We start from the raw sequence: 72,089 nt of genomic DNA, 5'->3' as shown, positions 1-72,089 counted from the left end.
TTCTTCAGCCAACTGGACTCGGCAGTTTGAAAGTAAATGCGAATTGTTAATCATTTGAAGTAGCTTTCTCCAGTGGGATCACAGACGGGAAGGTGGCTCACTGACTGGTGCAATTCTCACAACGTGAGCTTTGGTCCTCAGTTTAGAAGCAAACCAAGTCTGGGCATTATCGGGCTGATACATAACCCGTCATGTTCTAGGGTATGGCTTGGTGGGCAACATGCCCCATGACCTACTGTACTTCACAATAACATGCATTTATCAAGAGTTAACAGTACCTACAGATTGCAAGGCCACTGATGCAAAAGTGTGAACCACAAACCTATTGCTAGGTGGCAACCAAAAGGCTACCATGGTGTCTAGTGAGGAAAAGCTTGTCTTCTTCTGAAAATATGTGTTCCATGGGTTAGCCAGCTGGAATTTTAGAGCAACTTGAACATCAAAAGCTGATGGGCTTTGTTAGCTCAAAGCAGAGGGTTTTCCTTGTGTTTTTAACTAACAAAGCTTAACTGTCACAAGAAATACATATATAAAGAAAAGCATTTACTTTTTAGTGAATTCAGAATTGCTAAGTTACAGTATTGAGATAGATCCAGTATGCACAATAGTCCGAATATTTGATAGGCCTTAAAGTTAAAAGATGAGAGTCAAAGGGGCCCATTAGCCAATGTCCACATTCTGAATAGTAAACACGCAGCCCACTTACTCCTGTCCTTCTCCTTCCGTGTTCAAAGAACTTCCTAATCCATCCAGGTGCTCTTTCCTGAGCCCAGGTGTGGCTTTGGAACCTTTCTCAACATAAGACTCAAAGTCAAATGATAGCAATTCGCTCTTGAGATGAAATTTATAGATCAGCTCTGATACAGGTAGCTTCAGTCAAGAAAATTTCAGCACAATACTTTTTTTTTCTTTGTCTACACTGGTTTGTTTATATATTCTCCCTCTCTTTCTGTCATGACCTTTGTCATGACTTTTGTGTATTACCGTCAAAATTGTGTCAATTCCAAACCTAGACTTACTAGACACAAGTGCCCCAATAGCTACAAGGAAAGAAGGAGCTTTCGAATGTCAGTTTCAACATCCACAATATAATGAAATGTTGTAGTAAACTGACATTTTTCTTTTCTTTTTTTTTTTTTTTTGAGACAGAGTCTCTCTCTGTCACCCAGGCTGGAGTGCAATGGTACGATCTTGGCTCACTGCAACCTCCACCTCCTGAATTCAAGTGATTCTCCTGCCTCAGCCTCCCAAGTGGCTGGGATTACAGGCACCAGCCACCACGCCTGGCTAATTTTTGTATTTTTAGTAAAGACGGGATTTCACCATGTTGACCAGGCTAATCTTGAACTCCTGACCTCACCTCAAGTGATCCACCTGCCTCAGCCTCCCAAAGTGCTGGGATAACAGGCATGAACCATTTCACCTGGCCACAAAGTGACTTTTAACCAGTGTTAACTGGATTTTGTTAGTTTGAAAAATGAACCATCTTTAGTCTTTTAAAGATTCGTGAGGCCAGGCGCGGTGGCTCAAGCCTGTAATCCCAGCACTTTGGGAGGCCGAGACGGGCGGATCACGAGGTCAGGAGATCGAGACCATCCTGGCTAATACGGTGAAACCCTGTCTCTACTTAAAAATACAAAAAAACTAGCCGGGCGAGGTGGCTGGCGCCTGTAGTCCCAGCTACTTGGGAGGCTGAGGCAGGAGAATGGCGTAAACCTGGGAGGCGGAGCTTCCAGTGAGCTGAGATCCGGCCACTGCACTCCAGCCTGGGTGGCAGAGCAAGACTCCGTCTCAAAAAAAAAAAGAAAAAAAAAAAAAAGATTCGTGAAAAGTCTATGGATTAAAAAAGCATTTTTCAGATTATGTTTTAAAAAGTAGGACACATTTCCTTTTAGCCAAAACAAAGGCTGTGTGTATTTGCATTCACAACTGAGCTAAAAACCATTTAATGAGCACTGACTATTTGCCAGGTACTATGGAAATTATTGTTAATGTGTTTTTATTCGTTTTCTAGGGCCACCATAACAAAATACCACAAACTGGGTGGTGTAAACAACAGAAATTTATTGTCTTACATTTCTGGAGGCTGGAAGCCCAACACTGAGGTGTCAATAGGTTTGGTTTCCCTTGAGACCTGTCTTCTTGTCTTGCAGATAGCTACCATCTGGCTGTGTCTTCAGGTGGACTTTCCTCTGCGTGCATGCATCCTTGACATCTCTCGGAATGTTTAAATTTCCCCTTCTTATAAGGACACTAGTCAGATTGGATTATGGCCCATCCTAAAGGCTTTATTTTATTTAGGTTGGTGCAAAAGTAATTGCTTTTAATGGCAAAACCCACAATTACTTTTGCACCAACCTAAGTAAAATAAAGCCTTTAGGGTGGGCCATAATCCACCCTAAAGGCTTTATTTTATTTATATAACAAATACAATGTATATAGTAAAATAACTTAATCTCTTCTGTAAAGGCCCTATCTTCAGTCACATTTTTAGGTGCTGGGGGTTAGGACTTCAACATGTGGATTTAGTGGGAGGTGGGGGAAGCAGCAGATACAATACAGCCCATAACAGGGTTGAGGCCTCACAACAATTTTTATGATGATCAAGTGATATGGTTTGGATCTGTGTTCCCACCCAAATCTCATGTTCAATTGTAATCCCTGGTGTTGGAGGTGGAGCCTGGTAGGTGGTGATTGGATCATCATCGGGGCGGATCCTTCATGAATGGTTTAGCACCATCCCCCTTGGCATTGTCTTGGTGATCATGAGTGAATTCTCGGGAGATCTGGTCATTTAAAAATGTGTGGCACCTCCCCCGTCACTTTTCCTCCTGCTCCAGCAATGTGAAGTGCTGGCTCCTCCTTCCCCTCCTCCATGACTGTAAGTTCCTTGAGGCCTCCCAGAAGCAGAACTGCCATGCTTCTTGTACAGCCTGTGTAACTGTGAGACAATTAAGACTCTTTTCTTTATAAATTACCCAGTCTCAGGTATTTCTCTCTAGCAGTGCAAGAACAGACTAATACTATCATTACCGCCATTTTAGAGATAAAGAAACAGAGGTTCATAGAAGCTGAGTTATTTGCCTGATGACTTTTATGTAGCAAACCCAGCATATCATTCACATGTCCTGTATTTCTTATTCAGCTGTGACTAGATAAAATTTAGTTTGAGAAGTGAGTTTTAAAAGGCCCATTGACATGCCTAGATTCCTTTCAAAGAAGGTGTATGTAGCAAGGTTGCTAATGTAGTCTCTGCTCCTTATCTGCTGTGTGACCTCAGGCAGATTAATTTACCTCTCCGGCCATTGGTTTTCTCATCTGTAAAATGGAAATATTAATAGTACCTGCCTTATAGGGCTGTTGAGGAGGGAAGGTCCTTATAACAACGTCTGCACGTAGGTATTCAACATATGGTAGCAGCTATTATATATGATAATCTTTATTCTGAGAAGAATGCATTTTCAAAATAGGACAAAGTGATTATCATTCCTTCTTTGCATTTGAAAGGGTTATTAGATGTTGGTTATTTGGATCTATCTATTAATCCATTTTCAATATTATCATTTTCAGTATGTTATGTCATTTTACATTGGCAACATGTCAGAGGCCAGTGTAATATGTCAAAAGTGATTTAATTCATTGGCTGCATGTCATGAATGTGACACAGCACTGGGAATCAGACCAATAGTACATGATTTTAACACATACTGGGCATATCAGTATGTTTCCTTGGAGTTAAGTGACATGCCAGCTATTATAGCTGCTGAATAATTTTCTGAACAGTCCTAAAATACATTAGAGATAATAAATATCCCCTACAAAACAGTTTTCAAATGGAATGTTGCAGAATCAGGTCCACCAGAGCCCATGTTGAATGACAGAAGACAGCTGACTCTCTAAACAAACCCTTTTGTACTCCTGGTCATCTGTTTTTATGAACAAATTGAGGTCAACTGAAATGAGTTAAGATACATTAGAAACGTTTTATCTGGGCCAGGCATGGTGGCTAACACCTGTCATTCCAGCACTTTGGGAGGCCGAGGCGGATGGAGAACCTGAGATCAGGAGTTCACAACTAGCCTGGACAACATGGTGAAACCCCATCTCTACTAAAAAAATACAAAAATTAGCCAGGTGTAATGGTGCATGCCTGTAGTCCCAGCTACTCTGGAGGCTGAGCCAGGAGAATCATTTGAATCCAGAAGGCAGAGGTTGCAGTGAGCCGAGATCACACCATTGCACTCCAGCCTGCGTGACAAGAGTGAAACTCCCATCTCAAAAACAAAATGAAAAATATCCTTTGGTTACATAGGTGACTGTATATTTGGTTGTCATTTTGCAAATGTTGGTTTTTTGGAGAAAATAATCAAAATAAAGGGTGTAACAGATAAACTAAATCATTTTGATAAAGATACAAGGAAAAATTTTACATTTGCTTATAAATTATTCCTGGTAGTAGGCCACAATTGACAATATAGAACTCTTAAAAAGGTGTATTTTTGTCATTAATGAAACTCTTCTGGGAAGATATAAAATGAGCATAAAACAGTTTTGTATTTCAATGCATCTTCATTGCTGTCAGTGAAAAAATGTATAATGGGGTGGTGGTAGATAATAAGTTTCTAGAGCATCAGATTCTAAAAGGTAGTTATGGCTGCCTCTAGAGTTCAACTGGATGAATGTGATGGGATGGTGAGGTGAATGAGCACTGTATTTACCAGTGTAGTGCATAAAGTGACAGAGAATGCAGCCAGGAAACCAGGAAATGTGAATGGATTATGATTATATTATCTACTCCCAGGGTTGCCATGTAATATACCTGATTTTTTTTTTCCTTTCTTTGAGATGGAATCTCACTCTGTTGCCCAGGCTGCAGTCCAGTGGCACGATCTCAGCCCACTGCAACCTCCATCTTCCAGGTTCAAGAGATTCTCCTGCCTTAGCCTCCTGAGTAGCTGGGATTATAGGCACATGCCACCATGCCTGGCTAATTTTTGTATTTTTAGTAGAGAAGGGGTTTCACCACATTGGCCAGGCTGATCTCGAACTCCTGACCTCAAATGATCTGCCCGCCTCAGCCTCCCAAAGTGCTGGGATTACAGGCATGAGCCACTGCACCCAGTCTGGAATATGCTTAATTCTTTGTCTTCCTTCTCTTTACCCCAAGAATTAAAGATTAATTGCATCACATTAAAAATATATCATCTGACTCTCACATTATACATGGATTAAACATAATTAACCAAACTAAGGGTAACTTTATCATATGGTGGTTATACAAATGATAGAAAAACAAATTTGAGGGATATGTTGTTTAAAAAGGAAGATAGACACTTTCATTATCATTATCATCAACAAAGTCAAGTTGAGTTTATTGTTCATATGGAATGCTGTTGGAAGTTGCTGGTTTTTCTTGGCTGCTGGTGTAAGGGAAGTGTTATAATATACCTCTGAACAAGTATCTCATTGCGATGTGACTTCTTGAGAGTGGGACCAGGCCCTTCTGAGTTGGTTCCCACTTCCCAATGACACCCTGAGGCTGTCTTGAGTGTCATAACCCAGGGCCAAGACTTTCTTCTATGATAAATAGATAAATAGACATGCTGGTAGACACACTAGCTCACACCATTGTGGTGCTTCACTCACAGAAGGCCTGGTGTCCCTGCAATTTAACAGGCCTCTCTAATAGCCTGACAAATGGGGAGTTACTAGCTTCAGTGAAAATAACTGAACACCATTTCTTGACTGTCTGCTATATGCATTGCACCCTTTATGTGCATTCTTGTTTAATACCTGCAGCAAAACTGTAAGGTAGGTGTTATTTTCACTTTACAGATGAGGACATTGAATGTGGCACAGACAGTTCTACGTGTTGTGCAAGTCCCATTGTGCTCTTCTTTGGTGCACAAGAAGACTTGTGGTTAGCCAACACTCTTGCGGTTAGCTTGGGACCATGTGACTAGCTCTAGCCAGTGGTAAATGAAATGGCCACACATCATTTCCGGATGGAGCATGAAAGTGTGGTTATGAGTATTCCACATTCTCTCTTTTCTATAATGTGTTGAGCTGGCATTGTCACTAAAGAGAGGCAGGCTGCATTGCTGAGTCATCACATTGGGGACAGCCACCCTTGTGAATCACCCACTTCACAGAAGACTTCATGTGAGTAAAATAAACCTGTATGTTATATAACCACTAATATTTTGAGGCTTATTTGTTACTGAAGCATAGCCCACCCTTTCCTGACTAACACATTGAGCCCCAGAGGGAACAAGTGAACTCATCATGATTCCATACATGCTGGTCTAGAACTCCCACTCAGATCTATGACTACAAAGCCCCTTTTATCCTTTCTGCTGTTATTTCTTTGGTTAGGACATAGAGGAGGACTAAAGTTCACAATGCAACATTCAATATTCCTTGAGTGTGGGACATTACACTGCAATTTTCTTTGCCTTCTTACTCCTTACCAGTCTGCAAGTGATGGTCAGAGGAATCACATTTGTGGCTGGATTAGTGGATGTCCAAGACATTTATCACTCCCCCACACACACTTTTTTCTTTTTTGTTGTTTTGTTTGAGACAAAGTCTCACTCTTTTGCCTGGGCTGGAGTGCAGTAGTGCAATTTTGGCTCACTGCAACTTCTGTCTTCTGGGTTCAAGTGATTCTCCTGCCTCAGCCTTCCAACTAGCTGGGATTACAGGTGGACGCCACCACGCCCAGCTAATTTTTGTATTTTTAGTAGAGACGGGGTTTCACCATGTTATGTTGGCCAGGCTGATCTTGAACTCCTGACCTCAAGTGATCCACCCACCTTGGCCTCCCAAAGTGTTGGGATTACAGGCGTGATCCACTGTGCACTCGGCCCCCCACGCCCGCCTACTTTTTTAACCAAAGTAGTTATGTGTAAGTAGAGTGCTACCCTTCTTGGAGGATAGTGACCAGATGTCCCACTCTTCTTTTGCCAAGGAGTAGATGGTTTAATTTGAGCCACCCATCCACACTCAAGGGCTAGATCCATATGACCAGGGAATTCACTAGATGGCTGAGTGGAATAAAGAAAAGAGAACCCTGGATTAGAGAAATCACATGTAATGTCCACATGAGCCCTAGAGCTACTGCATGACTCCAAAAGAAGGGTGTCACACTGGTGATATGGTAGACCAGAGAGAGGGCCAAGAAGGGTACCACTCTAGTTACACATAACTACTTTGGTTAAAAAAGTAGGCAGGGGTTGGGGGCCAGGCACATGGTGGCTCACATCTGTAATCTTAGCACTTTGGGAGGCCAACAGGGGTGGATCACTTAAGGTCAGGAGTTCAAGACCAGCCTGGCCAACATAACATGGTGAAACACTGTCTCTACTAAAAATACAAAATGGGTTATACCAAGTTTGTATGTGGTTATTCACAAAGATTGGATAATTTACATTGAGGATTCATTCATTGGTCATTTTTAACGTTTCCAATGTTGAAAAAATAAAGATCTATAAAATAAATGCCTTGCCCTGAAGGAACTAGCCATCTTGATGGCAAACCAAACAAGTGAACAATTATAACTCACACAAAAGATACTACACTTTATAGACACAAGCATGGCAGGCTATGGGATTGTGGAAGCAGGCCTCCAGACTCAGCTGGGTACAATATGGTCGAGTCAGGAAGAACTTTCACAGGAGTAGCCCCTGGGCACACTGTGGAAACCCAAGTAGTCCCAGCAATAGAGCTGCATATGAAATCATAAAGTTGGTGTCATTCTAACTTCAAGATTCTCTAGGGCAGGTAATCCTTACTAGCTCGAGCCCTTGACCTCACACAATCCATGGATGTCTCAGGGGTTCTGCGAAACTCTCAATATTGAACCTGAACTTTTGTGTGCGGAAAGTTTTTCTGGTCGTACTTTAAACAGATTCTCAGAGGTTTCTTTGACCTCCAAAAATGTTATCATCACAGCTCCAGAAGACACAGTAGTTCTTTGGGAAGCCTAGCTACTGTGTGGTTGAGAAATCTGCTTGCCTGCAGAGATATAATTGTGAAAATGAACTCATGGAGAATAATTTCACTCTGAGGATTTTTCCCCAATATTTTTGTGCCTGGAACTTAATAAGGCAAAATGGTTTATAAACTCAATGCCAAGGCATTGCTTGCCTACATTATATACACATACACTCAGAACTTTTCTAGAAAATTCAAACGATAGAGACAAATGTATAATTAACGTTAGATGGCTTTCTTCCACTGATCACCTTTGCCACTAACTGCTCTGTCTCCCCAAAGGCAACCACTATTAGTTGGTCCTTGTATTTCCAGGGGGAAAGATATGAATCATTACCTATATATAGGTATTTTTATGTAATCTGAAGGGATCAAGTTGTACATACCACTCTGAGCCTTGCTTGTTTTCTCTGTATCTATGAATAATTGGTACATCTCAGAGATAATTTTGTAGCAAGCTCATGCCAGTCTATTTGATTCTCTGTGTGGCTCAGGGAGTCTTTCCTTATTGGGTGGTACTGCTGTGGGGCGGGGGGCGGTGCTCAGCTCCTGGCATGATGCTCCTTGAGGTTGCTCATCCGTCTTGTTTAAGGTGCTTTTGCAAGTATTTTCCTAGACTAAATTCCTAGCATAGAATTGCTGGGTTAAAGGGTATGTACATTCACAATGTTGATCAATATTACCAAATTGCCCCTTAACACAGTTGAACTAATATATATTCTTACCCACAGAGGATGAGAGTGCCTATTTCTGCACACAATTTGTATTATCAAATATTCTAATTTCTGCCAACATAATAGGTAAGAATTATTCTCTCATCATTGCTTCGATTTGTATTTCTTTGATTATAAATGAAGTTGAGCACCACTTCATGTATTTACTCACTTTTGTGGATGAATTGCCTATTTATGTCCACTGCTCATTTTTCCACTGGATGTGTCTTTTTCCAGCTGAATTATATAAACTCTTTGTCAATTAAGGGAATGAGTCCTGGCTGGCCATGTGGCTTACGCCTGTAATCCTAGCACTTTGGCAGACCTAGGCAGGCAGATTGCTTGAGGTTAGGAGTTTGAGACCAGCCTGGCCAACATGGTGAAACCTCATCTCTACCAAAAATACAAAAACTTAGCTGGGTGTGGTGGTGTGTGCCTGTAATCTCAGCTACTTGGGAGGCTGAGGCAGGAGAATTGCTTGAACCCAAGAGGTGGAGATTGCAGTGAGTCGAGATCACACTACTGCACGTCAGCCTAGGCAACAGTGAGACTCTGTCTCAAAAAAATAAATGAAAAAGGAATGAGTCCTTATATTAATAGTAAATATGTGTTGCATATATTTTCCCTGATTTAACATGTATCTTTTGTCTTTGTTTATAGTATTTTGGGCTATGTTAAGTTCTTTAATTGGTATGTATTTAAATTTATCAACACTGAGCAAATTTGTTGAGAGTTAGACCTGATCTCAAGATCCCATTGAGTTTTAAAGATGACTGTATAAATATTAACAACCACAAAACTTAAAGGAATGAGTGTCCATTGGTGGATTTTTGCTGTCCTTGATGGGTAGGTGGAGGCCACCTCTGTTGTTTGGGCCTTTCCAATGATTCTCTCATGTCTCCTGTGAGATACTCTACTCTGTATTGTAGCAGTTAAATAATTGATACTACAATCAAGTTATAATTTTTAAAATGTTTTTATTATTCTTATAAAAGTCCTATGGTTCACAAAATCCAGGCTCTAGCACCATGCCTATTACCTAAAAATGTGCCAGACAGGCCTATGAATGTTTGAAGTAAAAGGAAAATGATTGCGGAAGGGACAAAGTCTCTAGAAGGCTCGGAGAGCTCAAGGACACTCAAGATTTCTTCCCGGGAAGGAGGAGAAGAAAAATAAATTTGAAAGAATACTTATGAAATTACTTTGAGAAGCTTTAAATAACTTATGATAGAGTTTTAAACTTTTTGTAAAACATAGATCATCATATTTGTAAGCCTTTACAGCTATAAAACTTAAACTATTAAGGACATCAGTCATCAAAATTACAGAGCTTCTCAAAACCTTGAGGTGCATATGAATTACATGGGCATCTTTGTTAAAATGCAAATTATGATTTGGTTGGGGGCTAGGGTAGGGCGGAAATTCTGCATTTCTAACATGCTGCTTGGCCCCTCAGTAGCCAGGTCCTAAACTACACAGCCACCCACTCCCCTCTTCCTTCTTTCTTCTCTCTTTTCTTCCTTCTCTGACTCTGGGCACAGGATCGCATACTATTTATGTGTGCATATACACATGCTTTAGATATGTCTATATTTCTGCTTTCTAAAACATTAATTAAGAAATAGGCAATTGCTACAGAAACCACAATGTACTTCATGAAAAATCATTGGGTACAAAGGCAAAACATTGACAAATTGATATTTTCTTGCTTCGTCACGCCTGATTTAAGGAAATGAACTCAAAGTAGGCTATGTGAATTGGAAATTGACTTCCACCACATTTAAATTGTTCTCCTTTAAAATATTAGCAGTTGAGTGTGTAAACCAATATTTATTTTTTAATCAAAGGTTAGCAGCAAATGGCTCGTAAATGAAAGAAATGAGGGAAGAACGCTTCAAAATGTTCCTAGTAATAGAAGTGGAAATCGGATATTTTATTTCTTTAAATGGCAGACACAGCCCTACACTAAATTCCAGCCTGCTCTGGGAAGAGGAAATTGTGTGTGAAACTGGCCATTGTATAAAAGTCTGAGGCCAGCAGCGCTCTGCCAGAGATCATAATAAATATTTTTCTATGGAAAGAAGTTTTAAAGATCCAGCTACATTAAGGCAGAGTCTATTAACAGAATAATTGTATAGAGAGGACCGCTTAAGAAAAGCTTCCAAAATTCCATTATCTTAACTGTCACTCGCCACTCGGAGTTGTCTCGGTGCAGTGTGTTTTCATGAATTACCCGAGCTGTTTGTTTTTCTTTTATCAGTCATCACGCTGTCAGCTGGGCCGTTCATAACAACTTTTGGCAGCTCATCAGGGGAGTTCAGAGCTTAAATAGACCCTATCAACTCTCACACCTCATTGTGTGAAACTGTTTACCAGCATTGCCTTTTTCTGTAAATACTACAAGGAGAGGCCTGAAAGGAGAGATGTGTGAAAACAAAATGGCCTAACCTTGTAGCAGTCGGCTGAGATGGCAGATCTGGGTTGATGGAGAATCTACAAGTCCTTGCATTTCATTTATTCAGCCGAATAATACCTAGTCGCGGGTCTTGAAGTTGTGTGGATGCTAGTTAATTAGATGATACTTAATTTGACTTCACATTTGTGTCAGTTGGTGAAGACGAGACTTTGTAATTAGGGAGTACAGATCGGGTTTCTGTCACAATTTTCCTCCCTCACTCTTAATTTAATGCACACTTTTCCAGTGTTTTTCCCATTGTCTTTTATGCATGACTGGTGACTAGGTGGCCTCTATTACACAACCAACAGCAAATGGGCCCAGTGTCCTGGACTTTCTGCCAGATTCGTCCATCATAAATAATTTTCTATTTGAAATGAATGTCTATAATCCTCTTTTGAACCTTATAGCACCAACCTGCAAATGGTATGGCTTTCTTTTTTGCCAAAGTTATATATGCAACAGATTTTTAAGTGTCAAATAATGCTTGTTTTATGAAGGAAACTAGCTGTCTCCCGTTTCTCCTCCCTAAAGGCAACCACTTTCAGCTCTTGTGGTGGATTATTTAGAAAATAATTTCACAGGCCGGGTGCGGTGGCTCAAGCCTGTAATCCCAGCACTTTGGGAGGCCGAGACGGACGGATCACGAGGTCAGGAGATCGAGACCATCCTGGCTAACACGGTGAAACCCCGTCTCTACTAAAAATACAAAAACTTGCCGGGCGAGGTGGCAGGCGCCTGTAGTCCCAGCTACTCGGGAGGCTGAGGCAGGAGAATGGCGTGAACCCGGGAGGCGGAGCTTGCAGTGAGATCTGGCCACTGCACTCCAGTCCGGGCGGCAAAGCGAGACTCCGCTTCAAAAAAAAATAATAATAATAATTTCACAGTGAGAAAGATATTGATTCACTTTGCCTGTTTTTGAATGCTGTATAAATGAAATCATATTGCTGCAACCTGCTTCTTTCACTTAGGTTATAGTGATTTTTGTTTACTCTTTTTTAAAAAAAATCAAGGTATAATTTATATACAGTGAAATGCATCAATTTTAAATGTGCAGTTTAATGAGTATGAATACATGAATACAGCCATATAACTGCAAACCAATCAAGATACAGAACTTTCCCATCACCCCAAAAAGTTCTATCTTAACACCTTTTCGGCCTCCAGGAGGCAATCACTTTTCTCTCTCTCTCTCTCTTTTTTTTTTCTTCTCGACAGAGTATTAGCTCTTGTCACCCAGACTGGAATGCAGTGGTGCAATCTCGGCTCACTGTAACCTCTGCTTCCTGGGTTCAAGTGATTCTCCTGCCTCAGCCTCCTAAGTAGCTGGAATTACAGGCACCCACCACCACACCCGGCTAATTTTTGTATTTTTAGTAGAGACAGGGTTTCACCATGTTGGCCAGGATGGTCTCAAACTCTTGACCTCAAGTGGTCCGTCTGCCTCAGCCTCCCAATCCTGAAGTAGTAGGATTACAGGTGTGAGCCACCATTTGGGGCCAACTTTTCTCATTTCTATCATCACAGGTTAGATTTACCTACCCTAGAACTTTCTATAAATGGAATCATACAATAAGTACTCTTTTCTGTATGTCTTCTTTTGCTCAAAATGATGTCTTTGAGATAACTGAGGAAACGTGTTCCTTTAAACTGCCAAGCATATTCCATTGCATGAGTATACTACTGTTTGTGTATAAATTCACTCGTTGATGGTCACTTCGATTGTTTACAGTTTTTGACAATTGGGTTTTCTTTTTGTTATTGATTTGTAGGCTTCTTGCATATTGCAGATATCAAATCTGTTGTCAGAAACAGATTTTGCCCAGCACTTTGAGATGCCAAAGTAGGTGGATCACCTGAGATCAGGAGTTCAAGACCAGCCTGGCCAACATGCTGAAACCCTGTCTCTACTAAAAATACAAAAATTAGCTGGGTGTGGTGGCATGCACCTATAATCCCAGCTGGTTGGGAGGCTGAGGCAGGAGAATTGCTTGAATCCAGGAGGTGGATGTTGTAGATCTCACCATTGCACTCCAGCCTATGTGATGAGAGCGAAACTCTGTCTCAAAAAAGAAAAAGAAAAGAAAAGAAAGAAATAGATTTTGCAGGCTAGGTGCTATGGCTCATGCCTGTAATCTCATCATGTTGGGAAACTGAGGTGGGAGGACTTCTTGAGTCCTGAGTTAGACACCAGCCTGGGCAACATAGTAAGACCCTGCCTCTACAAAAAATAAAATAAAATAAAATTGATTTTGCATATATTTCTCCCAGTCTATGTCTTGTCTTTTCATTTTCTTAATGGTATTGTTTAATGAGCAGAAGTGTTACATTTTGATTATGTCCAATTTGTGATTTTTGTCTTCTATGACTAGTATTTTTTATGTTCTGAATAAATTTTAGCTGAGCGTAAGAGCATGCAGATATTTCATTTATCTGCTTTTAGAAAACATTGAAGCTTAATAGTTTCAGATTTTACATTAAGACCTCTTGTCTTAAGCTAATTTTTGTGTATGGTATGAGATAGCAGCCAAAGTTCTTCTGTTTTGTTTTTGTTTTTAATATGGATATCCAATTATTCTAGAATCATTTGTTGCAAAGACTTTTCTTTCTACATTGGATGTGTGCCTGTGCGAGCATGCACAAACACCTTTGTTGAAAATCAATTGACTATACACACACGGACCTATTTCAGGACTCTCGGTTCTGTTTCATTGACTTGTCTATCTGATGCAAATAACAGCGTCTAAATAATTGTTGCTTTATAGTAAGTCTTGAAAGCAGGAAGGATATGTCTTCTATATTTTCTCTTTTTAAGATTCTGTTGACTGATCTTCATCTTTTGCATTTTCATAATACATTTTAACATCAGCTCATTAATTTCCACTAAAAAGCCTCCTGGAATTTGGATTGGGATTGCACTGAAGCTATAGATCAATTTGGGGAGAATCGACAGTTTACAATATTAATTCTCCCAATCCATAAGCATGTTATATGGTTTAATTTTTTATTTACATTTTTTGGCAATATGAAATCATTTTCGGAATGTCTTACTTATTTTTGTTAAATTTTCTTTCTTTCTTTTTTTTTTTTTGAGACGGAGTCTTGCTCTAGTCCGGGCTGGAATGCAGTGGCCGGATCTCAGCTCACTGCAAGCTCCGCCTCCCGGGTTCACGCCATTCTCCTGCCTCAGCCTCTGGAATAGCTGGGACTACAGGCGCCCGCCACCTCACCGGGCTATTTTTTGTATTTTTAGTAGAGACGGGGTTTCACCGTGTTAGCCAGGATGGTCTCGATCTCCTGACCTTGTGATCCGCCCGTCTCGGCCTCCCAAAGTGCTGGGATTACAGGCTTGAGCCACCGCGCCCGGCCGATTTTTGTTAAATTTTCAATAGTTTATGTTTTGCTTCCGTTATAAATGGAATTGCTGTTTAATTTCATTTTCCAATGTTTTGTTTGTCAAAATTGAAATATAATGAATTGTTTATTTAATTAATTTATTTACTTTGAGAAGGAGTCTCTCTTTATTGCCCAGGCAGGAGTGCAGTGGTGCAATCTTGGCTCACTGCAACCTCTGCCTGCCATCCCCTTTCCTTCCCCCTCCACCCCCTGCCCCCGTTGAAGCAATTCTCATGTCTCAGCCTCCTGAGTAGCTGAGATTACAGGCTCCTGCCACCACGCCTGACTAATTTTTTTTGTATTTTTAGTAGAAACGGGGTTTTGCCATGTTGGTCAGGCTGGTTTCAAACTCCTGACCTCAAGTGATCTGCCCGCCTCGACCTTCCAAAGTGTTGGGATTATAGGTGTGAGCCACCATGCCCAGACCAAAATTAAAGTATAATTAAGTTTTATATATTTACCTTGATTCCTCCCGTGACTTGGCTAAATTTATTTTTGGTTCTAGTAGACCAAATAATGATTCCTTAGGATGTTTTATATATGAAATTGTGTTATGTGCATAAGAGATAGTTTTGCTTCTTTCTTTTTAATTTGTATGCCTTTATTTTTTTCTTACATTGTTGTATTAATTAGAACTTTCAGGATAATGTTGCATAGAAGTAGGGAGAGTGGACATCTTGTTTCTGAACTCTGAAAGAAAGCATTAAATATTTCTCTATTTAGTATAACATTTTCTGTTGGGTTTTTGTATATGCCGTTTATTACACTGATGAAAGTTCTTTCTTTTCCTAATTTTTTGAGAGGTTTTTAAAAATCATGAATGTGACTGGGTGCAGTGGCTCACACCTGTAATCCCAGCACTTTGGGAAATTGAGCCAGGTGGATCACCTGAGGTCAAGAGATTGAGACCAGCCTGGCCAACATGGTAAAACCTCGTCTCTACCAAAAATACAAAAATTAGCCAGGCGTGATGGTGCACTCCTGTAATCCCAGCTACTTTGGAGGCTGAAGAAGGAGCATCTCTTGAACCTGAGAGGTAGAGGTTGCAGTGAACCAAGATTGGGCCACTGCACTCCAGCCTGGGCCACAAGAGCCAGACTCTGTCTCAAAAAATAATAATAATAATAATAATGAAAATGTGTAAAATGTTTTCAAAAATATTTTTGCATCAATTGAGATGCAATTCTTTTTTCTGTTTGAGTCTGTTAATGTGATGAATTATGACCATCAATTTTCTAATGGGAAACCAAAGTTACAATCCTGGCGTAAGTTCTACTTATTAATAACAGTTATCCTATTCACACAATGCTGAATTTGATTTTATAATATTTTATTGAGGACTTTGCATCTTTACTCATGCAGGATATTGGTCTGTAGTTTTCTTTTCTTGTAATGTCCTTGTCAAGTTTTGGCATCAGTGTTTATGCTGGCCTCATAAAACAACTTGGAAAGTGTTTTCTTCTGTTTTCTTGAAGAGTTTGTGTAAGACTGGTGTCGGTTTTTTCTTTAAGGCTTTGATAGAATTTATGAGTAAAGCCATCTGGGCTTGGGGTTTTCTTTGTTGAAAGATTTTTCATTATAAATTCAATTTTGAAAAAAGATACGGGGCTATGTGAATTTTTCTTTTTCCTCTTGCTAATTTTGGTAAGATATGCTTTTCAAGGAATTTGTCCATTCGCTCTAAGCTGTTGAATTTATAGGCATAAAACCATTCATTGCTTTGTCTTCTTGGAGAATTGAATCCTTTCTCATTATGTAATAACCCTCTTTATCACTGGTAATATTTCTTGTCTGAAGCCTACTTTGACATTAATGAAGCTACTCAGCTTTCTTTTGATTAGTGTCTGTATGGTACATCTTTTTCCATCCTTTTGCTTTTAACCTATCTATGTTTTTATATTTAAAATGGCATTTTTGTAGACAGTATATAGTTGAGTCTTGCTTTTTATATTGTCTAGCAATTTCTATCTCTTTATTAGTGTGGTTTGCATTTAATATGATTATTCATATGATTGAGTTAAAGTCAATAATCTAAACAGCTGTTTTTGATTTGTTCCATTTGAGCTTTCTTTTGGCCCCCTTTTTGATTAAGCATTTTTACTATCTAATGTTATCTTCACTATTAAATTAGCATGTGTAACTTTTAAAAAAAATTTTAGTAGCTGCCTTAGACTTTACCATACACATCTTGTTTGATCAAAGTCTACTTTCAAATAATTATCTTCTGTTTCATGTCTACTATAAAGGTAATATATTCCCACTGCCAGCTCCTCACCCTTGTTCTATTGTTGCCCTATGTTTACTCTTACAAATGCTATAAATGCACAATACTTCTACTTTTGCTTTAGTTATTTTTTAGAGCAATTAAAAGTAATAAAACATGATTTTATGTTTACCTTTAGTCATTCCATTTCCAATGCTCTTAATTTCTTTCTCTGGATTCAAGTTTCTATCTTCTGTTACATTCCTTATGCCTGAAGAACTTTGTATAGCATTTCTTATGGCACAGGTACACTGGCAATTAATTCTCTCAGGTTTTGTTGGTGTTTCTTTTGAGTCTGAGAAAGTCTTTATTTCTCCCTTCTTTTTGAAAGATATTTTTGCTGGGTACAGAATTCTGAATTTACTGTTTTTTTTATGTCAATCAGCAACAAAGACATTATTCCACTATCTTCTGGCTTGCATAGTTTCTGATGAGAAATATTCTGTCCTTCTTACCTTTGGTTTTTAACTTCTCTATGTACAGTGTGTCTGCTTTCATTGGCTGCCTTCAGAATGTTCTCATTGTCTCTGATTTTCAGTAGTTTGAATATGATATGCCTATGATGTGGGAGCTCTTTTGGGAGGGAGAATTTATTCTGCTTGGTGTTCTTTGAACATCTTGGAACTGTGATTCAGTGTCTGTAATTCATTTTGGAAAATCCTTACATATTATTTCTTAATGTCTTTGCTTTCTGGAATGCCAATTACATGTAGGTTAGATCTTTTATTATTGTCTCATATCTCTTGGATGCTCTGTTGTGTTTTTCCATCCACATTCCATTCTTCCACTTTTCTGGCAATCAATGCCACAACTGTCATAAGCTCGGTTTCCGTAAGAGAGTCACAAATAATGACAAACATGTATTACACACTCATCATGTGCTGGTGGTGTAAATGTTGTTCTATAATTACTTAATTCTCACAATAATTCTACTAGATAGACACATGTATTATCCCCATTTTTATGATGAGGATAAACTGAGACACAGAAAGATTAAGTAATTTGTCCAAAGATGCAGAAATAGAAAATGACAGAATTTGGCTTCTTAAACCATTATATTTTAACTACTTCAACAAATGGGAAGATAATAATTTTTAGGTAATATCTTTGTTTTTGGTCTCTATAATCCTTCAGTTATTACTGTTACCTCTCCAAGAATTTTAATCTATTAATCAGCAAGTACATATTTAGCACCCATTATGTGCCCAGAATTATTTTGTTTGCTATGGAGGTATAAACAAATATGGCAGGGCTATTTCCTTCAAGGAGTTCACATTCTCCAAAGGAAAGGCTCCACAAATCTAAAAATAAACATTATGGTACAGAGGAGTATCATTATTATTATCATAATGAGTTTTGAGACAAGATCTTGCTCTGTCACCCAGGCTGGAGTGCAGTGGTGCCATCATGGCTCATGCAGCCTTGCTCTCTCAGTCTAAAGTGATCCTTCTGCCTTGGCCTCCCACGTAGTTGGGTCTACAGGGACAGATACAATTATTTCTTAATTTTTTTTGTACAGACAGGGTCTCACTATGTTGCCCAGGCTGGTCTCAAATTTCTTGACTTAAGTGATCCTTCTGCCTCAGCCTCCCAAAGTGTTGGGATTACAGGTCTGAACTACCACACCCAGCCAGTATCACCATTCAGAAAAAGGAAAGCTCAATTTGATCTGGATGCTTAGAAACCATGAGAAACATATTAAAAATAATGATGCTTATTCAACAGTTTGCTTAACTCTGGATTATCCATGCTGCATTTTCACTTCTCCCTTACCTCTTTTTTATGCTCTAATTTTTAGCTATTATACTGTTTATGAATACTTTTTCCACAGAACAAAATAAGAAAATTTTTAAGCTCAAAATGTGTGTATAAAAGTTTAAAGTGGAAAGAAGCTCAAAATCTTGGTTGTGGTGGTGGTGGTGGTGTGTGTGTGTGTGTGTGTATGCATATATACATATATCTCCCAATTATTTTCTTTCTCCATGAAAATGTCCTGAGAATTAACAGGTATTAACATTAGGTGTTCCCTAGTACATCTAGAATAACCATGATTATCAAAGATTTTATAAATGAAGTTTTACCTTTTAGATTGGCTAGCATGGCATCTGACTCTTAATAGGCACCTAACAAACGTTTATCATTTCACTGACTGAATGAATGAAATTAAAGAGTCTCTAAGGCATGTATTTTTGGTAAACAATAAAAATCTTCATGAGTTTGTATTTTAATTTAAAAAGCAGATTTTCCTAATGCCGTGCACATCGACATATCCTAGGGAGAAGGTTGTAGTTGATCCATTATCCTTACTTGGAAGCTCTACAGGATTAAAGGTCTGGATTCCTTCATAGTTGATGATCACCTCTTCCCCAGTGCAGTACATGGTAGAGAGTAGATTCAATAAATATTTGTTGGAGGGAAAAATGAACCATCTGACAGACTGAGGCAAAAATAATTCCTAATGCTATATAGGAACTTGTCTCAAGGGCAGATTCCAGACAAAACTAATAGTAGCAATAGAGACATTTTTCAGGAAAAACTTGATAGTGTAGTGGTCAGACCATGTTTTATGGAGCTAGCCAGACCTAGGACCCAGTCCCATCCCTGCCACTTACTAGCTAGCTTTGCAACCTCAGAAAAGTTTTTTAACCTCTCCAAGTCTCAATTTCCCAGTCATTAAATCTGGAGCAGTATTATTATTTCATATGTTTGTTGTGAGGATTAAAGAAAATATTCAACATCAAGAGCTTAGCTTGTGACCAACTACAGAAGTACTTAACAAATGGTAAATATTATTGTTATGCAGAGATTTCAGGAGTTGAGGCAGAGGCCATTTAGATCTATAGAGAATCTTAACAAAAGTGAGGAAACCTAAAACAGATGTGCCTATCTGCTTCCTATATATTTCTCTTTTCTTGCTTTAGGAATTTTGAATGATATTTTTGGCATATGGGTATGTGGAAACGGTAGATGAGAAGAAGGTTAGAAATCCTTTCCACTTTTAGAGAAATGCCCTCTACCAAGGATGTATGCTCCAGAGCAACATAGGCCCACCCTATCTGCTGAGGATGAAAACAGCCAGAGACAATGGGATATGACACAGTAATGAGTTCTCATTTGTCAGGTGTCAGCTCGCTGATATGGTCTAAGGATAAGGTGTTCAACAATTCTTAGAAATTGGTAATAACAATACCACTTACACAGCAGTGCCTCTTACAGTTTTCATAATACTTCCACATGGACTATCTGTTTTAATTTTCACCACAATGTTGTTAGAAGCCTGAAGTAAATATTATCATTCCCATTTTATAGATGAATAAACACATTCTGAGAAGTGAAATGACCATGCCCAAGGTCACTTAGCTACTCAGTAATTGACCTGGGGCTCAAACCTGGGTTGTCACTCTGGATTCATTATTTTTTTTCCAAAGCAGCCTGTTTGTTCTATGGAATCTGTTTATTTTCATTAGTGAATGTGCACGTGTACATGCTAGACCCTCAAATATTTGTGATTTATAAGGTAATTTTGTACTCAACAGCAGTAGCTAAAAGAAGAGTCCTGTTTTGTTTGTTTGTTTGTTTTGTTTTGTTTTTTGCTGTTGTTGTTTTAAATTTTGTGTCTCTTTTTGGCCCAACAGGAAGCAAAGTTTGTCATCTTGATACACTAGATCTTCGATGATATCAATAAGGAAACATCCACAGCCTTTGGTTAAAAGACTCTGAGACTTCCAGGACTGCTGACTGTGCAGAAGAGGCTGTGGTGGTTCAAGTGAGGCTCAAGGCTGTAGTTCTACCAATCTGTTACTCCATGAAGAGTCTAAGGCTGCTGATCAGAGTGAACCTCAGAACAGATAGCAGTGGCACCTAGAGGATATAACCTCAACAGCAGATGAGGTGTTGATGGATGATTCCTGATTATGGATTCCTCTTCATCTCTCTTAATTTATATTCCAAGCTGTTAACCTAGAATAAATCCTACCATATCTAATTAATGCACTAATCAAACTTTGTTTTGAATGCAAGGGGGGGAAATATGTTGATTCCCCCTGCTAGAGGGATAGGAAATATGCCTAAAGCAGAATATCTTTCTCTATCATGAATAACATTAATCTCTGTAGTTCTCACAAGTGAATATTATTATATAGTTTGCTTCCTACTTGTATGCCTTGGTATTTATCCTTTATGAGTTTCCAGGTGACAATTTGTTTCAGAAAGAATTCTCTCCAGAAACAATTTTTTAAGATTATCGTTGAATTCCTTAATAAAGAGTTGAAAGCCAAACTCACTAGGTTAAATGCAACAACAACCAATGGACAACAGACTGATCTCCAACTTCCTCAATTCTTTTTTTGAGACAGGGTCTCACTCTATTGACAAGGCTGGAGTGCAGTGGCTCAATCTTGGCTCACTGTAGCCTGAACCTCCCAGGCCCAAGCAATCCCGAGTAGCAGGGACTCAGGCATGCACCACCACACATGGCTAATTTTTTGCATTTTTTGTAGAGATACGGTTTCACCATGTTGCCCAGGCTGGTCTTGAACTCCTGAGCTGAAGGTATTTGCCTGCCTCAGCCTCCCAAAGTGCTGGGGTTACAGGTGTGAGCCACCGCACTTAATTGCCACCAGGATTGATTGGTAAGGCTGTGGAAGAGTTGTTGTCCATTCCAAGTCTTCCCATTGAAGCAACAACCATGCCACAGCCTTATTCTGTCCCATGGCTATCTTGTGCATCTCCAAGTGTGCCAGTATGAGGCCCTCAAACACATCCATACCCTCCGATGAGATAATGTTGGTCATGATAACCATGGGGATGTCACAGCCGCTGTTCCACACTCTAAATAAATCTCATTTTGTTCCAACAACAACAATTTGAAATGGGAAGAACCACCCCGTTTTAGACGTTTCAAAATGAGGGCTTGGATAGATTGTGTACCTTGTCCAAGGTCACACAACCAAATGGCAAGGTAGGGACTCAACCTAGTTCCATCTGCCTCCAGTCCAAAACCCAGAGCTGTCAACTGCCACCCTCACTATCTCTACTGAGATACTGGCTTCCCTGCGGTGACTGTTGAGGCTGGAAAACACAGGCCTGAGAGAACTTTTAAATGTGAAATGATAGCTCTTTGCCTACCGAGATTCTTATTTTTAAAAACCCAGAGGAAGATCATATTTATATATTTATTCAACATTCATGTATGATATTTAGATTTACAAAATGCTTTATAGTGTAACAGAATGGGCAGAAATTTTTACTCGGGCTTATAATTGTCTTTTCTTTCATATTCATTTATTCCTTTGATTTATATAATGTGTTCTCTGCTTGGTCTTCTGAGATTATGTACAATGGTAACAAATCCAAAATAATATTAATAAAAGATTACTTTTTTATCACTCACAGGGAAAACTGACTAGGGCCATGCGCGTCTCTGTTCTTTAGAAACGTTATGTGAGAGAACATAATACCATCCCCTGAATACTGTCTGTAACGCCAGCTATGCTTATTCGTGGTGCTTTAAAAATAAATTTAACTCCTGTTCCTCATTTGGGATGTGTGTGTGTTATTTACTTCCTTCTCTTCAGGTGGCTGGGGTGCTTCACATTTGGGATAATGAACTGCTGTGAGCATCACCTGAAGTCGCCAAACTACTTTCCCCACTGATCATTGAGCATGAGTTCTCTGCAGAACGCTGGGTCACTTTCCCTGTGAAGCTTTTCCCCAGTTGGTCACCAGGTTGGTTCCTGCTTTTCATCTAGGCCTGAAATCAACAGGCACCGTCTCTGCAAAGCCTGCCCTGACCCCAGATCCAAAAGAACCCCTCATCGCAATGTATCCTAGCATTTTCTTGTTTTTTTTTTTCTTAGCATGCAATATTCTGTGTTAAGAATGCTAGAGTCCAGGCTGGGTGCAGTGGCTCATGCCTGTAATCCCAGCACTTTGGGAGGCCAAGGTGGGCGGATCACCTGAGGTCAGGAGTTTGAGACCAGCCTGGCCAACATGGTGAAACCCTGTCTCTACTAAAAATACAAAAATTAGCCAGGCTTGGTGGTGCATGCCTGTAGTCCCAGCTACTTAGGAGGTGGAGGCAGGAGAATCACTTGAACCTGGGAGATGGAGGTTGCAGTGAGCCGAGATTGTGCCACTGCATTCCAGCCTGGGTGACAGAGTAAGATTCTGTGATTCTGTCTCAAAAAAAAAAAAGGAAAAAAAAATGCTAGAGTCCTTGGGTTTGGTGTGAATGAATAAATACAGATAGATAAGCTAATATTTTGTCATTTTTAAGTTGCTATGTTCTTCTTTAAAATGAATATTTTAGGCCGGGCGTGGTGGCTCATGCCTGTAATCCTAGCACTTTGGGAGGCCGAGTCGGGTGGATCACTTGAGTTTGAGACCAGCCTGGCCAACATGGTGAAACCCCATCTCTACTAAAAATACAAAAATTAGCCTAGCTTGGTGGTGTATGCCTGTAATCCCAGCTACTCAGGAGTCTGAGGCACAAGAATCCCTTGAACCTCAGAGGCAGAGGTTGCAGTGAGCCGAGATCACACCACTGCACTCCAGCCTGGATGACAGAGCAAGACTCTGTCTCAAAAATAAATAAATTTAAAAATATAAAATGAATATTTTAAAGAATCTCTTGTGCTCACTTCGGCAGCACATATACCAAAATTGGAATGATACAGAGAAGATTAGCATGGCCCCTGCACAAGGATGACACGCAAATTCGTGAAGCATTCCATATTTTTAGTACCTGCTCTCAAACTGAAAAAAAATAAAAATAAAAAAAGATTCTCTTTAAGGTAAATTACTCTGAAATTTTACGATGCACTCCCTGTCTTGGCAAGGCATCAGCTTTTGACTGTGGGGCACATGTAAAACATGGCTAGAGGGCCGGGCGCAGTGGCACAGGCCGGCAATCCTAGCATTTTGAGAGGCTGTGGGAGGGAGGATAGCTTGAGCCCAGGAGTTCAAGACCAGCCTAGGCAATACAAGGAGACCCTACAAATAATAAACAAAAAATAGCCCAGTGTGGTGTCACATGCCTGTAGTCTCAAGATTCTGGAGGCTCAGGTGGGAGGATCGCTTTAGCCTGGGAGGTCGAGGCTGCAGTGAGTTGTGATGGTACCACTGCACCCCAGCCTGGGCAACACAGCAAGACCTTGTCTTAAAAAAAAAAACAACAGAAGTCATGGCTACAGACAAGGGCTTCTGTTGGTCAATTTATATATTTTAAATGACTGTGTGTGTAATCCACAGATTAAAACAGTTATTTTCATTATTAATTTTTTCTTTAGAAATGGTAATTAAGGTGCCTAATTAAACTGTGGTTTAGAAAGATCAGTGTAAAGGCCTGTACCAGGAGGAAGGCTTGGGGTCCAGCCAACTGGATATGTGTTTTCAACACAGGCGTCTATTGTTAATAATAATAACATAGGGTGGAGCAATGTAATTGCAGTTTTTGCCATTAAAAGTGATGGCAAAACCACAGTTACCTTTGCGGCAACCTAATACATTCCACTTACCAAGGCCAATCGAGTCAGAATCTTGTTGGCGGTGAGGTGCAGCCCAGGCAACAGCATTTTAAAAAATGTGCCAGGTGATCAGGTGTGCACCCAGGATGAGAGCCGCTGGATCCGAAGGCTCCTACTGTCCACTCCTGAGAAAAGTGAGTGACTAGGGTGACAGTTGTAGCCCCTGCTTTCCATGGCCTTCTAAGTTAAAGGACCTGACTCTCATCCAGCTCTGAACTTAGAGAAAGCTCAGGATCCCCCTTCCCACTGTCGGTGGTTTCTGGAACAAGACTTCCTATCTCAACATGGTGTCCGATGAGCCTGGCAGTGCCAGCAGGGCACCCTCTTCTCAGGCCCCACAGGGTTGCTGGTCTCCTGTCTAGATTTTCTGTTTGTTTTTTGGATGCCCTCCTGGACCCTCGGACCAAATCTCAGCCTGTTTGTCCAGTGTCTGGTCACTCTGGCTTAGCTCCTGTAACCCCTTCTTCACAGAATCAAGACCTGTTCCTCATGTCCAGAACCACCAGCTGAGGTCCCGCTTCCATCAGATTGAACCACACAGGATCACAGTGGAGTCTCCTTCCTGAATCTTCCCAGCCTGTAAACTCTTACTGCTCTCAAACCCCCTGACAGGTCAATTTCCTTGAACATAGGCCCTTCCATGAAGCTTTTAGCCACTTTTCGTTTTCATAGAGAAATAAACTCCACCTCTTTAGCAAGAGGTCATGCAAAATCACACGTCAAGGGTACTGAATAGAAGGGAGGGGTGAAAAATAAGGGCCAATAATGCAATCAGTCAACCACTGGCAAATAAGGGAGATACTGATTAAGTATTTCTGGGAAAGAAGCAAAACTTGTAGGAACATCAGCTACACAGGGCATCTAATTTGATGTGAAGTGACAGTAAGGTGCATCTGGTGACAAAATAGCAATCATGTTGCCATGAAGCATCTGCAAGTTTGACAACTTAGATGTGACTTGAGAAGAGCATAGGAATTATTTAGAAAGGTTAATAATCAAAACTTCCGAAAGCCACTCACAAGCCTGAACCAGGGGAAAGAATGGGCCTGGATTAGATCCTGGCTGAGATTGGTGGGCTGCATGCAAAGCTGCATCCTCCCAGGAAGGGAAGCCGGGGAGTCAGGGTTATGGCACCTGCAGTTGGGGTTACTGGACGCCTCCCTGGACTTGGGTGTAGTGGGTGCATTCTAGTCATCATTTTGCTACTCCACAGGAGCCTCAACTCTCTGAATCGCCTCTTCTTTAGGGACCTGGGTGGATTGACATTCCTGACCCTTTGAAATGTAAGCAGAAGTGTCATATAGCACTTCTTCGTGGAAGCAATGAAAAGCCACTGCTCTATTTTGATGCTCTTTTCTTCCCACAGTCAACTGTAAACCTCATGTTGAGATGGTGGCATCAAAAGAGGGCAGAACCTTGAGTCCCTGAGTGACTAAAGTGAGCACAGCTACCTGCTAACTCGCAATAGACATGTAGCATGAAAGAGACGTAAACCTTTGTCCATGAATGTGTTCCTGTTAACTCTAGAATTTTAATTGACAGCCTGCTAAAGTAGAGAGAAGCATTGTGATGAGGAGGAGGAGGAGGAGGATGATGATGATGATGGTGGTGTCACTGAGAGCTGGAAAAGGTTTCTGCCACTACCTTCCTAGACTCATCTAAGTGGGCAGACTCCAGGGGATGGAGAATGGAAGGCAATAGATGTTTGTTGACTTCCTGCTCTATATCAGGCCGTGCTAGATACTGTACACGCCATCAATATTTAGGACAGTACTGTCAGAGTAATTTGATTTTTATATTACAGTTGAGGACAAAGAACTCACAAGAGGTTAAATTACTTGCCTGAAACTCACAAATTTAGTACATGTCAGATCCACGACAAGAACTCAAGCCCATCTAACTTCAAAGCCTATGCTATTTTTCTGTAACATAAACATACAAGTAATGAGCTTTTAATCTTTTATAACTTGTTAGCATTTTCCTCCTAACCATAATCCCTTTAGGATAAAATTGAGTTGGCTCAATCTACTCTTCATAGCTATTGTTCTTAGAATTATTTCGCTCTTTCATTTTACCCAGATTTGTTTTTGCTGACCTTTGACACATGAGGTGCTACAAATCTGTGTGTTTGTTTAAACTTCAACCAAACACTCTCATATTTGTTTTAAGTCAGAATATCATCACAGGATATCTGGAAATGCCTCCACTAAGGCTACAAGTTTTTTAAAATGTGAGATTTTTTCCTGTATGGTAAGGATGTTGCAGAGAACTAGAATGAGATGTAAGGCAACTGATGGGTTTTTTTGTTTTGTTTTGTTTTGTTTACAAACAAAGGAGAATGAAAGCTGTCTCTTGTAGATAGGATATTTTCAGCTGTCAACACCATGGACTCTTTGAAATGCACTACTTCAGAAAAGCCCCAGTGACTCCCTCTGGGCCTCACCCACCTGAGATGACATCACGACGCAAATCCAGGACTCACTCTCTTCATGCAGATGGAATGGTTCACTTGGCTTTTAGAGTGCAGACAAGCCGTTCGGTGGAGGGCATGCCTCAGCCTGCACTCTCTGACTCATGACATGACTTCTCCGTGGAGAGCCAGAATTTTTCTCAAGTGTAACAATATTAATTATCAAGTCACTTTAAAACACGTGTGATGTATGTGTGCATTTATTTCACAGGAATGGTATAAAGATTAAATACTTAATGAATCCATTTTTCATATCAAGGATATATTTGCCCTATGCCTAAATATATCTCTCCCTTCTGTTTCTCATGAGAAATATAGCTATCTTTATTATGTAATCAGTAATATATCATTCCTTCTAAGCAGGATCTAATTTTAGCAACATGATGAATGGCCCAGGAATGTATTCCACAGCCCTCTGCAGAAAGGAATATATATCAGACCTGCTCAGGTGTGTGTCATTTCTTTATATTGGGAGCTTTCAGCAGCCCAAGTGGCAGCTGGGTTTTTCTGACTGAAAGCCCCAAGTGCTGTCTCTATTTGGGCTTGAGCAGACACTGCTAGGAAATGGCCATGTGTGAACAATACCTAGATTTGCCAGCTCAGCCAAAGAGGTGTATGGTTCTCCTATGCCCGGGTTTATTGCACCAGCTAGAAAATGACCAATTGTGCAATTGTTTTTTATCTTCATTTATGTTCAAGATCTATTTGTGTAGGATCACACTCAAGTCCCCACTGCCTTCTTCCATTTCTAAAAATTTGGTCTTTAAACAAAGATATTTCTTTAAAATGTGGGAGTCAGCCTGGGCGTGGTGGTTCACGACTGTAATTCCATCCTTTGGGAGGCTGAGGAGGGCAGATCACCTGAGGTCAGGAGTTCCAGCCTGGCCAACATGGTGAAACCCTGTCTCTACTAAAAATACAAAAATTAACTGGATGTGGTGGTACACACCTGTAATCCCAGCTACTTGGGAGGCTGAGTTAGGGGAATTGCCTGAACCCAGGAGGCAGAGGTTGTAATGAGCAGAGATTGTGCCACTGCACTGTAGCCTGGGTGACAGAATAAGTGAGACTCCATCTCAAAAAAATAAATTAATTAATTAAATAGATACATAAAATAAAATGTGGGAATCAGTCCAGTATGATTAGCACCATAAGGAATCAAGAATTTTGTCTCTCTTGAGCTTCCAAGAGAACAAAAATGTTCATTTTCTTTCATGCTATCTGTGAATTTTATAGCTGCTTCTGCACACTCATGGTACCTTATATCTCAATGACATCTTAATTTTAAAGCTATTTTGGGTTTGTTTTTTATTGATCTGTGGGAAAGTCAAGGCAGTAGCTTATCTCCATTTTGCAGATATGAAAATTGAGACCCAGAGTGATTAAACAACTTATTGAACTTCTAGGATATGGCCTGGTAAGGGCTAAAATCTAAATCTCCATACCATCATCATCCTACTGTCTATGCTTAATTCTTAATGACATCTATGTAAGATGGAAGACAAAAGTTAGAGATGTTTGGTTTCTGCAGCTACTGTATATATACAACTCTGAAATTCTTTGTACAACTACTATATTTATTGATTCTAAGATGTACTTTTTTCATATTAGTATGTCTGAAACAGAGATACTTTTTTTTTTTTTTTTGAGATGGAGTTTCACTCTTGTCACCCAGGCTGGAGTGCAGTGGCATGCTCTCAACTCACTGCAACCTCTGCCTCCTGGGTTCAAGTCATTCTCCTGCCTCAGCCTCCCAAGTAGCTGAAATTACAGGTGCCCACCACCACACTCAGCTACTTTTTGTATTTTTAGTAGAGATGGGGTTTCACCATGTTGGCCTGGCTCTTCTTGAACTCCTGACCTCAAGTGATCTGCCTGCCTCAGCCTTCCAAAGTCCTGGGATTACATGCATAAGCTACTCCACCTGGCCTGAAACTGAGATACATCTTATAATCCATGGAGTATCATAATCTAACTGGAAGTGCTTTTTCTTTCTTAGTGATTGCAGTACATTGATTCTAAAGATGGCCTGGATCTTCACTCATATCCCGATGTCCTTTAGCATGTCTCTTTGCAGCTCCTCCCATGAAACGATCAAGTCTATTTCCCTACACCTTAAAAGTGGGTTGGACTTATCTTTATTTATTCCTGGAGAGGACAGTCTTGGTGTCCCACCCATCCTTCCTCCTCCTTGCCACTTTAGCCTACGTGAATTCTAAATGCACCTGTGTTTCTTTGCCTGAGAACTCGCTCTGATTGCCAAAGCCTGATTTGTCCTTTCTGATGGCTTAAAAACAGGTTCACGCATTTTTTTATATACTTCCCTCCCCTCTTCTTGAACGTGGGCCAAACTTTATGACTTGACTCACTTCTATCAAACAGAATGTGGTGGAAATGCCAGTGTGACTTTCAAGACTAGGCCATAAAAGTCCCTGTGGTCTCATGATCTTTCTTGGATCACTCATTTTGGGGTCAGCATATGCCTTGTTGTGGGGACACTCAAGCAGTCAAATGGAGAAGTCGATGTGGTGAGGAACTGAGGCCTCCAACTAACAGCCAGCACAGACCAGCCAGTCGTGCAAGTGAACCATCCTAGAAACAGGTCCTCCAGCCTCAATCTAACCTTCAGATTACTAAATCCCTGCCCATTTCTTAAACGCAACCACATAAGGAACTTCAAGCCAGAACTCACCAGCTAAGCTATTCCAAATTTCTTGACCCACGCAAACTGTATGAAATAATAAATATTTATTGTCATATTAAGCCACTAAATTTTGGGATAGTATGTTACACATTGGTATATAACTAAAACTATCTACATGACAGGCTGGAATGTTGATGGGTTACCTACTGGAAGCACCTTCTACCAGTGACATACAGTGGTTAGTATCAATATAATAGCTTCCTCACCCCTTGAGTAGGATAACTGAACATGCAGGGTTTCCCCAGGGTAATTATGTTCCAGTTTCTAGAATAGTAAGTGGATTGATAACACCCTTTATTGGCCATTTTCCCTTCCCCGTCTAATTTTTTTTTTTTACTTCTCTACTGATGTTGCTTCCATTTTCTTTCTTTCTTTTTTTTTTTTTTTTTTTTGAGATGGAGTCTCACTCTGTCGCCCAGGCTGGAGTGCAGTGGCGTGATCTCAGCTCACTGCAAGCTCTGCCTCCTGGGTTCCCACCATTCTCCTGCCTCAGCCTCCTAAGTAGCTGGGTCTACAGGCACCTGCCACCATGCCTGGCTAATTTCTTTTGTATTTTTAGTAGAGACAAGGTTTCACTGTGTTAGCCAGGGTGGTCTCGATCTCCTGACCTGGTGATCCACCCACCTTGGCCTCCCAAAGTGCTGGGATTACAGGCGTGAGCCACCACGCCCTGCCCCATCTTCAATATTAACAACTTACTCTCAAGTCCTTGTCTCAAAATCTCCTTTAGGGAAGTAGACAGCAAGAGGATGGGGAGGGGTAATGCAAACTAAGTAAGTTATATGTGATCAGTTGCCAAGTCCTGTGTAGTTTTTCATTTAAAATATTTTTTCCATAGCTGAAGTTCAACAGTGCTAATCTGAGCTGATTAAAACAAACAAACAGGCCGGGCGCGGTGGCTCAAGCCTGTAATCCCAGCACTTTGGGAGGTCGAGACGGGCGGATCACAAGGTCAGGAGATGGAGACCATCCTGGCGAACATAGTGAAACCCCGTCTCTACTAAAAATACAAAAAACTAGCCGGGCGAGGTGGCGGGCGCCTGTAGTCCCAGCTACTTGGGAGGCTGAGGCAGGAGAAGGGCGGGAACCCGGGAGGCGGAGCTTGCAGTGAGCTGAGATCCGGCCACTGCACTCCAGCCTGGGCGACAGAGCAAGACTCCACCTCAAAAAACAAACAAACAAACAAACAAACAAACCCTCCCACTTCACACATATACAAATTTTGATAAAAATACCCTCTCCATCATTGTTAATACAGTCACAAACTGAAAACCAAGAAAGGGAAAGCCTCAAGTGCCAGATGCAAAGAGGATGCCCAAAGTTAGAGTGATCAGAGGGAGGTAAAATGCAAATACTTACATGTGAACCAGGATAGGAGTGAGACCTTAACAGCTGAAACTTTAGAGGCCCTGTGAACAGGATCCTGTAGGCCTGAGCCCCAGAGAGTCAGGAGGAGGGGCCAGGCTACCTGCACAAAGCCAGGATTTCTGAAGAGCTGACTAATGTCCTTTGAATTGGGAACTAACGAAACCACCCACTAGCCTAGGGGAATAGCAGGGAAGCTTGTAGTTTTTCAGGGCCACGAGAGTAACAGGCATCACTCTAAAGAAATGAATTTGTGTCATGAGTAAGATCTGAATTCTCCTTACTTATGTACAGGGACCCAAAACTAAGAAATTAACTTAAAATCTTGTCCAGAATTGGTAAATTCAAAGGCACCTCACAAAAATGTTGTAGAGCGCATGAAACTGTCATGGGGTCCTCTTTCACTTTCATCTTCATAAGGATGAGTTTACAGAAAGGAAATAAGGAAAGAAGTCACATAAGGAAGCAAATCACAGTGAAGCAGAGCCAACAGATGAAACAAGTGGGAGAATTTGCATCTCAAGAGCTGGGAGTAATAGAAAAACATCTAAAAAGGACTTTAAAATAAATAGACTTAAAGCATTTCAAAACATAAAAAAGGAACACCAATCATAAACTAAGAATAAAATCAATTTAAAAACAACAGGCAGATTGGAGGAAAACATTTCTAAAAATGAAAAAATGAGTAATTGGAATAAAAACCTCAACAGACCAGTTGGACTGTAAAATAGATGTGGTTGATGAGCAAATAAATAAATGGAAAGACAGATCTGAGGAAATTATCCAAAATACAACAAAAGAGAGAAAGAAAGAGATGGAAAATACAAAAGTTAATCAAATGAGATAGTCTTACATATGTTGATTAAGAGTTGCAAAACAGAAAAAAATGAAAGGATAAGAAGCAAAGAGGTAATAATTAATAATTTTCACTATCCAAGACATGCATTCTTGCATATCTATATTCAACTATATTCCAGGGTGAATATATAATAAAGTCAATTTCAGACATCAAAAGGCTACTTTCTCAAATAGTACTTTATTTATTTTTGAAACAGAGTCTCACTCTACTGCCCAGGCTGGAATATAATGGCATAATCTTAGTTCACTACAACCTCCACCTCCTGGGTTCAAGTGATTTTCCTGCCTCAGTCTCCCGAGTAGCTGGGATTACAGGCATACAATACCACCCCTAGGTAATTTTTGTATTTTTAGTAGAGATGGAGTTTCATCATGTTGGCCAGGCTAGTCTCAATCTCCTGACCTCAAGTGATCCACTTGCTTTGGCCTCCGAAAGTGCTGGGATTACAGGCATGAAACACTGTGCCTGGTCTTCAAGTAGTACTTGGCATATACATATATATCTATATCAAGATATACTTTGGCAAGAAGAAAGATTACCATGAAAAGAAGAGGGATGCAAGAAACCTTTAAAAGTGGGTAAATGTGTTGGTAAATCTAAATAAGCTCTCAATAGTATAATTAAAATGACTTTTTGTGAGTGTTTAAAACTAAGGTAGAAGTAAATTTCTAAACAATAAAAACATGGAAGATTGGAGGGCAGATGAGAGTTAAAGTATATATTATTTAGAAGGAAGTAAGCAATATTAATTCTAGACTTTAATTTAGATGTGGGAATATTAATTTATGGGTAGTCATGGATTTATGGGTAAAAGGATGGAAATAGAATTCATAACTTGCATACCTGTGGGGGAAAATATTAAAATGTGAACTGGAATATTACACACCAAATCATGATGGTAGTTTCCTCTTAGGAGAGAGGAGAAGTTACTGTGACCAGGAAGGGATGAGGAGACAAAGTAAACTTCAATTTTATTTGAAATATTTTACATTTTTTAAAACATTATAGGAAAAGAGAAATATCATATACCTTGTATCCTCTTTCTCTCTGCCTAGGGGATATGGCCAGGGCTCCTACCGGTATTCAAGGTTCTTTGTAACCTGGCTCTATGTTTCCCAGCCAGCTTAGTTCCCTCCCTTCCTCCCAACACACAGTTTTCACCCTCATCAAGCCAGTCTCCTATTTTTCATACATCCTCTGCTTATTTCAGGATGCACACCTTTGTTGTCCAAGTTATCTTCATTTTTCAAGGCCCTTCTTCCTATTCCTTGACATTGACAACAGCAAAGAGAGCTATGTGTAGCACACAATGCATCATACTATTCTGTTTAACTCTCTTACAAACTATCTTATATTTTACCTTTCATCTTAAAGTATTTACTTTTATTCAGTATCATTTCTTTGAAAGATTATAGACTCTCAGAAATCAAGAACTGTGGTGTTGATTACACCCTGCCCTAGAATCCCTCCTGGTGTGTTTCACAGATAAGTACATAGTCAGTGCTCTCAGTATATTTGTTAAATTGAAAGCCATCCTACTAGGGAAAGGCAATGGAGAAAAGAATATGAACAAAGGAAATTTTGACCATTCTTCCATTGATAAATTTCACAAACACAACAATAACATGAGTCAAACATAACAATAACATGAGTCACTTATTTTAAGGTTATTTATCAACCTCAGTGATCTAGAACATATTTGAGATTCAGAAAATGTTGGTTAAGAACACGCGCTTTGGTGTCAGACAGACCCAGTTTGAATATCAGTTTACCCGTGTTATTACTCTGTGTATGGCTACAGGCAAGTGCCTTAACTTGTTTGCATGTTAATTTTCTCATGTATAAAAACAGGGAAAGTACCTGTGACTGTAAAGCAGCTAGTACAGTAGATGGCATGGAATAAAAGCACTCAGTAAATATAAACTGGGATTATTATTAGCTAAAATATATAAACCAGAGCTATAGGTGAGATTACCCAGCTCTCCCCAACTCCCATTGCCAGCACATGATAGAATTGTATCTGTCTGCCCTCTAGAAGTGTGGTCATGTCATTTGTGGTAGCCAGTGAAATGTCAGCATGAAGACATAGGTGATTTCCTGCAGAAGTTGTAAGACCTCCTAGGCAGTTTACCATGTTCACTTCCCCTGCTGTGGGGACCGTGGAGGCGTGGATTGAGATGGAGGCTCTGTCAGCCTGTGTACCTGAGCGACCATGCTAAATAGAGCCCTTCTGCAACCCAAGTGGACACACAAAATAAATGAGAAATAAACTGTTACTCTGTGAAGCCACCTGAGATTTTGGAGTTTTTTTTTTTTTTTTTTCTTTTTTTTTTCTTGCAGCAAAAGCTGGCCCATCTTGACAAATACGATGCACTAAAAGTCATACTTCCCCTCCCCTCAGGGTAAAAAAAATACCCAAAGCCATGCTTTAGAACACACTTACTCTTACTGGAAAATGCTTCTAGCCAACTGGCTCGTGTGGTTTCTCATCTCACAGGATGTTAGAAAGAAGATCCTAGAGGAGCTATGGCCGCAGATAGACACTGAACCCAGTGAGAAGGGAGATCCATTGATTGTCAAAACAAAAGTTAGGCCAGGAGTGGTGGTTCATGCCTGTAATTCCAGTACTTTGAGAGGCTGAGGCAGGTGGATCACCTGAGGTCAGGAGTTTGAGACCAGCCTGGCTAACATGATGAAACCCCGTCTGTACTAAAAAATACAAAAATTAGCTGGGTATGGTGGCAGGTACCTGTAATCCCAGCTACTTGGGAGGCTGAGTCAGGAGAATTGCTTGAACCTAGGAGATGGAGGTTGCAGTGAGCCGAGATCACATCATTGCACTCCAGCCAGGGCAACAAGAGCGAAACTCCATCTGAAAAAACAAACAAACAAACAAACAAATAAAAAACTTTAAAAAAAACTTGAAAAAAAGGTAAGAAACTCTAAAGGCATTTTGAGCTGAGACCATTTAGAATAGGTGAAGTTAACTGTGCTTATTAAAAAGTCTGAAGGCATATTTAGATCAAAGCAGTGCTCATCAGGTTATTACCATTTTACAACACATTGGTTTTGCTTATTAATTTTATTTATTTCATTACACATTTATTTTCTACTACACTCTTTCTTTCTTTTAAGGGACAGAGTCTCACTCTGTCACCCAGGCTGAAGTGCAGTGGTAAAATCACAGCTCACTGCAGCCTCAACTTCCTGGGCTCAAATGATCCTCCCACTTCAGTCTTCTGAGTTGCTGGGAGTATGGACATGCACCACCAGGCCTGGCTAACTTTTTAATGTTTTTGTACAAATGAGGTCTCACTATGTTGCCTAGGCTGGTCTCAAACTCCTGGGCTCAAATGATTCTCCCACCTCAGCCTCCCAAAATATTGAGATTACAGGCATGAACCACCAAGCCTGGCCTGGCCTTACCCTCTTTTTTAAAAAATGGTTAATGTTTCCCCAGTAGCACATTGAACACTTTCAATATGTAGCAGATCACTTAGCCTCCCAGCATGTCTCAGAGTTTCATCCATCTCTATGAAAGGGAACATGGCAACACCCAGAGATTTGAAACTGCTCAAGGTCTCATGACCAACATGGCAGTGTCAGAGTTTCATATGAACCCATCTGTCTGATTCTAGAATTCTTTCACCATCACGCCTCCCCATGCATTGGAAAATCTGTTTTAAAAGGCTGGGAAACATGTGTGACATTTCGAAAATTTTTCTATCAAAAAAAAAAAAAGATTCCATTTTAACAAGTGCTGGTGCTTCAAAGGGTATTAAGTGTGGGTTATCAGAAAAAGCCATATGTGGGAAGCAGCTCGCTCTCAACCACTGCCAGATAAATGAGATCGTCTTGAATTTCAGTGATCTTATAGATGTAACGGGAGTGATGAATATAAATCTATTAAGCTCTTTCACTTAGAACAAGGAATCTGTATTCTTTGACCATATAACTTCTTTTTACTGCATCTTTCAAACGGAAAAATGTGCTTGCCATTGATGGGCAACTTCCTTGGATCTTTACTGTGTGGGGAGAAAGTATCAAAGCAGGGAGGGGGGAGGGTTTGAGAGGAGGTAAAGTGCTCTGCCCTGGCCAGATGACTGCCAGAGGGGGCCCCCGCTTGCCATCTCATCTCTCAGTCATTTCCTTATGAGAAGGGTGGCTGCTGTCATCCAGGAGTCTTTGCCATGAATGAAAAAGCAGACAACAGTGAAGTTTGGAAATCCAGAGACATTTCCTTCTTTGAGAGGTGCTGGTAGAGAGCATTTCTAGGATAACAACATTTTATTCTGCATGCCAAAACGGCATCTCAGGGGCTCAACTAACCAGTTCTGGAAACCTGCATGTTCCCTGCGTACCACACACGAGGTTTCATTTCCACTGCAAATCTGACTTTTGTTTTTATTTTTGTATGACCGCTCAACAGGTCAACGAGCATATCTGTTGGAGAGCTGTGGCACAATGGTTTAAATGTGGCAATGGCAATTTCAGTTCTCTAGAGAGACTGTTAAGGAAATGGGTCCGTTTCCCTGGGCTGTGGTTCTTCTAATGACTGCGGGTGCGGGTATTAACATACCTTCCCAGGGTTCGGATTTGCCGGAGTTGGGGGGGCCACTGCTGATGCTGACTATCAGGCTACTTCTGACAATTCCTAATGTAATCCATATACTACACATACATTCTGGTTACACGATTTATGAGGTTTAACAAGGGGAGAGAAGTGAAGCTGGAATATAATTGTGACTGATGTGAAACAGACATGTAGAATGAATGGCCTTACAACATTTTCTTTGAAGTTTGTTAAAAGCAGTAAAGTGATATTCACTGTAAGTGAAACCTGCTGTTACAGATATCCACTGGCTTGGAGAACATTTTCTTTTGACTTTATTTTTTAAATTTTAATTTGCCACTTGGAGTTTTTGAAAATGTTGCTTTAGATGTGGATGAAAGAGAAAGAACAAAAACTGTGTGCAGCACCTACTATGTGCTCACCCTGTCCCAGGCGCTGGATATTAGGGCGGACTTAAGAAACACAGGAGGCACAGTGAGTGAGATCACAAAAATGTTTCAATTTTAATGTTTCTCAAATCAGAAAAAAATGGAAAATAATAATAAAATGCACTAATATATCACAATATGTAAAATTAAAAATTAGTCCAGGCATGGTGGTTCATGCCGGTAATCCCAGCATTTTAGGAAGTTGATGTGGGAGGACCCCTTGTGCCCTGACCATCCTGGACAATGTGATTAAACCGCATTTTGACAAAAAATAAAAAAAATTAGCCGGGTGTGGTGGCATGTGCCTGTAATCCCAGCTACTTGGGAGGCTGAGGTGGGAGGATTGCTTGAGCCCTGGAAAGTTGAGGCTGCAGTGAGCCAAGATTGAGCCACTGCTCTTCAGCCTGGGCAACAGAGCAAGACCCTGTGTCAAAATAATAACAAGAATAATAAAAAATTACATAACATGAAATAAAATTTAAAATTAATATACTAAATGATAATGAATATAATAATGAATCCTGCTTGGATAGTATTTGTGCCTTAATACTTTTTATGGAGGAAGGGATCCACAAAGGCAAAGTGCCAGGAACCCATAGAAGTCATAAGTCAGCCTGATAGATATAAAGTATCTCATGTAATTCTTCAGAGAATTCTAAGGACCGGAAGACGTTGTGAAAATGATGTTTTGAAGACTTAGGAAATTTTTCTAGGGTCCTATAACTAGGAAGTGGTCGAGTCCATTCTCAAGACTATTGTCCACCTTCTTCCACTGAACAGGAGCTTGATGTATAGGCTACACTGGAACCCTGATATTAAGAATGAAAAATATCACTTATATATTGGATAACAGAGAAATGAATGGAAAATCAGTTCTGAGGTTGGCATGTGTTTCTCCATACTACATAGGAAGACACCTAGAAGTATATGTAACCCAGATGTTGCCAAGTTCACCAACTCCAAGGTCAGGACTTCTGTTTAATACTCAAAGAATAAGCCCCCACCCTTCTATACCACAGGAAGTCCCGACTTCATCCTATCCCATAGACCCCTCTTCGTTTTTCTCCTGGGGCCTCTGAAGATCCTTACGTGTTCCCCTAAACCCGTTAATACTCAGTCCCAGGCAGCGGCCTTGCACCAGATGCTGAGAGTCCCTTGTTGGGCCCCCTCTGGCTTGCCACAGCTTTCCCTAGACTACATATCCTTACAAATGAATGCAGTCCCCTCCCTCTATTCCCAAAGCACAGCTAAAATGGAGCTGAGACTTTTTTTTTTTTTTTTGAGATGGAGTCTCACTCAGGCTGGAATGCAGCGGCGCGATCTCGGCTCACTGCAACCCCTGCCTCCTGGGTTCAGGTGATTCTCCTGACTCAGCCTCCCGAGTAGCTGGGATTACAGACGTGCGCACCATGCCTAGATTATTTTTGTATTTTTGGTAGAAACGGGGTTTCAGTATGTTGGCCAGGCTGGTCCAGAACTCCTGACCTCACGTGATCCACCCGCCTTGGCCTCTCAAAGTGCTGGGATTGCAGGTGTGAGCCACCGCGCCTAGCTTGGAGCTGAGACTTCTAATCAGACTGAAGTCTTGGGGGATCAGTCGTACAACACAAAGGGCACCAGAAAACTATCCCTAATACCTAGGGTGACTAAGTTTCCCAATTTGCCCCAGACTAAGGGAGTTCCTAGGAGTTTTCCATTTTAAAACCAGGACAGTCCCAGATAAACTGGGACAAGTTGTTTGCCCCACTAATACTACAGGTGTCTCTGCTTGAACTCACAGCCCTGACTTGACCTCACTTAGGGCTTCATCTTTTGCCATCAGCCTACTTGAACTTGCCCTGATTCCTGTTATCTCCACGCAACTTCTTTCCTCTGATTCCAGGCCCAAATTCGCCTGAGGGAGAAGACATTTCTCCTCCAGTGTAAGGCTAAACTCCTTTCCTGTCTCAGCGGAATCGACAAAGAAATGTCTATCCCCTTGCTGGGAAAACCTGTGCTCCACTGTTAACATGTCACTAAGCGGGGCCGGGCGGGGTGGCTCACGACTGTAATCCCAGCACTTTGGGAGGCCAAGACGGGCGGATCATGAGGTCAGGAGCTCGAGACCATCCTGGCTAACACAGTGAAATCCCGTCTCTAATGAAAAATACAAAAAATTAGCCGGGCATGATGACGGGTGCCTGTAGTCCCAGCTACTGGGGAGGCTGAGGCAGGAGAATGGCGTGAACCCGAGAGGCAGAGATGGCATATATATATATATATGTCACTAAGCCCTCATGGCCTAGACAAGATGAACCCAGAAGTCCACAGGACTTTGTCCAAACGCAAAGTTATTTGGTCTTCAATGATACCATATATGGGACTCTAAGAGTTCAATATAAGTAGTATTATATTAAACCCAGTGCAATTTCTTATCACAATCCTTTGGGCTCTAGAAAAAAGGGTGAGTGGGTTGTCAACTTCATAATTTCCAATCTCTTGTGAGCAATGTTTAGGTTGGAACACACAGACATCTCCCAGGAGTGATAAGTATTTTTCACACCAATATTAGTGTAAATTCAGATTTCATGGGGAGAGAGGTTTATAGCTTTTTCAGGGGGCACAGTTCTGTTCAAATATACCACATGCATTACCAAGTGGCGTGCTAAGTATCTCAGTATGAAGTATCTGCATTTTGATTACTTTGCTAATTCAGGAATTCTACCAAGAACCATGGGTAGGCGCCTATGTCTTCTTTTTTTTTTTTTTTTGGAGATGGAGTTTCACTCTTGTTGCCTAGGCTGGAGTGCAATGGCATGATCTCGGCTCACTGCAACCTCCGCCTCTCGGGTTCGAGCAATTCTCCTGCCTCAGCTTCCCGAGTAGCTGGGATTACAGGCATGTGCCATCACGCCTGGCTAATTTTGTATTTTTAGTAGAGACGGGATTTCTCCATGTTGGTCAGGCTAGTATCGAACTCCCAACCTCAGGTGATCCACCCGCCTCAGCCTCCCAAAGTGCTGGGATTACAGGCATGAGTCACCATGCCTAGCAGGGTAGGTCTGTGTCTTCTATACACTGTCAACTAAAACAACCTTCAAACTGAACCTCCCTGGAAAAGAAGGAAGTTTTTTTCCCAAACACCAATTCTAAATCCTACCCTAGAATTCAGTCATGTTTATGATTCCAAAATGATGGGTTTCCAATTTTGAAAATTCAAAAATTAGATCTACTATGAACTCCATTACATGTAGAGTCGAAAATTGCCTGGAGATTATGAAATTTGTAACAACATAGTTAAGTGCCATATGAGTTGACAATATTCGTCACAAAGCTAAGAGGATGTCATCAGCCAGACATTTAATATTTCTGGGAGGGGAAAAGAAATCAGTGAAATGAGACAACGTAAAAGTAACTTCCAGGGAGCTTTACACTGAATAGGGAAGGCTGTAGGACAATAAGATCATAGGAGGACTGTTGGGATTCCTGGATCAAATGGTAGTTCTACTTTTAGTTCTTTAAGGAATTTCCACACGTTTTCCACAGTGGCTGTACTAGTTTACATTCCCACCAGCAGTGTAGAAATGTTCCCTGATCATCACATCCATGCCAACATCTACTGTTTTTTGTTTTGTTTTGTTTTGTTTTTTTGAGACAAGAGTCTTACTCTGTCACCCAGGCTGGAGTGCAGTGGCACAATCTCAGCTCACTGCAACCTCTGCCTCCCGGGTTCAAGTGATTCTCCTGCCTCAGCCTCCCACGGAGTAGTTGGGACCACAGGCACACACCACCACATCCAGCTAATTTTTGTATTTTTAGTGGAGATGAGGTTTCACCGTGTTAGCCAGGATGGTCTCGATCTCCTGACCTCATGATCCGCCCACCTTGGCCTCCCAAAGTGCTGGGATTACAGGCGTGAGCCACCACACTGGTCCAACAAACAAACAAACGAACAAACAGGCAAAAGATTCCTATGTCCATCCATGTCAAACTAACAGGCATCGGACTAGTTATGGTGCTGTAAACAGCTATAAGAATGGACCGCATTGACGAGGTGACTGTTCGCAGATGTTGGATCACAGGGAGGACAGGACTGTGACCCAGAGATGGGTCCCACATGCACATTGGCTTTCTGCCTGGACGAGCTTTCTGGCTCAGGGTACCTAGAGATAAAGCTCAACAGAGCACAAAAGTCTTATGATTTGAGGGGGCAAAATTTAGGGTTCAGGGCTGGTGTGGCAGCTGAAATTTTGGGGGCAGGTTACTAGAGAAGAGGAATATGTACATAGAAAGAGCTCCAGAAATCTGAGCAGGTGGCCTATGTATTTGGGGGACCAAAGAGGCAGAGAAGAACAACCGCGAGTTCGTATGTTCTTTCATTGCTGTTGAGAAATACCTGAGACTGGGTGATTTATAAAGAAAAGAGGTTTAATTGGCTCATTGTTCTGCAGGCTGTACAGGAAGCATAATAGCTTCTGCTCAGCTTCTGGGGAGGACTCAGGAAACTTGCAATCATGGCAAAAGGTGAAAGGAAGGCAGGTCCCTCTCATATGGCAGAAGCAGCAGCAAGAGAGAGTGGGGAGGAGCTACACACTTTTAAACAACCAGATCTTGTGAGAACTCACTATCATGAGAACAGCACCAAGGGGATGGTGCTAAATTATTCATATGAAACTGCCCCAATCACCTCCCACCAGGCCCCACCTCCAACAATTCTACATGAGATTTGGGTGCTGACACAGATCCATAGCATATCAAAGTGTGTGTGTGTGTGTGTGTGTGTGTGTGTGTGTCCTAAGTAATTAAGATCCCAGAGAGGTCATGCCTTAGGAGTAGGGCAATTGGAGACCTAACCAAAGTGAAGAGCAAGATAGTAAATATTTTAGGCTTTGCGGGTTATATAGCATCTGTCACAACTATTCAACTTCACTGTTGTGTGAAAGCAGTCACAGACCACACATAAACAAATGAATGTGGCTACATCCCAATTAGTATTTCTTTTACAAAATAGGTAGTGGGCCAAATTTGACCATACGTGATAGTTTGAACCCCACCCGTCCCCATCCACTTGATCTAAAGGATCAGGTTGCTTACAGATTAATTGACTGTAGGAACCAAACCCAAAACTATTTAAAGAAATACAGAAAAATCCAGATTCTTCACAATGTAATTTCCATAATGTTTAGCATAGAATAAAAAATTACTAGAAATGCAAAGGAGCAGGGAAATGTGATCAATAACCTGGAGAAAAGTAATAGAAAGGATGAGATGTTGTGATTAGCAGACAAGGACTTTGAAGCAGCTATCAAAATTATGGTTAAGGACCAGGCATACCAAAAAGATACATGCACATGCATGTTTATAGCAGCACAATTTGAAATTGCAAAAATCTGGAACCAGCCCAAATCCCCATCAATCAACAAGTGGATAAAGAAACTGTGGCATAAATATATATATATAATGGAATACTACCCAGCCATAGAAAGGAATAAATTAATGGCATTTGCAGCAACCTGGATGGAATTGGAGGCTATTATTCTAAGTGAAGTAACTGAGGAATGGAAAACTAAACATCATTTGTTCTCATTCATAAGTGGGAGCTAAGCTATGAGGATGCAAAGGCATAAGAATGATACAATGGACTTCGGGGACTCAGGGGTAAGGGTGGGAAGAGGTGAGGGATAAAAGACTACAAATTGAGTTCCGTGTATACTGCTCAGGTGACAGGTGCACCAAAATCTCACAAATCAGCACTAAAGAACTTACTCATGTAACCAAATACCACCTGTTTCCAAAAACCTATGGAAATTAAAAAATCATGGTTAAGCATATAAAGAAAAAGATGAGGCTGAGGCAGGAGGATCAATTAAGATCAAGAGTTTAAGACCAGCCTGGGCAATACAGTGAGACCTCATCTCTACAAAAATAAAAATAAAAAAAATTAGGTGGGCATGGTGGCATGCACCTGTAGTTCCAGCTACTCAGGAGGGTGAGCAGAAAGATCTCTGGACCTCAGAGGTCAAGGCTGCAATGAGCCATGATTGTGCCACTGCACTCTAGCCTGGGTAACAGAGCAAGACCTCATCTCAAAACACAAAAACAAAAACAAACAAATAAACAAAAAACAAACAAACAAAAATCAACAAAAAAGAAAAATATGGACCTAGTAAGTGACCAGCTGGAAATCCTCAGCAGGGAAATAAATATTGTTGAAAAACCTAACAGTAACTCTAAAATTTAAAAATGCCATATCTGGAAACATTTAAAAATTATGTCATCGGATTAACAGCAGGTTGGACACTACAAAAGTAAAGATCAGTGAGCTTGAAGACAGGGAAAAATAAATAAAATGTACAAACCAAAATACAGACAGAAAAAAAGGTTAAAATGAGCCTCCGTCGTCTGTGAGTCATCAAAATATCAACTGATTTACATACATGTAATTGGAGTCCGAAGAGATGGAGAGTTTGGGGCTGAAATTTTTCAACTTTTGGTGAAAAAATATACATATTATCTTTAGAGATGGGGTCTATATATGTTGCCTAGGCTGGCCTTGAGCTATCGGGCTCAAGAGACCCTTCTGCTTCAGCCTCCTAAGTAGCTAGGATTATAGGTGTGCATCACCATGCCTGACTTGGTGAAAAATGTTATTCCCCAAATACAAGAATTCAGCAAACTCCAAGTAAGATAAATTCAAACTATGCCTATGTCATAGGCAAATATCTAAAAACCGATTACAAGATAAAACCTTAAAATTAGCAGCCAGAGAAAAAGCAGCATGTCAGCCAGGTGTGGTGGCTCATGCCTGTAATCCCAGCACTTTAGGAGGCTGAGGCGGGTGGATCACCTGAGGTCAGGAGTTCAAGACCAGCCTGACCAACATGGTGAAACCCTATCTCTACTAAAAATAAAAAAAAAATTAGCTGGCATGGTGGTGCATGCCTATAATCCCAGCTACTCAGGAGGCTGAGGCAGGAGAATCTCTTGAACCTGGGAGGCAAAGGTTGTGGTGAGCCGAGATTGCACCATTGCACTCCATCCTGGGCAACAAGAGTGAAACTCCATCTCAAAAACAAAACAAACAAAAATGCACCTTGTCATTGAGGGAAAGAAAGGAATGACTGCTGACTCATGAACAATGAAAGTCGAAAAGCAAAAGAATAACATCTTTAAAGTGCAGAGAGAAAAAAACCCTGACAACCTAGAATTCTACATTAGGCAAGAATTATAATTTTTTCAGAATGAAGAGAAAATAAAGACATTTTCAGAACAATAAAAGTTGAGTGAGTTTCTTAACAGAATTGATAAAGCAATGATCAAGGAAGGTCTTCAAGAAGGAAAATAAAATTTGGGATCACTACAAAGGAATTAAATATGACCTCTGCAAAGGAATGGAAAGTTCCCAAAATGGCAACTAGGTAGAGAAATGTATAGAACATTGTTTTCTTGTGTTTTTTTTTTTTTGAAAAAATATAATTTAACAAAGCGATAGCAATGTATTAGGTTTTTGTACAAGAAAAAATGTATAAATAATTATTCAAAGGAAAAGATCAGGGTAAATGAATGATACTGCTATGAAGTGTTAAAATTAGATACTGAGTGGTAAAATGTTAATTCATGGAAAAGTATAAGTATGCATATTGTAATCTCTAGAGATATCACACACACACACACACAAATGCAACAAAAAAAGAATAACTAAAAATCCAGTAGAAGAGATAAAATGAAATATTATAAAATTCAGCCTGGTGTGATGGCTCACACCTGTAATCCTGGCAGTTTGGGAGACTGAGGCAGGCCAATTGCTTGAGCTCAGGCATTCAAGACCAGCCTGGGCAACATGGCAAAACCCCATCTCTATAAAATACACATACTATAAAATTTTCTACTGATCTGAAAGAAAGTAGAAAATAGGAGAGAAAAATAAGAGCAAAACACAGATGGAATAAATAGAAAACAAATGAAAAGATGGAAAATTTAAATCTCAGTGTCTAAACAGCAATAGCAAATGTAAATAGATTACATAATTCATAATGCACAAAGAGAGACTAGAGAAAAAAATGTCAAAATTCTACTATATGCTACCTACAAAATTTCTGCTCATCAAATGACACCGTTAAGAATGTGAACAGACAAGCCACAGACTGTGAGAAGACGTGTGATATGTGGCAAAAAAACTGCATCTAGAATACATAAAGAACTTCTATAATCACTACTAAAAGGACTATACAATTTCTAAAATGTGCAAAAGACTTGAACAGGCAATTCACAACAGAAGAGCTATGCATGGTCCATAAACACATGAAAAAATACTCACCATCACCAGTCATTAGAAAAATAATATTGATAATTAAAACGACAATGAGATACCACTACATACCCCCTAGAATGGCTCACATTTTAAAATACTGACACTAGTAAACGTTAATGAGTATGTAGCATGATCAGAATTTGAATACATCACTGGTAGGAATTCAAAATGGTACAATCACTTGGAAAACACTGAAATTTGTTTGTAAAGCTAACCATATACTTATTTTGTGATCCAGTAGTTTAACTACTAGCTAAATACCTAAAGGAAATGAAAACATTGGTTCACTGAAAGATATGTGCAACAACATTCATGGCAGCTTTATTCATAGTAGCCCCAAATTGAAAACAGCCAAAACGTCATCCATGGGAGCCCAGATAAACAAACTTGTGATATATTCATATAATGAAATACTACTCAGCAATAGAAAGGAACAACCTACTGATACATGCAACAACCTGAATAAAAATCAAAAATGCTTTGCTGAGAGATAAAAGTTGGAAATAAGAGGTATGATTCCATTTATATCAACCTTTACGACTGGCAAAAGTAACCTATGGCCCTGAAACTGACCCATTAGTTCCACAGTTTGTTGTTGTTGCTGTTTGTTTATTTTGTTGTTTTTGTTTTTGATAAACATAGAAATGGATCCTTCTGGTCTTAAAGCTTGAAACTTAACATTTGTTTTATCTGAACTCCTTCCTCAGAAAATGACTTTCAGACCTTTCAAAAAAAGAAGAAAAAAGTATCAAAGAACTGAAACCCACCAGATCACCACATCCAGACAATGAGATGCTGGACCCCTCATTCATCATGATTGCTTCCTTGCCCCTCTCCAGTTCTTCTTTTCTTACACATTGTTACATATCTTCCCTGCTACATAAACCCCTAATTTTAGTCAGTCAGGGAGACGGATTTGAGACTGATCTCCCATCTCCTTGGCTGCAGCATCCAATTAAAACCTTCTTCCTTGGGGATAATCATTGTCTCAGTGACTGGCTTTCTGTGCAGCGAGCAGCAGGACTTAGACTGAGCCCCTGGTGTTTCAGTAACAGTCCTACATATACAATTAAGAGGACTGAAAACATATTTTCACAAAAAGTGGTACACTAAGTTTGTAAGAGAATTATTCATAATGATCAATAAATGAAAACAACCCAAATATCTATCCATTGATGAATGGATCAACAAATGTGGTATTTCCATACCATTAAATATTTTTAGCCATTAAAAGAAATGAGGTACTGATACACATTACAACAGGAGTAAACTTTACAAACAATATGTTAACTGAAAGCCAGACACAAAATGCTACATATTGCTTGCTTCCATTTATATGAAATGTCAAGAACAGGCAAATCTATAGAGACAGAAAGTAGATTAGTGGTCACCAGGGGCTGGGAGGAGTGACTGCCAATGGGTATGTGGTTTCTTCCCACATATGGGGATGAGCATGTTCTGGAAGTAGGCAGCAGTGATGACATGACTTTGAATATAATAAGTATTATTGAATCATACATTTTAAAAGTTGGACTTGATATGTGAGTTATATGTCAGTACAAAACTTAGTTTATAATGACAGAAATTTGAAAAGTAGTTACCTCAGAGGGAGGTTGTGGATGGGGATTCACTGCAAATAGAATTTTCTGGGGTGATGGAAATGTTCTAGATGTTGTTAAGAATGTGAATTATATGAGTGTATGTATTTTTCAAAACTCATCAAGCTATAACAAGTAAGATCTATACATTTCACAGGTAAATTTTTGCCTCAATAAAAAACGAAAAGATGAAAACTTAATAATGTTGGAATAGAAGACTTCCTTAATCTAGTATGACACTTTACCATACACATAATCTCAAGACAATAGTCTCTGTCTTGCTTGTTACTGAAACCCACTAGAATCATGTCACTACAGTTGGAGAGAAAACAAAGATGTCCTGTTATGAATATGTCTTAACAAGTTTCTGAAAGTACTCACCAATGTCATTAGTGAAAATAAGAAATAAGGTTTCTATATGTGAAGGAAAGTGACAAAAATATTGTCATTTACAGTTATTGAAATTGTCTACCTTAATACCCAAGAGATACTGAGAAATTGTTAGAACCAAGAGAGTTTACTATCCTAACTCATTGCAAAACTGATAGCTTTCATATATAGTAAACACTAGTTAGGAAATACAATGGTTAAAACAATCCCACTAATTTTTTTTTAAAAAACCCACAACACAAATGCCCAGGCATAAATTTAATGAGTGTTTAGAACCAATGTAAAGAAAGTTACTAAACTCTAGTGAGGAACATAAAAATAACTTTGATAGTTTCAGAGTGAATTGCATCTTTGCATGCATGGAGTCAATATTATAATTATCTCCAAATTCATGCACATTTATAGTCCCAGGCAAATTCCAGCAAGGTGTTTCTGAAACTTGACAAAAATGATTCTAGAACTAATTTAGAAGTATAAATGTGCAAGATTTGCCAGAAAAAGAATAATGAGGGTGAATTTTCCTCTACAAGGTACAAGTCTCCATTAATTAAAATTGGTGCAAGAATTGGGACACCTGAAGCAAGACAAAAATCAAAGCATGAACATGAATTGGGACAAAGAAAATGTAGTATTTCAATAATAGGGAAAAGATTGAGACGAGAAACTATTTGTAAATAAAATTGGCTGCCTATTACACACCTTATAATACAAAAAACTCATGAAGAATCAAAAATTAAATGTGAAAACAAAACCACAAAAGTACTAGAAAAAAGAGATAACTGTTAACAGATTAGAGATGGATTTTGAGGAAGATCACTGCAATCTCCACCTTCTGGACTCAAGTGATTCTCATGTCTCAGCCTCCCGAGTAGCTGAGATTACAGGCGTGCACCACCACACTGGCTAATTTTTGTATTGTTTGTAGAGTCAGGGTTTCGCCATGTAGGCCAGGCTGGTCTTGAACTCCTGGGCTTAAGCCATCCACCTGCCTCGGCCTCCCAAAGTGCTGGGATTACAGGCATGAGCCACCACACCCGGCCAGATTTTCAAAGTGTATCAACAAAGCTAGATACTAAAGAGAAAAAGGATTGACTCCTTAAACATGAAAAATTTCCATATGACAGAAACCTCCTTGAACAAAATTTAAAAAAAACCATGGAGGAAACACTTGCCACATAGGTGACAGCAAAATGCTGGTATCTTCAATGTATAATTTCATCAGGCTACTTTTAACTGATGTGAAAGTAATCCAACTCCAGTTTGCTGATGTGTACCTGGGGATTTGCTGGCTCTGTAACTGGAAAGCCCGGGGATGAAGTTAGCTGAAGCTCTCTTCATAAGGAAGCCAGGTTGTTCACCCGTAGGCCAAGCCTTCCACCCTACCAGTTGAATAGCCCACCAGGAAAGAGACCTCCTTCTCTGATAGCTCCAGCAAAAAAACTTTTAAAAGGATTTTAGCCCAGCTTGTGTCACAGATCCATCAGTGAATGTATTAGTCTGTTCTCACATTGCCATAAGGTAACCTGAGTCTAGGTAATTTATAAAGAAAGGGTATTTAATTGGCTCATAGTTATGCAGGCTGTGCAGGAAGCATGGTTCTGGCATCTTCTCAGCTTCTGGGGAGCCCTCAGGAAAATTATAATCATGGTGGAAGGCAAACGGGGAGCCAGCACTTCACATGGCTGTAGGAGGAAGAAGAGAGAGAGAGTGGCAAGGTGCTACAGATTTTTAAACTGCCAGATCTTGTGAGAACTCTATCATAAGAGCAGCACTAGGGGAATGGTGCTAAACCATTAGAAACTACCCCAATGATCCAATCACCTCCCACCAGGCCCCACCTCCAACACTGGGGATTACAACTGAACACGAGATTTGGGGAGAGACACAGATCCAAACCATATCCCTGAGTAATCATTGTTGCTGGAATGGGATACTCTGACTGGGCAGGCCTGGACCATGTGTTACCCTTGTGGCAGAGAAAAGCATACGTCAGTGCCATCCAAACTTCCTGAAATGCATTTTTCACAATACACAGTGATTCTGTTGACAGAGAAGGGAGAAGGAATGCAAATGCTAAGGGACAAAAACAGCACATCTTCACTAATGTATATAAAGAGCACTCAGAAACCAATAAGAAATGGTGTTTTCAAAAAGTCATGAAAAGCCATGAAGATTCACTGTGAACTACAATGTACTTTTTCTGAGTCCCATTTTTCATACTTCTGCTGAAATGCTTTCCAAGGTTGCAATTAGCTCATTTGACAAGTTAAGTGTAATAATTTATTACAAGATGTTAATATATCATAAGGAGCTTCTTCTTCTCTTACGTGATGTAGAGTATAGAGGCCTTCTGGTGACAATGTTTTAATTCAAAGGAGAGTCCCCAGTTGTGAATTTTAGGCATGATTTCTAAGATACAGTCCCTCAGGCAGAATGAATGCTGAAATCTTTATTTCACTTGAGTTCAATAAACCTTTCTTCTTTCATCTCCGAAAAGTAAAAGGGGACCTTGTTCGTATAATCCTCTTTAAAGAACCTATAATTTTGCAGTGATTTTATGTGCATATTTCTTAAATGAATTTAGAGACTTGAACTTTACTGAATTTGTTTCAAATTGTCTCCCTGGGAGAAAAATTAGATTATTGCTTTTATATATTTTACATAAATTTCTGTGAATGTACATTTTTACTTGTTAGATTTTAAGTTGATGCTTTCTAAAAACATTAGCTGTGTGTTTTAGTCCTGCATAAAAGTATTCATAGAAGATGAAACACTTAATTTTTGAGAAAACAAAATATTCCTATTAACATAGAATCCGCAAACCAACAAGGCACCATTATGGAGGTGTTTTTGTTTGTGTCATCTTGTAAATCTTTCGTATTATTTTTACGAGAGAGAGAGAAAGAAACAAACACATAAAGATGTTAGCTCAAGAAACCCCATCTAGGTTGTACTGCATTGAATCGATAAAAATATATGCTCTACCATTTACAAACTGTGTGTTCGAAGTTATTCATCTTCTCTGTAGCTCAAGTTCATCATTTACAAAGGGAAATTATAATAGCATCTACCTTACAGGGTGGTTTTGAGGGTTAAGGTGTATCAAACAGTGTCTGGCCCAAAGTCAGTTAGCACAGTCAGTTAGCTACAACTATTATTTTAGGTAATTTCTAATCACAGCTCAGCTTATTGTCTGCTGGATACTTGGTGCTACTCACAGGCCCTTATGAGGCTTCGAAGCACTTCCTACATGACAGAATGCAGCTCAACAAAGTCGGAGAAGCTTATTTCCTTGAACTAGAATTTCCTGGAAATAGCTGTTTCACCAATGGCTAATAAATGGTCACTGCCATTAACCAGAAACACTAAGAGTTCTCAGAATTCCCCGTCACATCCATATCCCTTATTTTGTCATGATTAACCATCAGTGTTTCTGTTTCCTCCTCTAATTTGTGAGCTTCAAGGAAGTTTGTGACTTATTCGCTATGAATTCTTCCTGATTCACCAGGGGTGCCTTACAGACACAGGCTTGCTGAGTATTCGTTGAATGAACAAATGAATGAACCGGCGGATGAACAAATAATCAAACAGGTATCCAATTCTCAGCCCTCTCATTTAAATAGTACTCTACTATCTGGTTTGAGCAGTGTGCAAGTCAGAACTAGAAGCCCCACAGGCTAACTACTCCGATGGCAGTGGGACAGGTTCATCTACTTGAAATCTATTAAAAGATCATCCTTCAACAATTCTTTAAAGCTACTTGAAAAGAGGACATTCCATCATCATACATGCTTCAACCATGAATTTCAAACTTTCTTTGAAAAAACATGAAATATTATACCAGCTTAGATAAAAATCTCTGGGCTACTTTTGTTGGTCCTTTATGTATATTTATTATTAAAGATGAAACAGAATTGAAAGATGGTGACCAAAAGCGAATGTGACTTACTTTAGGGGAATTAAAAGGATAGGAGAGAAGCAATACATATGGTTGAATTTACTGAAAATTTTTCTACACCTACTGAAAATTTTTAGGAAAAAAAAAATCACCTAAAGTATATTGAATACCTGAAGACAATTAAATAATTCAATTCAAAAAATATTTTGAAGTTTTGATTTTAGGCAAAGTCTTTTTTTTTTTTTTAAGAAAAATATCTAGTTTAGATTCTGTTTGAATAATTCTTTAGTATCTACTTCTCTTTAGTAAAACTTTGCTTATTTCAATTTGAGTACAATGCACAATTGAATTCCATTTGCCTCATAGTTCACCAAGGTAATACGGCTCTTTCTGGTGCTGTTGTTGAAGGTGCTATTGTTCACATTCTGGTTTAGTTCATATCCCCGGTATTTATCCCCAGTGACTCAAGGGTCTCGTCTAGAATAGCAAATGGAGATCCAAATGCAATCAAATGAGTCAGACCTTTTACATCAGAAATGTGGATTGAAGAAAGAGATCTTTCATGGGTTTCTGTTGTGGTCCAGGGACCCATGATTCGACTTAGAACTAAAGGAATGTGGGCAACACTTTAATTGAAACACTTTTCCCTCTAAGCGCAGAATTAATCATGAAATAGCTACGAGAATCCAAGAGATGAAGATCAAACTATCATCTTTACAGCTAGCATAGCTCAATTAGAAAATGTGGGCCGGGCGCTGTGGCTCAAGCCTGTAATCCCAGCACTTTGGGAGGCCGAGACGGGTGGATCATGAGGTCAGGAGATCAAGAGCATCCTGGCTAACACGGTAAAACCCTGTCTCTACTAAAAAATGCAAAAAACTAGCCGGGCGAGGGGGCAGGTGCCTGTAGTCGCAGCTACTCGGGAGGCTGAGGCAGGAGAATGGTGTAAACTCGGAAGGCAGAGCTTGCAGTGAGCTGAGATCTGGCCACTGCACTCCAGCCTGGGCGACAGAGAAAAAAAAAACAAAAACAAAAAAGAAAATGTGGCTGAGGCTGGACATGGTGCATCACATCTGTAATCTCAACATTTTGGGAGGCCAATGCAGGAGGATCACTTGAGCCCAGGAGTTCAAGACCAGCCTGGACAACATAGCAAGACCCTGTCTCTACAAAAAAGAAGAAAAGAAGAAAGAAAAAAAGGAAAAACACCTGGGTGTGGTGATATGTGCCTATAGTCGTAGTGAGGAGGCTGAGATAGGAGTATCACTTTAACCCAGGAGTTTGAGGCTGCAGTGAGCTATGATTGTGCCTCTGCTCTCCAGCCTGGGCAACAGAGCTAGACCCTGTCTCTATAAAAAAAATAATAATAATAATTTAAAAATGTGGCAGGAATCTGTGGCCAGGAAATGAGAATTCACACCTTGCCTCTCACACCCTCCTCCAAGGCAAGGGATTAGGATGACTCTTTGTAAAGCAGACTCCTCCTTGGTCAATTGCAAATGGCATCATTCTCTCCCACCTGAAAAATCTCATTAGTTAGGACCTATAGAAATTGAGAGGTGAAGCCAGCTGGACTTCCTGGGTCGAGTGGGGACTTGGAGAACTTTTCTGTCTTACAAGAGGTTTGTAAAATGCACCAATCAGTGCTCTGTGAAAACGCACCAATCAGTGCTCTGTAGCTAGCTAGAGGTTTGTAAAATGCACGAACCAGTGCTCTGTAAAAACACACCAATCAGTGCTCTGTAGCTAGCTAGAGGTTTGTAAAACGCACCAATCAGCAGGACATGGGTGGGGACAAATAAGGCAATAAAATAAGGCACCCCCCACCCACCCTCCAGCCAGCAGGGGCAACCTGAGTCTTCTAAGCTGTGAAGCTTTGTTCTCTTGCTCTTCACAATAAATCTTGTTGCTGCTCATTTTTGGGGCCCTGCCATGTAAATAGCTGTAACACTCACTGGGAAGGTCCACAGCTCCCTTCTTGAAATCAGCGAGACCACGAACACCACGGGAAGGAACCAACTCCGGACACAAAATGACCTTCTACACTGTCTCCAGAAAGTAGATGCTGGGCCCCAGGCAGAAATGCTTACTCCATGGACTCAGGAGCAAAAAGAGAAGCCCTCTGCAGGTAGACCTGAGAGAGAGCCAACAATGGCCAAGCCACGTGCAGGCTCTACCAAATGTCACCAGTAGATAGGCCCCTCCTCCTTCAGGGTCCGTGAGTGGAGGGGAGAAAGAAGCTAGCATGGATATGGCGTGGAAGTTCTGTCTTAGAAACGCAAAGACAAGGGAATAACCATCCATTTGCAAGGTGTTTGAACATGCCCTTTCTGTCTTGAAGCTCAGAACACCACTCTGAAAACTTTGTTCAGAAATTGAGCAGCGGACACTCAAGGAGGAATGTTTTCCTCCTGGCAAAGGAGCCACTCCATTGCTTCTCTGCTGCTTCCCACTGACTTTCAAAATATCATGAAGTTTAACTTTTTGATAGAGTCTCGCTCTGTAACCCAGGCTGGAGTACAGTGGCACAATGTCAGCTCACTGTAACCTCCACCTCCCGGGTTCAAGCAATTTTCTGCCTTGGCTTCCCGTGTAGCTGGAATTACAGGCGCCCGTCACCACCCTGGCTAATTTTTGTATTTTTAGTACAGATGGGGTTTCACCATCTTGGCTAGGCTGGTCTTGAACCCCTGACCTCATGATCCACCCGCCTCGGCCTCCCAAAGTGCTGGGATTACCGGAGTGAGCCACCAAGCCCGGCCAAGTTTAACTTTTATAGAGATTCCTTCCCCTTTCCATCATGCTTATCCCTTCCCTAAAAGGTCCTTGTCATTGTCACTTTCCTCATCCCTAAAAACTGAAAGTCTGTGCACCCCACATTTTTCTTTTAGAATGGCCTCCTTAATACTGTCTTGCAAGCCCAGGTGGCTGCCACCCATTTAGAGACATTATTCTCCCTCCCCTAAACCGTTGCCCTCTATCCAGTACACACACCTCAGAAGTTCTGGTCGAAACCAAAGACTGGGGCCATTCAGATGATTTCTTAAGCACTCACTGCAGTCCCAGTCTAATATAAGGAGCTTTCTTTAGGAATTTTAGTATTCTCTGTATACACTCAGGTTTTTCTTTTCTTTTTGCTTTTTTTTTCTTTTGAGATGGAGTCTTGCTCCCTCACCCAAGCTGGAGTGCAGTGGCGCAGTCTTGGCTCACTGCAACCTCTGCCTCCGGGGTTCAAGTGATTCTCCTGCCTCAGCCTCCTGAGTAGCTGAGATTACAGGCACGCGCCACCGTGTCAGGCTAATTTTTGTAATTTTTTTTTGAGACGGAGTCTCCCTCTGTCGTCCAGGCTGGAGTGCAGTGGCCCGATCTCGGCTCACTGTAAGCTCCGCCTCCCGGGTTCACGCCATTCTCCTGCCTCAGCCTCCTGAGTAGCTGGGACTACAGACACCCGCCACCTCGCCCGGCTAGTTTTTTGTATTTTTTTAGTAGAGACGGGGTTTCACTGTGTTAGCCAGGATGATCTCTATCTCCTGACCTCATGATCCGCCTGCCTCGGCCTCCCAAAGTGCTGGGATTACAGGCGTGAGCCACCGCGCCTGGCCTTAATTTTTGTATTTTTAGTAGAGACAGAGTTTCACCATGTTGGCCAGGCTGGTCGCAAACTCCTGGCCTCAAGTAATCCACCCGCCCCAGCCTCCCAAAGTGCTGGGACTACAGGCATGAGCCACTGCGCCCAGCCTGGCTTTTCTATACTTACCGAATGTAAGAATCAAAATAGAGCCACCAGTAGCTAACAACAGTGATTGCTGTTGGTGATTTTGCTGTTGTGTTCTGCTGGCTGTGTTGGGTGTGACTTCTTGTGCGAGTGCATTCACTCATTCACTTCCTAATTTTTTTTTTTTTTTTTTGAGACAGGGTCTCACTTTGTCACCCAGGCTGGAATGCAGTGGTGCAAACACAGCTCACTGAAGCCTGGACTTCCCAGGCTCAAGCGATCCTCCCACCTGAGACCCACAAGTAGGGATTCTCCCGCCTCAAGCCCCAGCGTGGCCACACATCTGGGTAATCTTTGTATTTTTTGTGGAGACGGTTTCTCCATGTTGCCCAGGCTGGTCTCAAACTTCTGAGCTCAAGCGATCCGCCCACCTCAGCCTCCCAAAGTGCTGGGATTGCAGGCATGAGCCACCATACCTGGCCCACTTCTTAATCTTTATTGGATGTGATTGCCACTGTGTTGAACCCTATTGTTACAAATAGGAATAATTCTCAACTCCTGTCTTTGGGGACTCAGTGTGGGAAGGGAGGAATATATAGATATTTAACAGTGTGGTCAGCTAAGCCGCATTCCTGAAGCACACAGACTTTTCAAGAGCACTTTGGCCTAGGGTGAGGAATACTTGGAGATTGTTTTACCTCTGTCTTAAACGAAGGTTGCAGGGGTAAGGAACATCCTATGTAAAAGATGGACAATTTTGGCAGGGCCTGGTCCTCTTCAGTATGAAGAAGAGCAGGGGGGTACCTTGGGAATTGTGAAAGACAGGCTGGGCCTAGGCTATGAAATGCTTTATAGGACGAAGTAAGGAGTTTAAACTTCCTTCTGTAAGCAACAGGAAGCCGGCTGAGGTTTTAGGCAGAGGTGTAACTGATCAGCTTCTGTTAGGGAGATAACTCCGCACAGGAGGGACGGCATTCATCCTCAGAAAGTTAATCTTTAAAGGGCAGTAGGCAACTGGCCACAGAGAAGCCCAGCTTTTAGCTTAGTGTTTGGAGGGTCTCGAGTGATATTGATGTAATTGAGCTTTTAGGAAAAAAAGATGAAATCGTAATAGCCCATATGTCTAAAATGAAAAGAACGTGATTTGCCTTATAATAATGCACCCCCTAAAATAAATCTTTAATTCAACCTATGAATCTTTAATGCCCAGAACGCAGCATAATGCTTTGAAATTGAAACTTGAGATACAGGCATTGCAAAATCAGCCCTACCGTGGGTTTAGGGCATACAAATTGAGCAGTATGAACTATTGACACCTCCTGGTGGCAGCAGATGTGTGCTGTTTGCCTGGTCAAAACAAGAGGGGAATGAATCAAAGGCATTAAAAATAAATAACACCAGCAACCCAGAAGGAAGGGATGGGAGGATGAAATGGCCCGGGTCATGGGGCAGACCCGGCAGAGACCTGTCGGAAAGCAGAGACGGCAGGGGGAGGTCTCGGATAACCGGGAACAGCCGCCAGCATTCCTGAGGAAGGCGCCAAAGTAAGGGCAGTTCTAACAAATTTAAAAGCGAAAAATAGGTTACTGAGATAGGTGTTCCAGAATGTCTGCTGGCAGTTTTTTTGTTTGTTTGTTTTGTTTTGTTTTTTAAGGAAATTGTTTTCATTTTTCAGCTCTAAACATCCAGCCTAATAAATGCTTTCTCGTAATAATCTCTTAGTACTCTATAAGCACTTTTTAACCTTCTCTGAGCCTTTGTACTTATAGGGTTGTATTTAATGTAAATGGTGGCAACACAAGGAGAAAAAACACCTAGAGTCATCTATTTCTCATATGTGGTTTACTTACATTCTTTAAAAAATAATGAAAGCCAGGCATGCTGGCCTGCGCCTATAGTCTTGCTACTTGGGAAGCTGAGGTGGGAGGATCACTTGAGCCTGGGAGTTTGAGGCTGCAGTGAGCCATGACTGCGCCACTGCACTCCACCCTGGATGACAAGTGAGACCCTGTCTCAAACAAGTAAATAATATAAAAATAAAATAAATACATAAAATAATGAAGACATTGACTTGTGGGGAGGCTGAGGTGGGAGCATCACTTGGGCCTAGGGTTTGAGGCTGCAGTGAGCCATGATTGTACCACCGCACTCTGGCCTGGGTAACAAGTTGTGTCAAGTAAGTAAATATAAAAATAAATATGAAAATAAAATAAAAATTGTAAACACATTAACTCTTGAGATGCTACGTAACAAAAATCAAAGCCGATCAAACGTCATCTAGGATTGATTCCCCTATGGAAATACAGTACAAAAGTACAAGAAGGCACGAAACAGGAAGCTTGGTTTCTGACTCTTTGGACTGGACATGCAAAAGGCTCAGAAGTGAGATGGGAAGTTCACAGGTGCTGACTCAATCACACATTTGACGCGTGACCTAGGGCGCATCCTTTAATCTTGCTGGACCTCACTTTCTCTATAGGGAAAGTGAGAAAATAAAATCCAAGAGATCTGTAGGACCTAGTGGGCATTGGGCTGCATGATGACTTTTGTGGGTGTTAAGCACTTTTGTCTTCATGAGCCCTTTCCTCCATCGGAAAAATATTAAATGTACATTTTACCACTGCTTTACCTTCATATCAGCATAGCCGACATGCGTATCTTGCTTATTTCAAGAAGCAAAACATTTTCCTAGGCCCCTAAAATTGCTATGAGCCCTCAGCACTGAGCCTTATGGAGAGGCTGGTCCTGAGTCGGTGGTGAGAAAGTCTGTGCAGTCAGGAGAGGCAAACTCTCACGGAGGTTAAGAGTGTGAGCTGAGCTTTAAATAAACCTGGCTTCAAACCTGCCCTCAGTCGCTTACTAGCTGTTGGGCCTCAAGCAATTTATTTAAACTTTCTGAGCCTCAACTTTCTCAAATGTAAAATGAGGGCAACAGATCATACCAATTCCATGGGTTGTGTGTGTGTGTGTGTGTGTGTGTGTTAAATAAGACAGTGCCTCTGTATCAAACTCAGTATTTGACAATTAGTAAGCACTTGAGAAACGGTGGCTGTTCCTCTTCTTGTATTTTACTTCCCTTCCTCCCTTCCTCCCTTCCTTGATGGAGTCTTGCTGTGTCGCCCAGATTGGAGTGCAGTGGCGCGACCTCAGCTCACTACAACCTCCACCTACCAGGTTCAAGCGAGTCTCCTGCCTCAGCCTCCAGAGCAGCTGGAATTATAGGCGTCCCAGCTAATTTTAGTATTTTTAGTAGAGATGGGGTTTCACCATGTTGGCCAGGCTGGTCTCAAACTTCTGACCTTAGGTGATCCGCCTCCCTTGGCCTGCCAAAGCGCTGGGATTACAGGTGTGAGCCACCATGCCCTGCCCTTCTTGTATTATTATCAGCATCTCTCCTAAGAATCGGACTGGCTTGGAGAGTGGTTGCTCAGCTCAGAGTGGGAAGACAGAGCACCTGTGTGCCTGTCTTTCTCCTCCCTGGCCAGAGGAGCAGGGATCTTTTCTCCTGCAGGCATCCAGCCTAATTCACAGTTGTTTGGCTTTAGGACTCTCAAAAAAGCACATGGCACTGTCTCATGTGCACGGAGAGCCAGCTGGTGGCTGTCCCCAGCTCTGGGCACCAGTTAAGGAGCCTTGTTTGTCCTCATAGTGTTGGAGGGCAGTGACAGCAGCAACCATGGTCCTCTGAGAATTATTTAATACATTTACTTTCTTTTTCAAGCATTTTTCTATGTACAGAAATTATTATTATAAATATTTTTTTAAAAGTACAAGACTTACATACTTGAACCTGCCATTACAGGTCATTACAAGAGAGCAAAAATGTTTGTTGAAACCTGTGTGTGGGGTGGGATTGTGTGCTCGGGTCTTTTGCTATCCTGAAGGCTCCATAATTACATCTGCTTAAGATTCTCTGGGTATGGAAAGCTCATATTGTTGATTGAGAAAGGTTATTTTTGCTTTACCAAAAAGGCCAATCACATAGGTCAGTAGCACTCCTTTGCTCAACTGCTATTCTTTGGGCATTAATTTTAATGTTTAAATAGCAAGTGCATTTTCCAAAGGCTGCATAAAATACCAGATAAGTAGAAGACCATTGGCTTGGGAAGAGCAAATGCTCAGCGAAGCCTTTCGCAGCCAGAGAATGTTGAATATCTCTACCATTATTTAGCATCAGAATCAGTTATGGTTGTCTGACTGATGGACAATTTTTTCCCGACCTGCTATCTTTGCAAGTGACCTATACTGTCTAGACAGTTGCATATTATTTATACATTCATTTTAGATTTTATGTGGTTTTTTCCCCCACTAAAGTTGTGCAGGTTTTATGCAGCTAAGTAACTATCAGAAATGTAGTCTACAAAAAATCCATATAATTGCACCAGGTGAATGCTCTCTTTCTTAGAGTTGTGTCACCATTAAATTAAAAAAAAATTTTAAAGACCATTATTTGAGCTCCGAAAAAGAAAAAAAAAAAGCAAATTCTCCACCCCTGAACCCACAAACACATGCCTGGGTGCATGCACACACACTCCCCCGCTACCCCCCCACACACCCCTCCTGTCTTCAGAATACCAGCAGCAGGCCATGGAAAGAATTAAAGACAGCTAATTTCAAAGGTTCTTAATCAATTCAAGTTGATCCCATTTGTTGATTAGGGAGTCAAAATGGATTATTTGCATTCTGTTTCAAATTCAGAATTTTTTTTTTTTTTGGAGGTTCGAGGCTAGAGAAATCTTTTACAGAGGAATCCCCTTGGGCAGAAAGGGAGTTAATTTGAAAACTCTGGTGAGCCTGATGGGTTGTGAAAGTTCCACATGAAACATTTATAATGGCTTCTTTCAGGGTGGCGAGTTTTGGGGTATGCGGCAGGCAAGCCATCAGTAGTCATGAACCAGTGGCTGAAGCTTTGTCTAAATACCTGGGAAGTGAGCTGAATACCCCACACACCACTTTCATCTGGATACTTGGTGCTGTGTAGACATCACAGCCAGAGCAACAACAACAGGGCAAAGCTCAGAGATTAAAGGGAGGATGGCGCCTTTCCCAAGGTATGTCTGAACTGGGGACTAACTGGTTGGCTCTCTGTGGGTTTCAGGCCTCGAGTTCGTACATCCCACTGTCCCAATGCCTAGTTTGAAACACTATTTTCCTGGCTTTCTTATGGGGTTCCTTCAAGCGTGAGACCTGGTAAACTCCTGGAAGTGTGTCCTGGCCTGAGTGCAACGAAGTGAACCCCAGGGCTAGTTCTCTTGGGAGAAAATGCTCAATGTAGCCAGAAGTGAGGGCATGCATCTGAAGTCCCTCCCTTCTGATTTTATGCCCCGTTGACTTTTGCCAGGAAAATCCCAGCTCTGCCTAGAATTGATGTATGTGTCCTACATATCGGGAAGACACTACTTTGGGGCAAGATTATACATTAACCTATTTGCATCTCATTTATGTCAACTGAAGATGGTGAGGGTGAACATTTTGTAGGAATTATGTGAAGAAAAAAATCTAACTCCAATTGCATGAAATATCTCTGTCTTTGGAAACTTAACCCTCCCCCTCCAAATACTACTGTGTCCTACTGGAGTCACTATTGACATCTTAAAATTGACCCTGGCCACCAATGGCTGACTATGTTCTGTTTATCAGCCAACACCAACATTAAATTGTGAAACTGGCTTATCATGTGGCTAAAGTTATTTTGGATGCAAAATCCCACAATGATGGAAGAATTCAGTCCTCAACACTCTTTCAAAAGGGGAGAAAGTTTTACTCGCCTAAATATCAATTCTAAAACACGCCCTTTCCTTCCGTAACACTGCAAACTGACCCTTTCAAAGACTGTTTCTTTCTCAACCTCGATTTTATTTTCCGTTCCACTCTTAGAGTATAAGATTAATTCCCACATTCTGCACATTGCCAGGAGTTCAGTGCACATGTTTACTGAGGTGTACAGCTCTCAAATAACTTTGGTGCTTCTTTCACCCACTGTTAGGAAGTATATTTAAAAGAAATTGCCGTTTATAGATTTAAATTACAAAAGTACTGATATCATGCAAAAGGCAGTTTAACTCATGCAAGCATACAAATAGGTAAATCTTAGGGAAAAAGATACCAAGGCTAATATGAATGTAAATAGGATTAGCTGCCTGCATTAGCAGTGGCTGTGAAATTTAAAGGACTTTCTGTTAGGTTATTCTTTAAAATACACCTATATTTCATGTGTGCATTTGTAGATATTTAGAAATATATTTTACTTTGTCTTCTGCTTGAATTTTGAAACAAGGACAGACAACAACCCTGATTCTTAATGGTAGCCCAGGTAGAAATGAAATGTAACCTTCTTGATGGTTAAATATTTACTTACATAAAGTTTTAAGTCTCTGAGAGAATATGACAAAGCGTGATCAAGGAAATATAGATTCATATTGCGAAGAAATGAGAAAACTGACTATAGTGTTTTCCCCCCTTAAAACTGGTTTGTATTCATGTTAGCTGAAATGGAAGTGGTCAGCGTAGAACAGGAGATGGCAACCTAGAGCCCAGGGCCAAATCTGTCCCAATGCTTGTTTTTGTTCATCTCCCAAGGTCAGAATGTTTTTCACATTTTTAAATGGTTGAGAAAGAATCAAAAGAAGAATAACATTTCACGACACCTTAAAAGTTTCATAAAATTCAAATTTTAGTGCCCATAAATAAAGTTTTGTTGGAATACAGCCACATTCATTTGTTCAGCTAGTGGCTTCCTTTGCTTGCACTATAATGGCAGAGTTGAGTAGTAGTGACAGTGACCTTATGACCTAAAAGGCTGACATATTTACCTTCTACAGAAAAAGTTTGCCAAACCCAGGTTTAGAATAAAAGTGTTAATATCTTTATGTGCTTGATTTTTGAGATTCCTAATTAGATTGTTGGAGTTGGAAATCAGTTCTAAGAGGTTCTTTATGTAGCCATTTGAACTTAGACTCTATTTTCTTAGCTAAAATCATCAGAGATAGACTATAGATTAAAAGGCATACTGTTTTTTAAGAATTTAAGCCACAACTTAAAAAAGCACCTAGGGAACCACAAGCATAACATTTTGAGGAGAGATATAGTAAGTAAGGGGAGAAGAGCCCAGCTCTGGGGCTCAACTTCCTGGGCTCAAATTTCCAATCTGCCTCGTAGGATACTTGCTTAACTGCCCCTGTGCCATGGTTTCCTTATTGATGAATTAAGGGCAATAATGAGAATTGCTTTATGGGGTTGTTGACCAGAATTAAATGAGATGATGCATGTAAAATGTTTTGAAGATTGCCCAGACTTTGCAAAGCTTAGTGAGTACTAGCTATTATTATTATTTTTCAAATAGGATATTTGCATTTACATCTTTATGAATTTGAAAATCAACATTCATTATAGAAGCACCTGTTCTTTAGGCCAGAACATTTTCAAGGTGTTTGTTAGGTAACGGTGCTTTGGGGTTTTGTTGAGAGAAGACTTCCCTGTGACACGCATGTTCACTGAGGGGGTAAAATGCTAAAATTATACCTTCTAGGAGGCATTGATCATTTTTCTCAGACTGTATTGTCCTGATCTCAGACAATGGGATGAAACCAACGAAGTTGGCAAGTTGTTGGCTTTAACTTAGCTTTCCCTGTGTAACGTAACTTTAGATCTAGTAAAGGATATTCAAGACCATCTAGCCCAACATTTTCATATGAAGACATTGAGGGCCAGAGACTGGATGGACTTGGCCAAGGTCACACGGTGAGGCAATGACAGGGCCATGAGCAGAACTCAGGGCTTATTAAACCTCTTAGAGTTGGATCTAATAGCAAAAACGATGCATTCAGCATCTTTTTACTTAGCACAGTGCCTAGCATGTACTAAGTACTCAGCAAACATAAGAACAACAAAAGCAATGAAGAAGAATAGATGAATAAATAAATGAATAAATGAGCTCTTGGCCTCTTGAAAAGCCCCCCTAAAACACACACAAGCATGAGAAAGAAGGAGATTTATTCCAATGGTTAAATGAATAAAAGGCTCCACAGGGAGTTTTTTTTTTATGGTAGCTCTACCCCAGTTTCTCACATTGAGCATCTGCCATGATTGAAGGAATCCAGCCCATCATTCTTTTGCCAGGTAAGAGTCTGAATTATTAGTGATTCAGCCTATATATACTGAGTTTATGCTTTTTCCTTTACATTTTTAACATACTCATAATTTATATTACAGTGGTGTATGTTATGAATCTCTATAAACAACCTTCAATCTATATTGGAATAAGGTACAGGATGCATAAACAAATACATAAACAAATGGACATATGGGTGGATAAAGAAGTAAATAGAAGTGAGTAGAATAAATAGGTAGGGTAAAAGAGAAACAGTCCCTCAATCAACCATTGATCCTGTTTTTGTTTGGCACACAGTAGGTGCTTAATGTATACGGGTTAACGGGATGGCTGGATAAATGCATTTTAGAAAGCTTTTCAACATGCAAAGTTGTAGCAGAACACAATCTGACCATTTACCTGGGTAACCTGGGCACATTATTGAAGAGCCCCGGAATGAGACAAGCGTTTTTCATCTATCCTTATAAGCGATCTGGGAATATAACAGCACCTCCTTCCTGAACCAAGCCTTATGCATGCAAATCTAGATTCCCAAAATAGATCAAACAGGGGTGCATTCCACTGCTTACTCATTCACTGAGTCTCTAAATGTTTGCTGGTTCAGTACTAAATGTTGGAGATAGAAAGCATCATTCCTGCCCTCATGGAATTTACAGTCTAGAGAGCACCCAACATTTAACAGACAATCACAAATGATTACAACACAATTACACCTCACAGAAGAATGTGCCACAGCATATGGCATGTGAAGATTGGTTTGGCTAAATGGTGCCTTATTTAGCAAAACTTTAGCATGATTTTGAGGGACGATAGATTTAATAATATATGAGTTGGAACATGTTCTCCTGGGGTTTAATAACATGTGATGTGTTTCCCCCAAGTAGGATGCACCACTCCAACCTCCAGCACTTTGGGGAATTGCTATTCTCAATGACAAGCTTGTAAGACCAATAGCTGTAGAGACTCATCAGATCTCTCTCTGCTTTGGTCCACACAGCTTTTTAAGGCTGCGTGTACAAAGTCAACTTCATTTGGAGGAAGTGGGAAAGAGGTCAACCTTTGAGGATGTATCAAGTAGATCAAACTTGTTGGTTGACTGCATGTCTGGCTCATCAGTTGGCTACTGTCTTATTGTGATCATGAAATTCATCTCACACAAATAATAAATAATTGATATTTTTATAAGCATTGTTAACAATGTATACACTTGACAAGTATTTAGTGGAAGCACTTTATGAATGCCAGATTGTACAATATTGATTTATAACCTGTAAGGTGGTGGCCATGAAGGTGTGCTGCTCACATCTCCCTTAGAGAAGGAATCTGCCATTTAGCTTCAAGGAAGGCAGTTTCCCAACAGCCTCTAGTCACTGACCTTCAGAATTCACCTCAGCTTTCAGCTAAGACCATACTCTTACTGTGAAGTCCTTGATCGAGTCTTGGCCATTTTTGCCTGGTGTGATAATGAGTGAGCCACAGAGCTAGACCTTAAATCCAGGCTGTTGGGATTCTGAGGTACCTACAAGAACTAGAAGTTAGGGGAGGGCTCCCTGAATCTTCACTCTGGAGTTAGATTCTGCTTCTCCCAGTCAGGGGCTGAGTCTCTAGGCCACAGAATCTGTCTTCCTTCTCTCTTTGGCCATTTGGAAATGGCTGGGAAATCCAGTCTCTTTTGCTGAGTACTGTGGAGTGGCTGCCAAATACCTGGTGTGGCTGACATTGGCTGAAATGTCTGAGTTCAGCCTTTTTGGAGGGAGAAGCTGGCCTATAAGCAAGAATAATATTCTACCCGTTTGCCACCCAGCTTGTTCAGTTGCAAATTTGCTTATTTTTGGTTGGTTTCAATGTCATGGAGACATAGACATAGTCTATTTTTTGAATTACACCACAATCATTTGTTGAAAAGTGAAAAGTCTAGTCAATAAGCAGGTCATTTTTCCTCATTTTGGGTAATTCCTCTTTAACCATCCCTCCCATACCCTGAATTGACAAGGTGGAAGGTTGTTATATAGAAACAATTGCAATTAACTGACTTCTTCCCGCTAGCATAAACAGATAAAAGACTGGGGATTATACACGTGCAGATACAATAGTTGTGGAAGCATCAAGATGAGCATGTTTTCATTGTAGTATAGAATCTTCATGCTGAGCAAACATCTGGTAATTGCTGCCTATTCATATTTTGGCAATGGCCAGATAGTTGCACAGTTACTGAGCAAATTTTGGTCAAGATGTATGCCACGTTTTTCCAGAGTAATTGAAAAATACATGAAAATGACCATGGAAAGTGTCCTTCCTTGATTTGATTCAGTCAAACAATGGGTTTGAATGATTTCTGATGGAAATTTCTACACAGAGCCTTGGGATAGACCACTTTGGTCAGAAACTTTCTTCTGTTTCTAATTTATCATATAACAGAAAGAACATTTATGTTAGGGGCCAGAAAATAGTTCCTTAATCTTAATGCATCCTTCTGTCATCATAGAGACTCGCTTTAAAGAACTGGAGACATCAGCTCAGCAAATAAAACTAGAATAAGGCAAGGATGCTGCTTTGACAGAAATGCTAGTTAGTTCCACTTACAAGAGGCTACAAGGCAGTGGGGTAAGTACAAAGTTAGAAGATGTGCATCTGAATTTCTTGCTTCTTTAGTCAAAGGGTGGTGTAGAGACCAGCAGCAGCAGCAGCATCTGGGAACTTGTAAGAAATGCTGTCTCAGGTCTCATCCCAAACTTACAAAATCAGTTAACAAGATGCCCAGGTCATTCTTATGCACATTAAAGTCTAAGAAACTCTGCTGTGGTGCCATCCTTGCCTGGAACCAGACACATGGGAGTATTATTCCCCACCTTTAAAAGGAGGAGTTTTGCTCCCAGCTGTATTTCCTAAAGTAGGATTTCCCAAGCACAAGTATCATAAGATGCTCCTTGGAAAAAAGGATTCTGTAGTCAAACATTTTTAATCGTGCATACTGGTGGGTTTTTCATTTGTTTGCTTGTTTTTGAGATGCAGTCTCACTCTGTGACCCAGGCTGGAGTGCAGTGGCGTGATCTCGGCTCACTGCAACCTCTGCCTCCCAGGTTCAAGCAACTCTCCTGCCTCAGCTTCCCAAGTAGCTGGGATTACAGGCATGCACCACCACACCTGGCTAATGTTTGTATTTTTGGTAGAGACAGGGTTTCACCATGTTGGCCAGGCTGATCTCGAACTCCTGGCCTCAAGTGATCAATCCGCCTTGACCTTCCAAGTTGCTGGGACTGAAGATGTGAGCCACTGCACCCGGCCCATACTGTTAATTAACAATATGTATTAGCTTATTAAAGGCTCTGAGACTTGTGGAGTTTCTGAGTCCTCCCTCCACCCCTTATAATTCAAAATTATAGCCTCACTTCACTGTGCATTTTATTTTCATAATTTCAGTTAAAAAGAAAGTTTAAAAGATACCATTGCAACCAGAAGCAGGTTGCAATGGTATCTTATTGCAATCAGGTTGCCTTATTTTCTTGCAAAAGCAAAAACAAGTAAGAGCATCCTTTAAATAACAATATTTTCTGATGTTAATGTCAAATTAATCCAAGAAATGAATATGTATTGATGGTATTCTTTTGGGTTTTGAAAATCCTTACAACCCCATAATTAAATGAGTGCCTTTAGAAATACTGATAAAAGCCCATTGCCATTCAAATATCTATACAAGACAATGGCCGTAAGCTGTGGGCTTGGGAGATTAGTTTGGCCACGAGCCAGTGTTTATCACAATATTTCCATCTCAGCTGATAAAATTTAATCATTCTTATTTAAATAGAAATCAGAATTAATGCAGGTTTTAAAGAGAAGGAATAATAAATGAATCGCACTATCTTTATTTCAGAGCTCCTGGCATATATTGTCTATTCAGAATGGAAATGCTAACGGTTGTTGTTTTGCTTTTCTACCTTGGACTTTCATTCCAGAGTCCTCAAAAATAATGAGCGATTGCTGCTCGAATATTTATTTCTTCAGCTCTACTTTAAGCAAAGTGGTTTCCATCCTTCTCTCTAGTAGGATAAACGGGGCTTTGTATATGACGGGGACACGACTGGAATTGGAGTTGGCAGGGCCTGTGCTTTGAGCTGTTTCTCCTGGAGTGGTGATGGGTTTGGACTGATCATTTTCCACCAACATGCCTGGGTGTCTTGAGATCACAAGCAGGAGGTGAGAAGGCAGCTGGTGTGGACAGGGTATGCAGTTGGCTTTGGGCCAGAACCACGGTGCTGCTAGCAGGCCAAGTCCAGGGTCAAGTCTGTCCCTGGAGCAGTCAGATATGGCAGCCTCCTAGAAGCAATTAGAGCTTAAAGAAACCTTAAAGGTCATTTAGCCCAACCCACTCATTTTGTGGGTGAGGAAGTTAAGGACCAGAAAGCGGAAGAAACTCACTCAGGGTCACCCACCAAGTTAGAGGTAAAGCCACCATGCAAGCAAATCAGGATGCCAGCCCCCAGCTTGGTGTTCTTTTGACTTTGTCTGGTTCTTGGACCTGGAGTGGATACAACTGAGAACCATTTTGTTTGACTCTATCGATAAATTTGTGGTTAATGTATCAAATGATTTACACCAAACAAAACCCATTTAAATTAAAACACCTGACCATCCACTAAACCATCTCTGATAGTTAATATTAGGTGTCAATTTGATTGGATTGAAGGATGTCTAGATAACTGGTAAAGTATTGTTTCTGGGTATATCTGTGAGGGTGCTGCCAGAGGAAATTTTGAGTTGGTGGACTGGGAGATAAGGAACTTTCTAGGAACTGGAGCAAAGGTCACTTTTGTTATGTGTTAGCAGAGATTGAAGGCATTGCACCCCTGCCCTAGAGGTCTGTGGAACTTTGAACTTGAGAGTGAGTTCTCATGAGAGACCTTGTTGTTTAAAAGTGTGTGGCACCTCCCTTTGCTCTCTTCCTCCTTCTCAGGCCATGTACGACATGCCTGCTTCCCTTTCGCCTTCTGCCATGATTGTAAGTTTCCTGAGGCCTCCCCAGCCATGATTCCTGTACAGCCTATGGAACTGTAAGTTAATTAAACCTCTTTTCATTATAAATTACCCAGTCTCAGTTAGTTCTTTACAGCAATGCAAAAACAGACTAATATACCAATTAACCAACAAAAGGAACCATATTCTACCCCACCCCAACCCAGGATTCTTATTTTTTGGGGTGGAGAGATATAAAGAACATCATTTTTCTCCCTTCTCCTCCTTTATTTCAATAACATTTTAAAAAATGTAAATACAGAACGTCCTCAACTTACTGTGGATTGGCTTTCTGTGGATGGTGAAAAGGCAATACACATTCAGCAGAACTTGTACTTTGAATTTTGAATTTTGACCCTTTCCTGAGCTTGCAATATGCAGTAAGATACTATCAATGTTAGGCAGAGACAGTGAGCCGCAGCTCCCATCAGCCATATGATCAGGAGGGAAAACAATTGATACTGGATAGTGTACCATGTTTCCAGACAATTTTGTGCAGCTGTAGGCTAATGTAGGAGTTCTGAGCACATTGAAGATAGGCCAGGCTAAGCTATGAAGTTAGGTATATTAAATGCATTTTCAAATGATGATATTTTCAACCTAGGATGGGTTTACCAAGACATAACTCCATCAAACGTCAGGGAACATCTATTTGTGTACACTTAAATATAAAAAGAAAAAACCTACATTTGTTTATAATTTCACTGTTTTGATAAATACTGACATTCAAAAAGTAAAATAAAATAATTACAATAGATAAAAAGTATTGATCACTCACTGTGTTCTAGTCACTGTTCTGGGCCCTTTATTCTCTCACTTAATCCATATACAATCCCTATGAGCGGGTACCATTTTTCTCCCCCATTTTACAGATGAGGAAACTGAGGGGCAGAGGGATCAAGTACCTTCCTAAGGGCACCCTCCAACAAGCGGCAGAGCTGGGATTTAACCCAGCAGTCTGGCCCCAGGGCCCGGGCTCTTCACCTTCATTCTCCATAGTCTGAGAAATGTGGATTCTTAACTTTAGCCACTTCTAAGAACTTACCTGAATTTTGTTTTATTTCATCCCCAAACTTTATTATGCATCCCATTTTTTCCATGGCCATATCATTTCTCCCAAGTAGGAATTAGGCCCTGTTAAAGTCAGTTGGTATCAATGGATTTGCTAGAAAAAGGCATTTTGGAATCAATTTGACTATATTGCTTTTTTTTTTTTTTTTTTTTTTTTTTTTGAGACGGAGTCTTGCTCTGCCACCCAGGCTGGAGTGCAGTGGCCGGATCTCAGCTCACTGCAAGCTCCGCCTCCCGGGTTTACGCCATTCTCCTGCCTCAGCCTCCCAAGTAGCTGGGACTACAGGCGCCCGCCTCGTCGCCCGGCTAGTTTTTTGTATTTTTAAGTAGAGACAGGGTTTCACCGTATTAGCCAGGATGGTCTCGATCTCCTGACCTCGTGATCCGCCCGTCTCGGCCTCCCAAAGTGCTGGGATTACAGGCTTGAGCCACCGCGCCCGGCCGACTATATTGCTTTTGACTTTGTTATGAATTTCAGTTTGGGTTAAGGGTATATCAGACTTCAAAACATCTGGTTAGGTCATTTAAGAACCTTCCTGAGACTTCACAACCCCTTAAGACTTCCTTTCAAATTCAGACATTTCCTCTGTCACCACACTCTTACAAATGTTTTGAGAAATAATGAAACAATGCTTCAGTCATTTGAGAAAATGTACAGAAGACCTCATTAATCTGGTATCAATGAAAGTAAGACATTTCACATCAGGAAAATTTCAACGTAACTAAACCTTAGATATTTTAACAGCTGGAAATTTTTCTCTTAATGTTTTCGATAGTTGTGGATACCTTTTTTGATCTGTTTTAATCATTTCTTGATAACCCAGAACTATAATTATAATCATTAATAATATTCCATGTGGAGTAGGGATAGTCCTCTGGGAAAATGCTCCTTTGGGATCCGGGACCTCCAAACAAATGCCACTTTGTAATGTTAATGTCCCCTAAATTACTCTACACCCTTAGATTTTTTTATTTTATTTTTTGAGACGGAGTCTCACTCTTTTGCCCAGGGCATGCAGTGGTGCAATCTCAGTTCACTACAAACTTTACCTCCCAGGTTCAAGTGATCCTCCTGCCTCAGCCTCCTGAGTAGCTGGGGCTACAGGCATGTGCCACCATGCCCAGCTGATTTTTATATTTTTAGTAGAGATGGGGTGTTGCCATGTTGGCCAGGCTGGTCTCGAACTCCTGGCCTCAAAGTCATCCACCCACCTCGGCCTCCCAAAGTGCTAAGGTTACAGGCATGAGCCACGACACCTCGCTGACACCCTTAGATTTTAAGATAGAAGCAGGACAGATACAATTTGATGTTAATGCAGTAGTTTGAATACAGACACCATGCTTGCATTTTGTGAGTATGATTGGCTGTTAGGAATAGAGTGGAGACAGTTGGTGAACTGTTTATAGATGACCTAGCCTGTGTTCTCTGTGAGAGGCAAGACTATATCCTGTTCACATTTCCTAAAGGGATAGGATGCATTAGTTGGCATGTACCACTGGTGTTACCTCTGTTGCAACCACAGTGTAACTGCTATTCCCACTCTGACCATATGAAACTTACCTGAATCCTCCAGGAGTTCTTGGCAGCCAGGACACCACCACCTTCCTACTCAGAGACATTAATGCTTTCCACTTTTTCACTATTACAAACAAGGCAGCAGTGAACATCTTGGGGGCACACGTGGTTTTTTTGTATATCACAGGCAAGGGCTTCTCTGGGACAGGCCCTTAGGTATAAAACTGCTAGACATTGTTGATGTTATCTGCTACTGCTGAATTACTCTCCAAGGTCATGACACCAGTTTACATGCTCATCAGCAATGTATAAAAAGGGTCTCCATTTTTCACTCTCCTCATCAACACTTGGTCTTAGTACTTTTCTTTGTTGCCCTTAGCTTGTGTGTTTTCGCCTGCCAAACTGATGTTTTTAAGGTAATAATTCAACCGGGAAACTTATGAGTGAGAGAAACAGTCATCTATTTCCACTGGGCAACGGCTTACTAAGGACTTACAATGTCCTGACTTAAAAATCAATCAGGTAGAGAAAGAAGTTACATTTTGCATGACATTGGAGGCTGTTCACCATTTAGCTGCTTAAAAAGGAATATTGTTGTTTAGATTTCTTAAGTATCTCTTTGGAAATCTGCTCAACCAAGACACAAGAGACAGAAATCTTCATTTAGGACCAAGCATTCTGGCAAGTTTCTGACCTTCTTAGCTCAAGTCCCCAGGGGACCATATGACCCCCAAAGGGGCAAAAGACAGAGGGTCTGGGCTTTCCCCTGGTATTCTGTTAGACTTGGGCCATATGTGGTTTTCTTATCACCCCAGTCTGCATATCCTGGTCTACTTTCAGAAATACCATTTGGGGGTGTTCTCCGTTCTCCTTGTCTCTTAGGGCTACCCTCTGGGGAACTCTGTATTGCTTATTGATGCCAAAGTCATGTTTGCCACACTCCACTGCCATTGACTTACTTTCCCAGACAGAACCTTGGAGTCAGACCTTTGATAAATCTGCTTCTCTCTCCCATCTCTTCTTTCCACCTTTTACTGGCCCTTCCCCTCACTGATCCAGGCACTATACCCTCCTCTGCCCAGGTGCCTGTACTGTTGTTTCCATCTCTCAGCCATCTTTCTTTTTCTTTTCACCATCCTCTTCCCATCTGCCATCCACACCCTCCATCTCTGGTTCTAGTTCTAACCTGGCTTCTAATGCTGTGTGATCCTTGGTGAATTGCTTCATCACTCTGTGTCCCATGAGTGCATCTATACAGTGAAGGAATGGGATTCGATCGGCAGTCCCATATCCGAATGCAGGGCTCAGAAACATACAAATAAGACTGATACACTTTGTTTACAAATTAAATACTAACTAAAATATTATTCACTTTCCCATAGATACCTGTTTGCTTTTAATTTGAGTTGAAACACATTGCCCTCCTTGTCTAGCTTTCATTTTCCCACTAAGGATAGAGACAAGGGAATGAGGAGTAGGTCGCATTCCTCTTGACTATCAGAACAATAGCACGGGTGTGATGATACATAGCAAATAACACCAGCTTCTGTGCTGGGAGGCAATAGGGAGCAGTGGGGACTGTGGTTAAATTGGAAAGCAGCACACAATCCCAGGCAAAAGGAAGCTACTTACTATAGTGCTGCCCAGGGTTGGCACATTTTTGCTCCCCTGAGCCCCAGCAGAATTTGGAAATTTGGACTTTTAACACAAAATCTCTGAATATTTTATTTTATTTAAAAAATTT

General features: G+C 40.7%; 1 non-coding gene across 1 annotated transcript; it reads left to right on the top strand.

Annotated features, from left to right (window-relative positions):
- The first annotated feature begins 23,455 nt into the window (after nt 1-23,455).
- Nucleotides 23,456-23,562, top strand: LOC117088967. Its single transcript, XR_004439456.1, has one exon. It is a non-coding gene; the product is annotated as a U6 spliceosomal RNA (small nuclear RNA).
- Nucleotides 23,563-72,089: the final 48,527 nt, after the last annotated feature.

Source organism: Trachypithecus francoisi, unplaced genomic scaffold (assembly GCF_009764315.1).
Source record: "Trachypithecus francoisi isolate TF-2019V2 unplaced genomic scaffold, Tfra_2.0 Lachesis_group10, whole genome shotgun sequence".
NCBI lineage: Eukaryota > Metazoa > Chordata > Mammalia > Primates > Cercopithecidae > Trachypithecus > Trachypithecus francoisi.
The sequence above is the reverse complement of the archived record's forward strand: the minus strand, read 5'-3'. Positions and strand labels throughout refer to the sequence as shown.